Source organism: Piliocolobus tephrosceles, chromosome 12 (genome assembly GCF_002776525.5).
Source record: "Piliocolobus tephrosceles isolate RC106 chromosome 12, ASM277652v3, whole genome shotgun sequence".
NCBI lineage: Eukaryota > Metazoa > Chordata > Mammalia > Primates > Cercopithecidae > Piliocolobus > Piliocolobus tephrosceles.
This window is the reverse complement of record NC_045445.1, coordinates 62,070,656-62,142,744: the sequence shown is the minus strand read 5'-3', so window position 1 is coordinate 62,142,744 and position 72,089 is coordinate 62,070,656. Positions and strand designations below refer to the sequence as shown.

The window sequence follows — 72,089 nt, the reverse complement described above, 5'->3', positions numbered from 1 at the left end:
CTAAAGCAGTGTTTAGAGGGAAATTTATAGCACTAAATACCCACAAGAGAAAGCAAGAAAGATCTAAAATCGACACCCTAACATCACAATTAAAAGAACTAGAAAAGCAAGAGCAAACAAATTCGAAAGCTATCAGAAGACAGGAAATAAGTAAGATCAGAGCAGAACTGAAGGAGATTGAGACACAAAACCCCATCAGCAAACCAATGAATCCAGGAGCTGATTTTTTGAAAAGATTAACAAAATGGATCGATTGCTAGCCAGACTAATAAAGAAGAAAAGAGAGAAGACTCATGCAGATGCATAAAAAATGAAAAAGGGGATATCACCACTGATCCCACAGAAATACAAACTAACATCAGAGAATACTATGAGCACCTCTATTATTGTAAACTAGAATATCTAAAAGAAATGGATAAACTCCTGGACATATAAACCCTCCCAACATTAAATCAGGAAAAAATCAAATCCCTGAATACACCAATAACATGTTCTGAAATTGAGGCGGTAATTAATAGCCTAGCATCCAAAATAAAAGCCCAGGACCTGATGAATGCACAGCCAAATTCTCCCAGAGGTACAAAGAGGAACTTGTACCATTCCTTCTGAAACTATTCCAAACAATAGAAAAAGAGGGAAGCGTCCCTCACTCATTTCAGCCAACATTATCCTGATACAAAAACCTAGCAGAGACACAATAAAAAAAATAAAATTTCAGGCCAATATCTCTGATGAACATCAATATGAAAATCCTCAATAAAATAATGGTAAAATGAATCCAGCAACACATCAAAAAGCTTACTCACTATGATCAAGTCAGTTTCATCCCTCGGGTATAAGGCTGGTTTAGCATCCACAAATCAGTAAACGTAATCCATCACATAAACAGAACCAATGAAAAAAACCACATGATTATCTCAATAGATGCAGAAAAGGCCTTCAAAAAAATTCCACACTCCTTCATGCTAACAGCTCTCAATAAACTATGTATTGATGGAACGTATCTCAAAATAATAAGGGTTATTTATGACAAATGCACAGCCAACATCATACTGAATGGGCAAAAGCTGGAAGCATTCCCTTTGAAAACCTGCACAAGATAAGGATGCCCTCTCTCACCACTCCTGTTCAACATAGTATTGGAAGTTCTGGCCAGAGCAATCAGGCAAGAGAAGGAAATGAAGGGTATTTAAATAGGAAGAGAGGAAGTCAAATTGTTTCTATTTGCAGATGACATGATTGTATATTTAGAAAACCCCATTGTCTCAGCCCAAAATCTCCTTAAGCTGATCAGCAACTTCAACTAAGTCTCAGGATAGAAAATCCACATGTGAAAATCACAAACTTTCCTATACACTAATAATAGACAAACAGGGAACCAAAACAAGAGTGGATTCCCATTCACAATTGTTACAAAGAGAATAAAATACCTAGGAATACAACTTACAAGGGATGTGAAGGACCTTTTCAAGGAGAATTATAAACTACTGCTCAAGGAAATAACAGAGGATACAAACAAATGGAAAAATATCCCATTCTCATGAATAGGAAGAATCAGTATCTTGAAAATGGCCATACTGCCAAAGTAATTTATAGATTCAATGATATTCCCATCAAGCTAACATTGACTTTCCTCAAAGAATTAGAAAAGCTGTTTTAAATTTTGTATGGAACCCAAAAAGAGCCCGTACAGCCAAGACAATCCTAAGCAAAAAGATCAAAGCTGGAGGCATCAAGTTACCTGACTTCAAACTCTACTACAAGGCTACAGTAACCAAAACAGCATGGTGCTGGTACCAAAACAGATATATAGATGAATAGAATGGAACAGAGGCCTCAGAAATAATGCCACACATCTACAACCATATGATCTTTGACAAACCTGACAAAAATAAGCAATGGGAAAAGGATTCCCTATTTAAATGGTTTTGGGAAAACTGGCTAGCCATATGCAGAAAACTGAGACTGGACCCCTTCCTTACACCTTATACAAAAATTAACTCAGGATGGATTAAAGACTTAAATGTAAGGCCTAAAACCATAAAAACCCTAGAACAAAACCTAGGCAACACTGTTCAAGACATAGGCATGGGCAAAGGCTTCATAACTAAAACACCAAAAGCAATGGCAGCAAAAGCCAAAATTTACAAATGAGATCTAATTAAACTAAAGAGCTTCTGTACAGCAAAAGAAGCTGTTGTGATAGTGAAGAGGCAACCTACAGAATGGGAGACCATTTTTGCAAACTATCCATCTGAAAAAGGGCTAATATCCAGAATCTACAAGGAACTTAAATAAATTTACAAGAGAAAAACAAACAACCCCATCAAAGAGTGAGCGAAGGATATGAACAGATACTTTTCAAAAGAAGACATTTATGCAGCCAACAAACATATGAAAAGAAGCTTCCTGGTCATTAGAGAGATGCAAATAAAAACCACAATGAGATACAATCTCACTCCAGTTAGAATGGTGATCATTAAAAAATAAGGAAACAACAGATGCTGGAGAGGATGTGGAGAAATAGGAATGCTTTTACACTGTTGGTGAGAGTGTAAATTAGCTCAACCATTGTGGAAGACATTGTGGCGATTTCTCAAGGATCTGTAACCAGAAATACCATTTGACCCAGCAATCCCATTACTGAGTATATACCCAAAGGATTTTAAAGCATTCTACTACAAAGACACATGCACACATATGTTTATTGTGGCACTATTCACAATAGCAAAGACTTTGAACCAACCCAAATGCCCATCAGTGACAGACTGGATAAAGAAAATGTGGCACATATACATTATGGAATACTACACAGCCATTAAAAAAGATGAGTTCATGTTTTTGGCAGAGACCTGTCTGAAGCTGGAAACCATCACCCTCAGCAAACTAACACAGGAACAGAAAACCACACACTGCATGTTCTCACACATAAGTGATAGTTGAACAATGAGAACACATGGACAGAGGGAGGGGAACATCACACACAAGGGTCTGTCAGGGAGTGGGGGGCAAGGAGAGGGAGAGCATTAAGACAAATACCTAATGCATGTGGGGCTTAAAACCTAGATGACAGGTTGATAGGTGCAGCAAACCACCATGGCACATGTATACCTATGTAACAAACTTGCACGTTCTGCATGTGTATCCCAGGACTTAAAGTAAAATTCAAAAAAATAGACAAATAACACTATATTAAACTAAAAAGCTTCTGCACAGTAAATGAAACAATCAAAGAATAAAGAGATAACCTTTTGAATGGGACAAAATATTTGCGAACTACTCATACAATAAGGGAATAAAATCCAGAATATACCAGGAAATCAAACAACTCAACAATAAAAAATAATAATTCTTTTTAAGTGAGCAAAAGAAGTAACTAGACAATTCTCAAAAGAAGACCTACAAATGGCCAATAGGTACGTGAAAAATGCTCATTGTCACTAATCATCAGAGAAATGCAAACCAAAACCACAATGAGATACCGTGTTACCTTAGTTAGAATGGCTTCTGTTAAAATGACAAAAAGTAACACATACCTGCGAGGATATGGAGAAAAGGGAACTCCATAAACTGCTGATAGGAATGTAAATTAGTGCAGCCACTGTGAAAAGAGTGTGGACATTTCTCAGAAAACTAAAAATAGAACTACTACATGATCCACCAATCCCACTATTGGGTATTGATCCCAAGGAAAGTATATCAATATATCAAATGAATACCTGCATACACATGTTTATTGCAACACTACTCTCAATTGCAAAGATATGGAATAAACTTTGGTGTCCATCAGTGGATTCACTGAGAAAGAAAATGTGGTATATACATCATAGAATAATTTTTAGCCATAAAAAGAAGGAACTTGTGTGATTTTCAGAAATGGATGGAACTGGAAGTCATTATGTTAAATAAAATAACACAGACACAGAAAGACAAATATTGCATGATCTCACACATGTATGGGATCTAAGGAACTTGATCTCATGGAGATAGAGAATAGAATGATAGATACCACAGGCAGGAAAGAGTATCAGGGTGTGAAGGGGAAAGGAAGAGTAGTTAGTGAATGAGTACAGATTTACAGTTAGGTAGAAGAAACATGTTTTAATGTTTGATAGCAGACTAGGGTGGCTACACTTAGCAATGATATATTTTATATTTCAAAATAGCCAGAAAAGAGGACTGGAAATGTTACCAATACACGGAAATGATGAATACTCAAGGTGATGGATACTCCATATACCTTGACTTCATCATTATCCATTCTATGCCTGTAAAAAATACTGATATGTGCCCAAAAAATATGTAAAATACTATACATCAATGAAATAATAACTATAAAATGTAATATGAGTTACATTTTTTATAGACATATAAAATGTTATTCTAAAATTCATATGAAATATCAAGGGATCCCTGTAGCCAAAGCAACTTGGAAAAAACAAGTTTAGAGTCTTCATGTGCTTCCAGGTTTCAAAACTTACTACAAACCCATGGTAATCATAACTATGTGGTAATGGTGTAAAGACAAATAAATAGGCCAGAAGAATAGAATAAAGAGCCCAGAAATAAACCCTCACATAAATGTCAGGAAACACACAACCTCACTTTTATTACACATTTTTCATTCATTATACACATATTAACATTTATACATTGTCTCATATTATCACAATGATTTTCTACAAGGATATCATGACCATTTAATGGGGAAAGGACAATTTCTTTGGAAAATGGTTTTGGGAAAACTAGATATCCACAGCACACATGCAAAAAGAAATTGGGCCCTTACTTTACACCATGTACAAATATTAACTCCAAATTGATCAGAGACCTAAACATAAAAGTCAAAACTATAAAACTCTTAGGAAAAAAAAAAAAAGAAAACCTAATGACCTCGAGTCTGGCTATGATTTCTTGTATAAAATATCACAGGACAGGAAACAACAAAAAAACTAGTTAAGTTGGACTTCATCAAAATTAAAAACTTTTTATATTTCCAAGAATGCTGAAAAGGCAATCTGTGGAATGGAAAAAAATACTTGCAAATTTAATATATGATAAGAGATTGATATCTACAATACATAAAGTATTTCTGTGACTAGACAACAACAAAAAACAATCAACCCAATTGAGAATTGGGCAAAGGACTCAAACATATCTCCAACATATATATATTCAAATGGTTAATAAGCACATGAAAAGATTCTTACTATCCCTAGTCACTAGGGTAATGCAAATCAAAACCAAATGAGATGTAACTTCACTCTATTAAGATGCCTACTTAAGAGCAGGGTGCCTCGTTAAAAACCTATGTGTAATTTTTCAGGCCAGACCATAGACAACACCCTGACAGGCATCACAGGGGAAAATTGCCCTCTCTACACCAGACTTCAGGCAGACCCATTTTATTACAGTCTCTAGAGAGGGTTGCAATCAAGTTCTCAGCCTGTCTTGTCTAGTCACGCTCATCACATACGTACACTCCTAGCCCTGGTGCCTTCATTCTTCAATCTCTTTGTCTGAGGCCTTTTGCAAAGGTTCCCTTCAGGCCCTTCTGCCTCCTAATGGGAGTAAGGAGGAGAAAAATTTGAAAGCACTTTTCCACTCTGACTCAATACCCAGTTCTTTTCCACTTCTGGCTTTCCTTCTAAGCCCAAAGACATAAAACGGCTAGAGCCTTTCATTTGGGAGCTTTCTCAACGGTAAGATATATCCCACTTTCGTGCTGATCCATGTGACCCTTCGTGAGTGCACCAAGGGAAATGCAACAGGGTGTGTTGGCACTGTTTCTGGTTTTAGCTTCTTGCTTATACCATTGCAGTAAGCCATTAAATGTTTCACTCTTTCATTTTTGGCTTGCTGCTTTAATCAGCTATTCCCACATCTAACAGCTCAGCATTTGCTCTCTCTCTCTCTCTCTCTTTCTCCCTTTAGTTCATCTGAATTCCTGAAACCCGTTATTTTAAAAAAAATAGAAAAAAGAAACAGAAAATAACGAGTGTTAGTGAGACTGTGGTGAAATTGGAACCCTCACGCTTTGCTGGTGGTAGTGTAACATGGTACCAGTGCTATGGAAAATGGGATTGCAATTCCATACGGAATTATTACCATATGATCCAGCAATCCCAATTCTGGGTATATACCCAATATAAGTGAAAGCAGGGACTCAAATAGATATCTGTACACCATTTTCATAGCAGCATTATTCACCATAGTCAAAAGATAGAAATAACCCAGTGTCAATCAACAGATTAATGGATAAATAAATGTGGTAGGTACATACAATGGACTATTATCTAACCACAAAAACAAATAAAATTCTGACACATCCGATGATATGGACAAACCATGGAGATATTATGCTAAGTGGAGACATTAAGCCAGTCACCAAAGGAAAAATATTGTATAGTTCCTCTAACATGAGCTTTCCAGAGTAGCCAAATTCATAAAGATAGAAAGTGGAATAATGGCTACTAGGGACTGGTAGTCAGGAGAATGGAGAATTATTGTTTAATAGGCACAGAGGTTTGGTTTCTGGTGATAAAAATCCTGGAGATAAATAGAGGGAACGATTGCACAAGAATATGAATATACTTAATGCCACTGACCCATACACTTAAAAATAGTTAAAATAGTAATTGTTATGCTACGTATATCTTACCACAATAGAAAATAATAATAAAAAAAAGAATAAAAAACTTGGGAATACTTAGAGGTGAAAGATTAATAATGAAGAAAAAAATGAAATAAATAAAATAATGAAGAAAATAGGGATATACATGAAGATGAAAGACTGATAACAAAGAAAATATCGAAGACAGTAAGAAAACATTGCTGAAAAAAATTAAAAGCAATATAAATAATTGGAACGCTAGCCATTATTAATAGATTCAGAAACTTGCTATTGTTAAGATATCAATACTCCCCAAAGGAATGCTTGGTTTCAATGCAATTCTTATAAAAATCTAAACCATAGTTTCTTCAGAAATAGACAGACTCTTCCCAAAGCTCATATGGAGTCACAGGGAAACCCAGATAGCCAAAAGAGTCTTGAAACGTAAACATGGAAGTGACAGATTTATAAACTAAAAACAACAAAATATTGGTGAAAGAAAGAAGACACAAGTAAATTAAAAGATATCCCATGTCTTTGTATAATTTGCCACAAAAAATTAATTGTCATTACAATGACATACTGAAACTCACAGAATAAATTATGTTAATTATGATATGCTAATATGTGCTATGATTAAACACCAAAATATCATTTGTTTAAAGTCAGTAAAGTCTGTTTCTCCCCCATTACTACATATTCTACAGGTCCACTGTTTAGATTGCAGAGAGGTGCTCTGCTTCACATAGTCCTCATTTAGGGACACGGTTTGACACAGAATCTATTATCTGGACTGTTGCCACTTGCTTTGGGTGGTGGGAAGTGGTATAAGGGAGAACAAGACACATTTTTAAGAGCTTTACCTGGAAGTGACACTCATTACTTTCACTCGTATTTTATTGCCTGCTCAAGGTAATTCTCACAGCTACACCTATTTTCAAAGGGGAAGGGAGATACAATTTTCATTTGTATCCAGCAAGAGAGAAGAATGAGAAATACTGGTGAGCAGTACTAACATCTTTCACCGTAGTTATTTATCAGTATTGTTATAATCACATGTCTTCATCCATTCATGCTGTTGAACTAGGATACCCGAGACTAGGTAATTTACAAAGAGCAGAAATTTATTTTTCATTGCTCTGAAGGTTAGAAAGTTGAAGATCACGGCACCAGCAAGTTTGGTTTTCTGGTGATAGCTGCTTTCTGTTCTCTGCTCCCAAGATGGTCCCTTATTGTTGCATCCTCTGGATTGGGAGGAATGCTGTGTCCTCACATGGCTGAAGGCAGAGGGGCAAGCACACCCAATGCTGCGTGAAGCCTCTTTTATAAGAGATACTGCAGCTAATAAAGGTTAAACTGTTCAAAATTATCATAGGAATAATAAAAATGGAGTTTGTCAATAATACTGTCAGTACCCATAGGGGAGATATTAAGAAACTAAGAGGCATGTCAGTATTTTTCACATCATACCACATAGGTAGCCATTCATTCATAAGGATGAGCCATATGGTCCAAATAATGAGCAAATAAAATGGGCTGGTAGGATGAGGTAGACTAATGCTAGAAACATGGAAAGTGTTCCTAAAGTGCAGCTAGAGAAAAAAGGATGCTCTCTACTAATTATATACAATTTTCCACATGTTAATTTTAAGAAAATACCACTACTGACTGAAAATTGGCTTGAAAAGGCTGACGCAACCAGGAATGCAGTTAGAACGAGGACAGTTAAGGATGGTATTTCTCAGGTTAACATTGTCAGAATCCTCAAAACATCCATGAGGGATGTAGAAACAAGAATTGACATTTTTCTTGGAATATTCAAATATGTGTTTTAAAAATTACGTTAATTATGCTTCCGTCTTCTCCACTCACAATCCTAATAGTGTGTTCCTTTATTTCCACATCTAACATTCAACCTTACATCTATTTGTATGTGTATCAATTTTATTTTATTACAAATTTCTAGCCCCAAAATATTTCCTAAATGGAAAAATGTTCTATTTATTCTAAGTCTAAAACAAGTAAAACACATAAGAAATGAATGCAAGTATCACAGGAGATATTGCTATATCAACAAAACAGTAGTGGACACATTGTCATAAAGTCAGAGGCATTTGTTACTCAAAATGATAATACACATGTAAACACCTATGTTCTTCTGACAAACTGCTAACAAACAAGAAAAATAACCTTTCATCAAATTCACCATTGTAGGTAGATTAGCAGAAGACCATGTGTCTGAGTGACAGGCATTCATCCAAGAGCAATGCTATGACTGTTTTTATTTGGTTTATGTAACATTTGTTCTGAAAACTTTTAATATTTTATATTGCACTTTAGGAAAAATTAAAACATACCTTCTTTGCTAAAACAATGAATCATTCTAAATGAATATGTACAAATCAGAATATTACAGCTTTAAATTTTATCATTTTTTGTTTCTTAATATGTTTCTATGTTTGTATACCTTCTCCATATCAATAGAAAGTCCTAGTTTACATTCAATCCTTTATTAGTAGGTAAATTTGCTACACAAAGGCAAGAGTATGAAAAGAAAGTGTTGTCAGAGAATGCGATAGGATGTAGGAAGTGTCAACACAAAGAATCAAACTCTAAAATATTTTAAGAGATTTATTCTGAGCCAAATATGACGGACCAATGGCCTGTAACATAGGCCTCAGAGGTTGTAAGAACATGTGCCCAAGGTGGTCGGTCCACAACTTTGTTTTATACATGTTATGGAGACAGAAGGCATCTGTTAATGCATATATGATGTCCACTAGTTCAGTCCAGAAAGGCAGAACAACTGGGAAGCAGGAGCTTCCAAGTCATAGAAGGATTCAAAGATTTTCTGATTGTGAATTGGTTGAAAGAGTTATTACCAATAGAAAGGAATGTCTGGGTTGTGATAAGTGGTTGTGGAGACCAAGGTTTTATCATGCAGATGAAGCCTCCAGGTAGGAGGCCTCAGGGAGAAGAGATTGTAAATGTTTCTTATCAAACTTAAAGAGTCTGTTCTACCAGTAATTCCAAAAGGAAGAAGGGTGTAATTAAGCATGTCCAGCTCCCCATACCCATCATGGCCTGACACTAGTTTTTCAAGCTAACTTTGGAATGCCCTTAGCCGAGAGTAGGAATTTATTCAGATGGTTAAGGGGCTTAGAATTTTATTTTTGTTTTACAGGAGATAGTGTGGAATGGTAAAGAGGACATGATTAGGTATGCAAAGATTTAATTCAGTCAGGCTCTAAGAAAAGCTTTAAGAAGTATCTACCAATCTTTTCCACACTTCTTTCCACAGAGAACACCCCTCTCATTTGTATGAGAGATAACACCCACTCCCCTCACTCCTTACAACTCCCTATTCTTAAAAAATCAACTCACATGCAGATCTTATCAAATATTTCATGGAGAGGTATTTCTGGCTTAAAATAAAATATTTCCCCTGAGCATTTGCCTCATTTATTTATTTCCTATTTGTTGATCCATATGTATTGAGAGCATTTTTCTTTCAGGCACTGTGTCAGCTATCATGGAAACAAGTAAATTTGTCTTGTGCTACAACTAAAGTGTAGACAGGGACCAGTAGGAGAATGGGGCAAAGCCTAATTACCTAGAGGAGTCAAGAAGGTATTCCCAGATAAAATGAAGTTTAAGTTGGGTCTCCTGAACCAAGGAAATCCATTAGGATCTAAAGCATTCTAAAATTTGCTTAACATATTCACAATACAGAAAGTTGAGGATGGAGACATTTTTGTGTGTGGCAGAAAGTATTTGAGGACAAGGGAAGAGTTATAGCACCCCTCAAATAATAGCACAAATGTGGCCTTATATTCTGCATACTTGAAAGATGCCCCTTTCTTAAGTTATTTTAGGACACATCTTCAGGAGGCCTGCACAACAGAGTACACTGTTATCTGGCTCTGTTCCTTACCTCTCAGATAATTTAAACGTCACAGAGTCAAATGAAATGAGAAAAATGCCAATGCATGTGGATGTGTTAAACCATGAGAAGATATAACATGGCTATTTGAGTTGACAGAAAAGCATCAGATAAACTTCAAGAAAAGTTTAAAGATAGATAGAAGTGTGACAACTCAGTTCAGAAAAATATAACCTAAACTATTATATCTATGCTGTCACTTAAGGCCTAGGAACAGGACATAGGCCTTTGTTGACTGTGAATTACTCCGGAAAATGATGAAAACAAAGGACTTTACTTACTCTGGAATTCTCATACAATACAGTGGGGTTCAGTTACACCTAAACCACACCAAATTTGGCAACTGTTATTAGAACTAAAAACAGAAAAGGAAAAATCTAAAAGAAGGGCATGTCAAGGAATTCAAAAGATGCTAGATTATTTTTCTGTATAAATTCAAACTTAATAAAAGAGTAAGAACAAAACAGGATTAAAGCGTACTCTTTAACCTTTGAAAGATATGATGGTTATGATGAAAATGAAGTTGACATCTCCAATTTAGTGAGTGTCAGACACTAGGTTGTTCAGTTTTCATATAACATATATTACCTTCCTTTGGCCTTACCACACGAAGCAGATATAGTTTACAGGTAGTAGAAACGCATTGTATAACCAGTGACAACTACATAAATATGAACCTCCTCTGTTGTATGGTAAATACAAAATGTAATAAAAGGTATTTGTTTCTAACTAAATACTATATTTTTAATGCCCTTATAAGATCTGATCTCAGGAACTGCATGTAAATTTATTCATATTTCAAATTAAAAATAAATTCACTAATATAAGGGTAATGAAATCAAATGATTTTAAATGTCTCCGATAAAATATGTCTTTAATTTTTACTTCAGAATAGATAATAAACAAATCCAGAGATGGCTCTTGTCAGTTAGCTTTTTGTCCTATTTGATTTTCCTTCCCTTGCACTTCCTGCACAGCTTTAACATGGCTCCCACAGCCATGCTTTTTCACGATGAGATGAAGTGCTGAAATTATCTCTTCTTTTTCAGTGCACAAAAAATATCATTCCAGTGTACAACTTACCACCAATCCCTTATTCCTGTTTGGACGAATGGAGGCAGGATGGTGCACTTCCGGGTTCTTCATCCCCCCCACCCCCAACCCTTCCAGGGTGCGCGAAAATGCAGCCGGCTCACGGGAAGGTGCAGATCAACTGGGCATGCGCCAGGTGAGGTCAATCCGAAGAGACCAAGATTTACCTGGTCGCACCTGCGGAACGCCCCCGACAGGCCCGTGCCCCGCCTATTGCCCTCCCACTCCTAGAAAAGCCACTCTTGGCCAGTGAGCCACTCGCCCTTCTCACAGCCCCACTCCTGTCGGGATGTCGGGACTGTGGGAAGTCCGTCGGAGAGCCCCACCGGGGGACTCTGCCGGCCTCCTTTGCCGGAGGCCGAGAGACTGCTCCCCCACACCTTAGGTGACCAAAAATAAACTTGCAGTTTTGCTCCTACACTTGCCTACCCGCTGGTTATTTTGTGCCCACTCCACTGGTCTTAGAAAAAACAAATCAATTCCCTGCAAGTTTATACTCAAGATAATCAGCTATTTTTTGACATCTCAAGTTCTAGTGAAATGAAACATTTTTGTATTGTACACATGCACTTATAGTATATTCATTAACATGAATGTGCATTATGATATAGGACATGGGAAATAAGGCATTTGCTTGAGGAATTGGCAAATATTTTACATTTGTTCAACAAACACATTGAGAATTTACAGTGTGCAAAGTATTGTGGAAGTCCTTCTTTCCTCTTCCACCAGTAAAAATGTCCAGCTGTCTCAGGCAGGAAATGAGATTGAGAAGTATAATGAAAGCATACTCTCTGGTCCTTGTCATTATAGCGCTTATCCATGAAGTTGCATGCTAGAAACCGGGAGTCAGTCTTTGTGAAAATTTTGGTAACCATCGCAGCTTTACACAAGGCTCAAAGAAAGAAAGAGTGTATAGGATCTGGTCTCTTATCCAAAGCCAAGAAAATGGTTGTTTCAAGTTTTTATTTTCAATAAGTGAAAGCATTTATTTCTTAACTACATATATGTTTTATTAGCAGAGAGTTTAATAGAATCATGAGTCTGGATAGCACATATTAGAAGGTTTGAATTTTAGTAGACTCATAATAAATAATTAATTTATAATAAGCGAGGGAAAAAAAGAACTGCAACCCCAATGACACAATTAAAATAAAAATTATTTTTAAAAAACTATGAATGCATAGTATAAAATCATAGAGTATATTTATTTAATTGATTACATATCAAAAATTGTTGCCTGTAAATATTTTATACATACATAATTTCATATAATTACATATATTTATATAATTGTATTATAAATATACAAAAATATTCATATAATTATTATTACATATAATTTTTAGAACTAACTTCCTCTAAACAATAATTGAATTCAGAATAATATAATTCATGTTAATGAAATATAACATGAATTATTACATTTATAAGACAGCAGTTCAAATGTTCAATTACCTATATATAGTGCCTATATATACCTATATATACACCTATATATAATAACTATATATACATCTATATATAATACATATATATATACACCTATATATAATACCTATATATATACACCTATATATAATAGCTATATATATATATGCCTTAGGAAATAAAATTATTGTATTCTTTAATTAAATAATTCAACTGATAAGTTTAAATCATTGTTAATTAAGACAATATTATATACTTGAAAGTTATATTAATTTTAAGTGTTCGGTTCTAGTTTTCTTGTTCATACACTGAGACCTCTTGCACATTACCTCAGAAGATGAATATGAGAGAGTGATTGCAAATTTCTTTGAAACTTCTCCCCAGCAAAGACTGATTCAGAAAGTCACATGAGAGAACCAAAGAAAAGCCAGAGAACACATTTTTTTCCTGATTTCTTATATTTGTTCAGAAATACAAAACAACATAAATTGAATTCCAGTTATAGGTAAAAATAAGGCCATTTCTTGAAAGATGTCTGTGATGGTTTAGACTAGCTCCAATTATATTGCCTTTCTCATTTAAAAAAATTGATCTCCTATTGGCTACAGAGAATAATTTGTCTTTTTTTATCTGTGATCAAATGAAAATGCATACCTGGTTTCACCAGGAAGTTTAGGATATTGGTGAAAAAAAAATTCTTACAAGAACTAATTGCACATGATGCTGGAATTAGAATTAATATCTGCTGAGCAATTTACAATTCACAAAGCACATCTGTATGTATTATCCTATTTGGTCTCCTAGCAAACCTATGAGGAAATACTATTCCCATTTTACAAATAAGGCTCAGAATCTCTGCCTCTTATGGCTGAACTTTTTTTTTCTACAGCAATTTGACTTACCATGTGAGAGATGCCAAATAACAGTTGTAATGCCATATATTACACATGAAATGTGTATTTCCAGAGAATCTATGAAGCATCCAAATGCTGCTGTTATTTTTGATAGCATCTTTCATTTAAAACGTCACACACTGGGGCCTATCATGGGGAGGGGGGAGGGGGGAGGGATTGCATTGGGGAGTTATATCTGATATAAATGATGAATTGATGGGTGCTGACGAGTTGATGGGTGCAGCACACCAACATGGCAGAAGTATACATATGTAACAAACCTGCACGTTATGCACATGTACCCTAGAACTTAAAGTATAATAAAAAAATAAATAAATAAATAAAAAATAAAACCCTAATTGCTGACTTCTGACAGGAACTGAATTACCTTTTAAGGCAATTACTACAAACAGAAAGCTCTTCATGTACACTATTTTCCCAAATTCTTCATTAAAATCAAGGTACCTTGCAATGAGTTTTAACCTGAGGCTCCAATATTTTAACAATGAAAAGTCTTTTATTAGCCTGGCATAGAAAAACATTGAATACATCTGCTTTGGAGGAATGAGAAGTTCTTCCTGCAAGATGAAGGTACTAACTGAAGAAGGGAACTTTGGGAACTCCAAAGCTTGTTCATTTCCTACTTTATGTTCATTTCATAAAATTGTGACATCTTTCCTACTGCTACTTTCTAGGTTAGTAGTCAAGGCCTATGTTTTACAATAAATCATTTTAAGCCATGTTTCATATCTCTTCCTTTGCCTCAGCCACAGAATTCTGAAAAAGCAAAAGTAGAATAATCTCTTTTCGGAGGCTTCTCATTGTACAGCTGCAGTATATCCAATACTGACATTTGGGTTATAAGAATTCTCCTCAGTCTACCAATTCTAAATATACCCTAGTTTAACATACTCATTATGTCCCTTGCCAAAAGCAGTTAGCAAGAGAGTGAGAGAGATGGACGATGATATTTAAGTATATCGCATGCCTTTAAGCCTTTGTATACAATCAAAAACAATTTTAAATTAGAAAAAGCTTATTATGTCATCATCCTCTCATTTTAACTAGCAAGAAATAACTGTAATGACCACTGTGAACATGGCCCCTTATATATGTGATAGGGTTTTCAAAAGCCTGTTTATAGACAGTAGTGGCTTTCAAAGAATTTTTTTTCTCTTTTTTTTGAGTTTTGCTCTGTCACTCAGGCTGGAGTGCAGTGGTGCGATCTCAACTCACTGCAACCTCTGCTTCCCAGATTCAAGAGATTCTCCTGCCTCAGCCTCTCGAGTAGCTGGGATTACAGGTGCCTGCTACTACACCTGGTTAATTTCTGTATTTTTAGGAGATACGGGGTTTCACCACGTTGACCAGGCTGGTCTCGAACTCTTGACCTCAGGTGATCTGTCCACCGTGGCCTCCCAAAGTGCTGGGATTACAGATGTGAGCCACCATGCCTGGCAACTTTCACAGAATTTCTAATGACAGTACAAATGCGTTCACACTGTGTCACTAAAGGGAATGAGAATAAAAGCTACCGTTAATATTTCCAACAAAGGTTAGAAATGGTCAGTCATTGTCAGTCACTTACTTTACTCTCATTTTCTTATGGTCAAGTTAATTTTCTTTCTTTTAAGAAAGGAGTCAAAATTATAAAGATCTTTGTTTGCTTGTATAAACAGTACTTGAATTCAATTATAATCACTATATTATTAGCATGTGATTGGAATAATGGTCCTACATTTAAATAACAACTTTTGAAGATGACAGCTAAGGAGATCTGGGAAAGATGGCAGATAGGAGACAGGGCTAACATGCAGCTCCCACATGAACAAACAAAACAGCATGTGGAGACACACGATGATTTTTCACTCAAGGGACCACTGCAGAAACGTATCAGGAAAACCAAAAGAATTCAAAGATCCTTTGAAAGAAGTGGCACACCACTGCAAATTCCACAAAACAGGCAAAAAAAAAAAAAAAAATGTGAGTTCCCAAAGTGTGAGAGGGAGGAAACCTACTTCTGAATACACGTCCCCACTGGGGAATCTGAAAATCTAGGTCATGAGAAAAGGATTTAACCTTACCTAAAGATGAAATGGATATAGAGTTGAGTGAAATATAAAAGTAGAAGTAGCAGCAGGAAGTGCCTTGCCCGCCTTTCCAGTCTCCAGCTTGAGCCCAGATAAGCCAATCCTAACTCTTATCTCACAGGAACCCTTGGGGAAAGCAGACACTAGAATTAAGGAAGGGTCATGGGGCAAAGGAAGCTCCCAACTAAACCTGGCAGCAGTTTTGACACAAATTTTCTTGATCAGGGTCCGGGGGATGAGCAGGAGTTGCTGCAGATATGAGTGAGTACAGTAGCACAGGAGCTGCCAAGTGGGCAGGTGGGAAAGGGTGAGATCCAAAAGCCATGCTTGCTGTATCAGTGGTGTAGATAACGGCTTAGGGCATGGTCTGAGTGGGGCACTGCAGAAGTGAAACTGACCTCAACGACTGCATGGGAGCTGGGTGAGGCCTCTCACTGCTGACTGTCCCCCACTCCCCTGGCAAAATACATCATACAGCAGAGGCAGCCAAGATCCCCTCTGGAACATATCCACATTGGCATGAGAGTCACCCCTTATCCTTCACAGTGGCTATGGCAAGCCCCACCCAAGGAGTGTCCAGATTCACCCAACCCTGCCTCCACCTGAAGGTATGTCCCTATATGTCTTGGTAGCTGAGCACAAAACATAGAAACTCTTGGGAGCTTTATGGCTCTGTCCATCACCTGAGAAACCAAAATACTTACCATGGCCATCTTAGGGTTGGATTAGAGTTCCCTAGTACTACCACAGCTGGTGCTCTCTTGGAAGCATCACCTCTTGGGTGAAGGCCAACCAACTCATGCCATTACAGCAACTCAGGACAAAATAATCTTGATCCCAGGATGGAGAAGACAACATCTAATTACACTATTTGCAACATCCAGGCTAACCAGAGGCCCTGAGTGTGTACAAAGGACAACTTCACTGCTAGAAGAATCAGCATTCTAGAAAGCCAGCAAACTGAACATATCTACAAACAAGGACTCTCACAGAGTCTACTTCACTCCCCTGCCACCTCTACCAGAGCAGACGCTGGTATCTACTACTGGGAGAACTGAAGACAGATCACATTACAGGACACTTTGCAGACATCCCTCAGCACCAGCCTGGAGCCTGGTGGCCGCACTGGGTGGCTAGACCCAGAAGAGCAATAACAATCACTGCTGTTCAGCTCTTAGGAAGCCACATCCCTAGGGGAAGGAGGAGACCACCACATCAAGGAATCACCCCACGGGACAAGAGAATCCTGACAGCAAGACTTAAGTTTCAGGCGTCTCCACTGAAATAGTCTACCCAAATTAGAAGGAACCAGAAAAACAATCTAGGCAATATGACAAAACAAGGTTCTATAACACCCTCAAAAGATCACAACAGCTTGCCAGCAATGTATCCAAATCAAGAAGAAATTTTTGAATTGCCAGATAAACAATTCAGAAGGTGGATTATTAAGCTATGCAAGGAGATACCAGAGAAAGGTGAAAACCAATTTAAAGAAATTAAAAAACAATGGAGGATTTAGATGAAAACTTCCCAAGAGAAATATATATCACTAAGAAAATACAGTAACAATTTCTGAAAATGAAAGACACACTTTAGAGAAATACAAAATGCCATTAAAAGTTCCAACAATAGACTAAAACAAACAGAAGAAAGACCTTCAGAGCTCAAAGACAAGGCTTTCAAATTAACCCAATGAGACAAAGACAAAAAAATAAGAATTTTAAAAAAATAAACAAAGCCTCCAAGAAATTTGGGATTGTGTTAAATGACCAAATCTAAAAATAATTGGTGTTCCTGAGGAAGAAGAGAAATCTAACAGTTTGGAAAACTTATTTGAGGGAATAATTGAAGAAGGCTTCCTAGACTTTGCTAGAGATCTAGACATTCAAATGCAAGAAGCTCAAAGAACACCTGGGAAATTCATCACAAAAAGATGATCTTCCAGGCATGTAGTCATCAGGTTATTGAAAGTCAAAACAAATAAAAGAATCTTAAGAGCTGTGAGATAAAAACATCAGATAACCTATTCAGAAAAACCTATCAGATTAATAACAGACTTCTCAGCAGAAACCTTACAAGTCAGAAGGGATTGGGGTCCCATTTTTAACTTCCTTAAAAGAAATTGTCAGCCAACAATTTTGTATCCACCAAAACTAAGCTTCATAAATGAAGGAGAGATAAAGTCTTTTTCAGACAAACAAATGATGAGATAATTCACCACTACTAAACTAGCACTACAAGAAATGCTTAAAGGAGTTCTAAATCTTGAAACAAAACCTCAAAATACACCAAAATCGAGCCTCCTTACAGCATAAATCTCACAGGGCCTATAAAACAACAACAGAATTAAAAAAAATAAAACAAGGTATTAAGGCAATAACTAACATGAGGAAAACAACAGTACCTCACATCTCAACACTAACATTGAATGTAAATGGACTAAGTGCTCCACTTAAAATATACATAATGGCAGAATGGATAAAAATTCACCAACCAAGTATCTGCTGTCTTTAAGAGACCCACCTGCCACATAAGGACTCATATAAACTTAAGGTAATGGCGTGGAAAAATGTATTTCTTGTGAATGGAAACTAAAAGCAACAAGGAGTAGCCATTCTTATATCAAGCAAAATAGACTTACAGCAAAAACAATAAAAAATGAAAAAGAGCATCATATAACGATGAAAAGAAATAGACCAACAAGAAAATATCACAATCTTCAATAAAAATGCACCTAACATTGAAACACCCAAATTGATAAGACAATTACTACTAGACCTAAGAAATGAGATAGATGACAACACAATAATAGTATGGGACTTCAGTACTCTACTGACAGCACTAAACAGGTCATCAAGACAGAAAGTCAAAAAAGAAGCAATGGACTTAAAGTATACCCTAGAACAGATGGACTTAACAGACATTTACAGAACATTCTACCCAACAGCAGAATATAAATTGTTTCCTTCAGCACATGGAACATTCTCTAAGATAAGACATATAATTGGCCACAACACAAGTCTCAATAAATTGAAGAAAATCAAAATTATATCAAGTATCCTCTCAGACCACAGTGAAACAAAACTGGAAATTAACTCTAAAAGAAACCCTCAAAACTATACAAATACAAGGAAATTAAATAATCTGCTCTTGAATGATCCTTGGGTCAATAATGAAATCAATATTGAAATTAAAAAATTATTTGACCCAAACAATAACAGTGACAGAACTTATCAAAACCTCTGGGATACAGCAAAAGTGGCGCTAAGAGGAAAGCTGATAGCATTAAATGCCTACATCAAAAAGTCTGAAAGAGTTCAAATAGATAATCTAAGGTTGCACCTCAAGGAACTAGAGAAACAAGAACAAACGAAGTCCAAACCCAGCAGAAGAAAGAAATAACAAAGATCGGAGCAGAACTAAATGAAATTGAAACAAAAACAATACAAAAGATAAAGGAAACAAAAAACTGGTTATCTGAAAAGATAAACAAAATGGATAGGCCATTACTGAGATTAACCAAGAAAAGAAAGGAGAAGATGCAAACAAGCTCAACTAGAAATGAATCGAGAGATATTACAACAGATACCACAGAAATACAAAACATAATTCAAGGCTACTACGAACACATTTATGTACACAAACTAGGAAATCTAGAGAAGATGGATACATTCCCGAAAATATACAATTCTGCCAGAACAAATCAGGAATAAATAGAAACTCTGAACAGACCAATAACAAGTAACAAGATTGAAATAGTAATTTTAAAATTGCCAACAAAAAAAGTCCAGGACCAGATGGATTCACAGCTGAATTCTATTAGACATTCAAAGAAGAATTGGCACCAATCTTACTATAACTATTCCAAAAGATAAAGAGGGAATCCTCCCTAAATCATTCTATGAAGTTAGTATCAGCCTAATTCTAAAACCAGGGAAGGACGTAACAACAACTACTACTACTAATACAGACCAATATCCCTGATGCACATAGATGCAAAAATCCTTAAAAAAATACTAGTGGACTGAATCTAACAGCATATCACAAAGATAATACACTTTGATCAAGAGGGTTTTCTACCAGGGATGCAGGCATGGTTTACCTTACATAAGTCAATAAATACAGTACATCACATACAGAATTTTCAAAAAAATCATATGATCATCTCAGTAGATGCATAAAAAAGCTTTTGACAAAAATCCATCATTTCTTTATGATTAAAACTCTCAGCAAAATTGGCATAAAAGGGACATACCTCAATAAAAGTCATCTATGAAAAACTCACAGCCAACATTATACCAAATGGGAAAAAGGTAAAAACATGCTCCCTGAGAAATGGAATAAGACAAGGATGCACATTTTTACCACTTCTATTCAACATAGGACTGGAAGTCCTAGCCAGAGCAATCAGACAAGAAGGTGAATAAACAGCATCCAGATCAGTAACAAGGAAGTCAAACTATCACTGTTTGACAGAAGATATGATTGTATACCTAGAAAACCTTAAAGACTCATCCTAAAAGCTGCTAGATCTGATCAATGAATTCAGTAAAGTTTCAGGATACAAAATCAGTGTACACAAATCAGTAGCACTGGTATACACCAAAAACGACCAAGCTAAGAATCAAATAAAGAACTCAATTCCTTTTACAAAAGCTGTAAAAATAAAATAAAATACCTATCCACGAAGGTGAAAGACCTCTATAAGGAAAACTACAAAACCCTGTTGAAAGAAATCATTGACAACACAAACAGATCGAAACACATACCATGCTCATGAATGGGTAGAATCAATATTTTGAAAATCACCATTCTGTCGAAAGCAGTCTACAGATTCAGTGTAATTCCCATCAAAGTAACATTGCCATTCTTCACAGAACTAGCAAAAAAATTCTAAAATTTATACATCTCCCATCTTATACAAAAATCAACCAAAGATGGATCAAAGACTTAAATCTAAGACCTGAAACTATAAAAATTCTAGAAGATTACATTGATAAATCTCTTCTAGACTTTGGCTGAGGCAAAATCTTCATGACCAAAAACCCAAAAGCTAATGCAGTAAAAACAAAAACAAGTAGATGGGACCTGATGGAACTAAAAAGCTTCTGCACAGCAAAAGAAATAGTCAGCAGCAGAGTAAACAGACTCCCACAGAAGGGGATAAATATTCACAAACTATGCATCCGACAAACATCCAGAATGTACAAGGAACTTGAATCAGCAAGAAAAAAACAAACAACGAGTAACCCCATCAAAAAGTGGGCAAAGAACATGAATAGATAATTCTCAAAAGAAGATCTAAAAATCCCCAATAAATGTATTTAAAATGGTTCAACATCACTAATTATCAGGGAAATGCAAATTAAAACCACAATGGAATACCACTTTATTACTTTGAGAATGACCATAATTTAAAAATCAAAAAATAATAGATGCCGACATGGGTGTGTTGAAAAGGAAACACTTTTACACTGCTGGTGGGGATGTGAACTAATACAACCACTATGGGAAATAGAGAAAGAGTCCTTAAAGAACTAAAAATAGAACTACCATTTGATTCAGCAGTCCCACTATTTGGTATATACCCAGAGCAAAAGAGCTCATTATATGAAAAAGACATTTGCACACACATGTTTATAGAAACACAATTTGCAATTGCAAAAATACAGAAGCAGCCCAAACGCCCATCAATACACGATTGGATAAAGAAAATGTGGTATATATACACCATGGAATACTACTCAATCATATAAAGGAATGAAATAGTGGCATTTGCAGCAACCTGGATGGAGTTAGAGACTATTACTGTAAGTGAATTAACTCAGAAATGAAAACAAAATATTTTATATTCTCACTTACAAGTGGGAGCTAAGCTATGAGGATGCAAAGGCATAAGAATAATACAATGGACTTTAGAACTCAGGGGGAATGGAAGTGGGGCAAGGATAAAAGACTAAACATTGGGTACACTGTACACCGCTTGGGTGAAGGATGCTCCAAAATCTCAGAAATTACCACTAAAGAACTTATCCATGTAAAAAAAAAAACCCACCTGCTCCCCCCAAAACTATTAAAATTACTAAAAAAGAAGAAAAGGGGGAAAAAAAGAGAAAATGACAGCTAGTTTCTCTAACCAGTAGAATTATAAGTATAATGATCAGATCAGAGATGGGGGGCCAAAAAAGTTTGCATTAATTTTTCAGTGGTCAACGCTCGGTGGAGTAAACATTCATGTAAAAATTGGGATACCTTTCTAGTGAACAGCCTAACAAAAGATGTAAATTCCCAGTTTTTAAGCATTCTGACCTTAATGTGACAAAGGATGTTTGTTAAAATAATAAGCTAATTCCCCAGTATTTTGGAGCAGGCAGATCATTGCCACATAGAATAACACAGTGAGACAATAGAATTAGCAGCCAAAAGATTTTGAAATGATTAATTGTTAAACAAAGTTGTAGACTACTCTACCACTGCTCAAAGTCTCTGGGGAGTCTGATTTATATAGGAACCTAGCAAGTGTTACTCAAATTTGAGATGAAATGGTTGCTGGAACAAAGCCCCCTCTATATCCTCATGCTAGCTAGAACTACTTTTATAGTACTGGTACAACACTAACTGCAATACAATTGTTTCTGTTATAAGCAATATATGCATTACTAGGAAAACATCACATCCTGCAAAATTACTCACTAGAAAGAAAAGATACTATGAGAAAAATAGGTTTGAGCTGACTACTCAAACCCTATTCAACACTGTGGAAAGCAAAAAAAAAAAAATTAATAAAATTATAGCACTGGTTATAAATTGGTATGTTAAACTGCTCATAAACAAAGAACTACAACACTATATATAGGACTTCATCTTGAACGAAAAATGTGAATATAGCTTGAGGGAATAGTACTGAAAACAAGACTAAAATGAACAAAAATTTGAAAGAGACATACAATAAGCACTTCTAAGACAGAGCATAAGCCTATATCCAGCTTAGAGGAAGATAGTAAAAAGAATGGACATTGTGTAAAGTACAGTATTTTTCTGTGATTTGGCACATTAGGCTGTGCTAATATATTGCAGTTAAGCTGCTGATACATGGTGCCACAAAAGGTTAATGATCTAGGAAAAATTGGGCATGAACCAACACAATTTTAACTATATGACATGCTTTAGCCAAGAAAATATGTTGGTGATAGACGTTTTAACCTGCTCTTTGCCATTACAATGATTGTGGAACAATGTCTCAACACAGAGTTGCTAAAAGGAATCCAGAAGTTCAAGCCAACACATGGAGGATGACTTCTTTGTGAAGTTGACTGAACCCAGAAAAGAATAGGTGTGAGCACAGAATAAGTTTTGTTTGTCTTAAGCTACTGGGATTGATGTGTTTTTATTTGTTTGCTTGTTTTGTTTTACCACAGCATAACCCAGACTTTTCTAACACACACAAGGAGTTTACAGAAAATCTTGAAAATCTTTCCTAAGACAGGCAATGATTAATATTTTCAGAATAGCCTTTTTACTCTCAGTGAAAGAGTGCTCTACTGTTTTGAAGATTTTCTATCTGTTTGTGACTTTACTGCTCCTAGTTATGTTGGTCAACCACAGAACTCAGAGTTCATAATAGTGTAGATTTTGTGGTATCACACAAAAAGAGATAATCTGTTCTTCTCTGGAATATCATCTCTGCTAAGGCTTTGAGGAAATGGTCAAAAGCTCAAATATAGCAACCAGAATGATGCTCAACTCTTACATCATCCATCATTCCCCTTCAGTAGGGGTAATTGTGCCTTTCACAAGGAGTAACTCTTAAATTGCTCCAAGGGGCTAGAAAGAAAACTCAACTAGTCCCTATTTCTTTCATCACTCTCCTCAATTCTAGGTAAAGTTCTCATATCAGCAGCTTTTTAAGCTATGCTCAATCTGAGGACCTGTGTGTAATCGGGGAAGGAGGAGGTCACATCTCGAAGTTGTTATATTAACTAATAGGGAATTCATACTATTGACAAATTCAAACGTATTATTTACTTTGAATGTTCTCATGAATTCCTGCTTTCTCTTCACTATATAGTCACAGTTGGTTTAATATTACTCAGAGGGTGAAGGAGCTAACAGCGATTAATGCCATGTATTCATAAGGGAAGGCAATTCAATTAGACAAATTTAGCAACATATTGCTTCATTTTACATAAAGGCCTAGTTTCCAAGTGCAATGTCCAACATCTGCTATGCCAACTCCCAAATAATTCAACATGAAAATGGCCTTCTGAAATATTTTCCTCAAAATCTAACCACCTCTACAATAAATTCAAAAAGTTTAATTTGTGCTCTCAATTTCACATAACAACATTTACTAAAAGGCTAGTAGGTGTCAGGCACTATACTAGACCTTGCAGATACAAAGTTAAATAAGACATTGTTTCTGGCTCTCAAGAAGTAGAAAATCTAATTGTCTTTCCTCAGTCCCTTAGCACCATTTCCCTTCAAAATAATCTTTTCAGTCTCTGTATTACCTGTGTTTGCTCTCTTTCTCTTCTATCAGTGTCTGTTTTAATATTGAGATTTATGAATGTTTCATGGTCAACAGGATCCTTGAACTGATGCACCCAAGATTGAAAGACACCTCCATTTTGTTCACTGAAGATTTGATGACTTGGAGTTCCTTATTCCCTCCAGAAATATTCAGTTAGATTCAGTTAGTGTTAAGAGGTGAAAGCATTCTGTGCTTTTAAATCAAATCCTTCTGAGAAAGACTAGACTTATTATTATCCCAACTACAAAAATAAGCCAAGAAATGTGTGGCCATGGTCACAAAGGAAGCCAGTAGCAGATACCAGAATTAATCTCTGTTATCTCTGCTCCATAGTTAACTAAGATCAACATAAGCTTACTATTCTGTCATATGCATATGCAATTGTATTTTCTGAAATTTGTAACAGCAAGAAATTAATTTTTGCTTAATGTTAATAGAAAATTTGCCCCTTTAACAATCTTCCATTTCCATAGTAAGCTTCAAATGGTTATCCATTAAAATATTATAGAGTTTATCAATGACGTCCCTGTGATGAATTAGTGTCTGTGAAAAGGGGCAAATTAACAATTTACAAATATATACATTTCAAAACAAGTAAATAACATGAGGAAATGTTAACACTTTACCCTCATTTGTGTACATTTAGAAAGAAATAAGTATTTGCATGTCAGAATTGGTAAAGCAGCATGTATTTTGAAATCATTCTCTTTTTTTTCTCCTACCAGATGGCTCCTACTGCTCATATTTGAATCTGGGACAGTTTAGAAACCCATCTCTTTTTTTCCATCTGACTGAGATCTTTCTAGGAGGGAAGACAAATCTATATCAAGAACAGTAAGGAATCTTACTTTCTCTGTTTCAAAACACTCTGAGGTAGGTGAACAGAGGAGCAGTTAGGTAGAAACAAATTAGTTCAGGAGACAATATTTTTACAATGAATTCCTAAATAAAAGGATGGAAGTTTTCTCTTCACTTTATGATATATGGAATATTGGAAGTCATTTCCCCATATCTTTTGATATTTTTGGGTATGACACTACACTAGTAAAAAAAATATTTACATGTAAGGCATCTTGCTATATACGTTTTTGCCCCTTAAAGGTGTTTTGCCCTCTTAAAGATAAAAATAATAAAGGTAGATACTAATAAGAAAATAGAGTATACTTTAAAATTGGGGATGGGAATTAAAATATCAGGTTAAATATATGCTGTATTCATTGATATCCAAGTAACATTTAAGATGAGATCGAGTTTTGTACTGTTATTTCCAACAGTGGCAGTGAGTTGAAGTAGAAAGTGCCCTTGTATAAAGACTCAAGGATATAACCCTTCATTGTGGCTGAGTGATATCCTAATCATTTAGGTCTTGAAGGAACATCTTTTTCTAAATGAAAAAAAAAAATAATGTTCACCATTTTTCCAGTGAATGTATTATTGTTGCTCAGAAGAAATTGACTTATTTCTGCAAAGTACTTTGTCTCTACTGAAACTCAACCTTCATAATGCTTTCAAATTACACCTTAAATAATTGAAACTACAAGAGAAAACTAAGAAAGAGTCATTTCCTTTTAGTCTTTTTCTTGGTTTAGTTAGCATTACAGTCTTTGTGAGAGGCAAAACTGATTCATTGGTTTAATTTATTTCTATTATCTTAGTGAAACAGAGAGAGAGAGAGAAAGAGAGACTAGATAAAAACAAGATGAATGCACAATAGACAGCAAAATAACAAGGACACAATTGTCCCTGTATGTCTGCTGTTCTAATACTATTTGGCAATCTGCTTCCTTTTAAATCCTAATCATATAAATGAGATATGTTCTAAATTGTATGCATTTGCTGCTAAATGACTGAAAATGTCCTCGTTAAGTGTCAGGTAGGAGAAAACACTTTTTCAGGTGCAGGAAGAAGCAATGCTGTGCAGTCAGTGGAAAGAAACGTTCAAACAATTATACACCATCTTGCTCCAAGTCATATTAAAACAATGTGTAAACTAATGCAGTACTAACATGATGATTCATAAACAGCAAAAGACCTTGATGAACAGCTAAACTTTCAAGTTAAAAATATATTGTATCGTTGATTTGTTCTGTGAGAGTTTATTTTTTAATGTATTTTTTAACTTTTTTATTTTTGTGCGTACATAGCAGGTATATATATTTAAGTGTTACATGAGACATTTTGATACAGGTATACAATGTGAAATGAGTATAGCATGAAGAACAGGGTATCCATCCCATCAAGCATTTATACTTTGAGTTACAAAACAATCCAATTACAGTCTTTAAGTTATTTTAAAACATGCAATTATGTTATTATTGACTATAGTCACTCTGTTGTACTATCAAATAGTAAGTCTTATTTATTATTTCTAACTGTTGTTTTTATACCCACTAACCATCACCACCTCACTCCTACCCTCCCACATCCCTTCCCAGCCTCTGGTTACCATTCTTCTACTCTGTCTCTTTTTTTTTTTTTTAATAAACTTTAAGTTCTCAGATACATGTGCAGAACATGCAGGTTTCTTACATAGGTATACGCGTGTCATGGTGGTTTGCTGTACCCATCAACCCATTATCTACATTAGGTATTTCTCCTAATGCTATCCCTTCCCTAGACCCCCATCCCCTGACAAGCACTGGTGTGTGATGTTCCCCTCCCTGTGTCCATGTGTTCTCATTGTTCAACTCCCACTTATAAGTGAGAACATGTGGTGTTTGTTTTTCTGTTCCTCTGTTAGTTTGCTGAGAATGATGGCTTTCAGCTTCATTCACATCCCTGCAAAGGTCATGAACTCATACTTTTTCATGGCTGCATAGTACTCCATGGTATATATGTGCCACATTTTCTATATCTGGTCTATCATTGATGGGCATTTGGGTTGGTTCCAAGACTTTGCTACTGTAAATAATGCTGCAATAAACATACATGTGCATGTCTCTTTATAATAGAATGATTTATAATCTGTTGGTTATATACCCAGTTATGAGATTGCTGGATCATATGATATTTCTGGTTCTAAGTCTTTGAGGAATCACCACACTATCTTCCACAATACTTGAACTAGTTTACACCCCCACCAACAGTGTAAAAGCATTCCTGTTTCTCCACAGCCTTGCCAGCATCTGTTGTTTCCAGCCTTTTTAATGATCACCATGCTACTAACATGAGATGGTATCTCATTGTGGTTTTTATTTGCATTTCTCTAATGACCAGTAATAATGAGCTTTCTTTAATATGTTTGTTGGCCGCATAAATGTCTTCTTTTGAGAAGTGTCTGTTCATAGCCTTTGCCCACTTTTTGATGGGATTGTTTGTTTTTTTCTTGTAAACTTGTTTTTTGCACCAATGTTCATCAGGGATATTGGCCTGAAATTGTCTTTTTTTTGTCGTGTCTCTGCCAGGTTTGGGAATCAGGATGAATCTGGCCTCATAAAATGAGTTAGAGAGGAGTCCCTATTTTTCTATTGTTTACAATAGTTTCAGAAGAAATAGTACCAGCTCCTCCGTGTATTTCTGGTAGAATTCGGCTGTGAATCCGTCTGGTCCTGGGCGTTTTTTGGTTGGTAGGCTGTTAATTACTGCCTCAATTTCAGAACTTGTTATTGGTTTACTCAGGGATTCGACTTCTTCCTGGTTTAGTCTTGGGACAGTGTATATGTCCAGGAATTTATCCATTTCTTCTAGATTTTCTAGTTGATTTGAATAGAAGTGTTTATAATATTCTCTGATGGTAGTTTTTATTTCTGTGGGATCAGTTAGATACCATCTTATGCCAGTCAGAATGGCAATTATTTCAAAAATTTCAAAAATTTTTTGACTTATTAATAATTGCCATTCTGACTGGCATAAGATGGTATCTCATTGTGGTTTTTATTTGCATTTATCTAATAATCAGTGATGTTGAGCTTTTTTCGCGTTTGTTGGCCGCATGAATATTTTCTTTTGAGAAGTGTCTGTTCATATTCTTTGCCCACTTTTCAATGGGGTTGTTTGTTTTTTTCTTGTAAATTTGCTTAAATTTTTTGTAGATGCTGGATATTAGGCCTTTGTTAGACAGATAGATTGCAAAAAATTTCCTCCCATTCTGTAGGTTCTCTGTTCCCTCTGATGATAGTTTCTTTTGCTGTGAAGAAGCTCTTTGTTTTAATTAGATCTCCTTTGTCAGGTTTTGCTTTTGTTACAATTGCTTTTGGTGTTTTTGTCATGAAATTTTGCCCATGCTTATGTTCTGAATGGTATTGCCTAGATATTCTTCCAGGGTTTTTATAGTTTTGGGTTTCACATTTAAGTCTTCAATCCATCTTGAATTAATTTTTGTATAAGCTATAAAAAAGGAGACTAGATTCAATTTTCTGCATAGGGCTGGCCAGTTTTCCAAGCACCATTTATTAAATAAAGAATGCCTTTCTTATTGCTTGTTTTTGCCAGGTTTCTCAAAGATCAGATGGTTGTAAGTGTGTGGTTTTATTCCTGAGATCTCTATTCTGTTCCATTTGTCCATGTGTCTGTTTTTGTAACAGTACCATGCTGTTTTTATTACTGTAATGTTATAGTATAGTTTGAAGTTACATAGCATGAGGGCTCCAGCTTTGATATTTTTGCTAAGGATTTTTTTGACTATTCAAGTTCTTTTTACATTCCATATTAATATTAAAAGAGTGATTTTTTCTAATTCTGTGAAGAATGTCAATGATAATTTAATGGGAATAACACTGACTCTATAAATTACTCTGGACAGCATGGACATTTTCATGATATTCATTCTTCCTATCCATGAGCATGGAATGTTTTTTCATTTGTTTGTATCTTCTCTGACTCCCTTGAGAAGTGATTTGTAGTTCTTGTTGAAGAGATTCTTCACTTCCCTTGTTAGCTGTATTCCTAGATGTTTTATTTTTTTTTCTAGCAATTATAAAGGGGAATTCATTCATGATTTGGTTCTCTGCTCACCTGTTGTCAGAGTATAAGAATGCTTGTTATCGTTGCAGATTGATTTTGTATCCTGAGACTTTGCTGAAGTTGCTTATTAGCTTTTGGACTGAGATAATGGGGTTTTCTAGATATAGGATCATTTCATCTGCAAACAAAGATAATTTGAATTTCTCTCTTCCTATTTGAATACCATTTAATTATTTTTCTCTTGCCTGATTGCCCTGGCCAGAACTTCTAATACTATGTTGAATAGGAGTTGTGAGAGAGGACATCTTTGTCTTGTGTCAGTTTTCAAGGGAAATGCTTCCAGCTTTTGCCCATTCAGTATGATATTGAGTGTGGATTTGTCATAGATGGCTCTTATTTTTTTGAGGTATGTTCCTTCAATACCTAGTTTATGGAGAGTTTTTAACATGAAGGGATGTTGAATATTATTGAAGCCTTTGCATCTATTGATATAATCATGTGGTTATTGAAGGCTCTGCATCTATTGAGATAATCACATGGTTTTTGTATTTTGTTTTGTTTATGTGATGAATTACATTTATTTATTTGCCTATGTTGAACCAACCTTACATTCCAGGAATGAAGCCACCTTGATCATGGTGGATAAACTTTTTTATGTGCTGCTGGATTGGGTTTGCCAGTATTTTATTGAGGATTTTTGCATTAATATTCATTAGGGATATTGGCCTGAAGTTTTCTTTTTTTGTTGTTGTATCTCTCTGCCAGGTTTTGGTATCAGAATGGTACTGGCCTCATAGAAGAGTTAAGGAGGAGTCCCTTATTTTCAATTGTTTGAAATAGTTTCAGTACAAATGGTACCAGTTTCTTTTGTACCTCTGGTAGAATTCAGCTGTAAGTCCACCTGGCCCTGGGATTTTTTTTTTTTTTTTTTTTTTTTTTGCTTGGTAGGCTATTTATTGCTGCTTCAATTTCAGAACTCATTATTGGTCCATTCTGGGATTCAATGTATTCTTGGTTCAGTTGTGAAAGTGTGTATGCATCCAGGAATGTATCAGTTTCTTCTATGTTTTCTAGTTTATGTGCATAGAGTTGTTTATAATATTCTCTGATGGTTGGTTGTATTTCTGTGGGGTCAAAGGTAATATCCCTGTTATTATTTCTAATGATGTCTATTTTATTCTTCTCTTTTTTTATTAGTCTAGCTAGTGGTCTATTTTATTAAATTAAAAAAAAATAACAGCTACTGGATTGACTGATGTTTTCGAAGGGTTTCTCATGTCTCCATCTCTTTCAGTGCCATTCTGATTTTAGTTGTTTCTTGTCTTCTGCTAGCTTTGGTGTTTGTTTACCCTTGATTCTATAGTTCTTTTAGTTGTGATGTTAGGTTGCCAATTTGAGATTTTTCTAACTTTTTGATGTGGGCATTTAGTGCTTTACATTTTCCTTTTAATAACACATTAGCTGCTTTCCAGAGATTCTGGTACATTGTCTCTGTTCTTATTGGTTTCAAAGAACTTGTTCATTTCTGTCTTCATTTCATTATTTACCCAGGAGTCATATAGGAGAAGGTTGTTCAATTTATGTGTAGTTGTGTGGTTTTGAGTGAGTTTTTTAATCTTGAGTTCTAATTTGATTGCCCTGTGGTTTGAGAGACTGTTGTCATTTCTGTTATTTTGCATTTGCTGAGGAGTGTTTTATATCTGATTATATGATCAATTTTAGAGTAAGTGCCATGGGGCAATGAGAATAATATATATTCTTTTGTTTTGGGTTGGAGAGTTCTGTAGATGTCTATCAGATCCACTTGATCCAGAGCTGAGTTCAGGTCCTGAATATCTTTGTTAATTTTCTGTCTCAGTGATTTGTCTATTATTATCATTGGGTTGTTAAGGTCTCCCACTATTGTGTGGGAGTCTATGTCTTTTTGTGGGTCTCTAAGAACTTGCTTTATAAATCTGGGTGCTTTTGTATTAGGTTTATATACATTTATGACAGTTAGCTTTTCTTGATGAATTGAACCCTTTTCCATTATGTAATGCCCTTCTTTGTCTTTTTGGTCTTTGTCGGTTTAAAGTCTGTTTGGTCAGAAATGAGGGTTGCAACCCCTGCTTTTTTTTTGTTTCCCATGTGCTTGGTAAGTTTTTATTTTACCTTTATTTTGAACTTACATGTGTCTTTGCATGTGAGATGAGTCTCTTGAATACAGCATGACAATGGGCCTTGACTCTATCCAGTTTTAATTAGGGCATTTAACTCATTTACATTTAAGGATGATATTCTTACTTGTGAATTTGATCCTGTCATTATGATGCTAGCTGGCTATTTTTCAGACTTGTCTATGTAGTTGCTTCATAGTGTCACCGCTCTGTGTACTTCAATGTGTTTTTGTAGTGGCTGGTAATGTTTTTTCCTTTCCATATTTAATGCTTCCTTCAGGAGCTCTTGCAAGGCAGCCGTGGTGGTGAAGAATTCCCTCAGCACTTGCTTGTCTGAAGTGTAGTGTGGTCAAACGTGAAATGCTGGGTTGGAAGTTCTTTTAAGAATGTTGAATATTGGCCCTCAATCTCTTCTGGCTTGTAGGGTTTCTACTGAGAGGTCCACTGTTAGTCTAATATGCTTCCCTTTGTAGGTGACATGGCTTTTCTCTCTGACTGCCCTTAAATTTGTTTCTTTCATTTCTAACTTTGAGGATCTGACAATTATGTGTCTTGGCATTGATCTTCTCATGATTTATCTTATTGGGGTTCCCTGGATTTCCTGAATTTGAATGTTGGCCTATCTTGCTAGGTTGAGGAAGTTCTCCTTGAAGATATCCTGAAGTATGTTTTCTAACTTGGTTCCATTTTCCCCTCTCTTTCAGGTGCCCAAATCAGTTGTAGGTTCAACCTTTTTAAATAATCCCATATTTCTTGGAGGTTTTGTTAATTTCTTTTCAATCCTTTTTTCTCTATTCTTGTCTGCATGTGTTTTTTCAGGAAGGTAGTCTTCAAGCTCTGAGATTTCTTTTCCCTGCTTTGTCTATTCTGCTATTGATAGTTGTGATTGCATTGTGAAGTTCTCATGTTGTGTTTTTCAGCCCCATCAGGTCAGTTATGCTTTTATCTAAACTGGCAAGTCTGGTTTTCAGCTCCTGTAGTGTTTTATCATGATTCTTAGCTTCTTTGCATTGGGTTAGAACATGCTCCTTTAGCTCAGCAAAGTTCATTATTACCTACCTTCCGAAGCCTACTTCTGTCAGTTCAGCCTTCTCCACCTCAGCCCAGTTCTGTGCCCTTGCTGGAGAGATGTTACAGTCATTTGAAGGAGAAGAGACACTGGCTTTCTGAGTTTGCAGCATTTTTGCACTGATTCTTTCTTGTCTTTGTGGACTTATGTACCTTCTGTCTTTGAGGTTGCTGATTTTGAATGGGGTTTTTGTGGGGTCCTTTTCATTGATGTTGTTGGTGTTGCTTTCTGCATGTTTATTTTTCTTTTAACAGTCAGACCCCTCTTCCATAGGGTTTCTGCAGTTTGCTGGGGTTCCACCCCAGTCCCTCCCCCATCTATATGTATCACTAGTGAAGGCTGAAAAACAGCAAACATGTTATCCTGCTTCTTCCTCCTGGGAGCTGCATCCCAGGGGGGCACTGACCTGATGCTGGCCCAAATGCTAGTGTAGGAGGTGTCTGGAGACCCATGTTGAGAAGTGTCACCCAGTCAGGAGAAACAGGATCAAGGACCTGCTTAAAGAAGCAGTCTGGCTGCCCCTTGACAAAGCAGATGTGCCAGACTCGGGGGAACCTCCCTTATCCAAACCACCCAGACTCTCCAGAGCTAGCAGGCAGGAAAGGCTAAGTCAGCTGAACCACAGAGATGGTGGCTGCCCATCTTCCCAGGGGGTCTATTCCAGAGAGATCAGAGTTCTGCTTGTAAAACGCTGGCTGGAGTGCTGAAAATCCCACAGGGTGGCCCCACCTGGTGAGGAGAGATGGATTAGGGGTCTCACTTAAATAAGAAGTCTGGTTACAATCTGCCACAGCAGCTGTGCTGTGCTGTGTGGATTTACTCCTGGTCCAGACTGCCCAGACTCTCCAATGCTGGCACACCAGAACGGCTGACTCAAGCCACAGAGATGGCAGCTGCCCCTCTCCCTGGGAACTCAGTCATCACAGGCAGTCTTCAGTCTGCTACCCTTAGCCAGCTGATATTCCAAGAGAGTGGGTCTTAACTTATGGGGTGCCATGTGAATGGGGCCCGCAAAACAGCACTGCTTGGCTTCCTGGCTTCAGTCCCCTTCCTAGGGGAATGCACAGAGAGATCTGCCTCACAGAATTCCCAGGGCTGGAGTATGCAAAAACTCCTGGGTCTTCCCGCCTGCCCAAACGGCTAGAGTCCACACAGCTCTGTGCTTCAGACCCAAGGCACTGGTGGCACGGGCTCATGAGGGGATCTTCTGATCTGTGGGTGGCAAAGATCAGTGGGAAAACCGAAGTTTCTTAAGTGGGGTTGCACAATCACTTGCCACCTCCCTTGGCTGGGATTGGGGGCTCCTCTGGCTCTGTGCCACACCCAGGCGGGCTGTTGACCTACCCTTCTTTTCTCACTCTCTGTGGGTCACGCAGACCACCTACTCAGTCCAACTGTGAGAACATGGATACCTCAGTTGAAGGTGCAGAATTAACTCATTGTTTTCATTCTTCTTTGCGAGAGCCATGAACCTCAGCTGCTTCTAATTGGCCATCATGGACTGCCCACATAATGTGTAGTCTTTTATCCTGCCTTCCCCCAGAGTCCCTAAAGCCCATTATGTTATATATATACACACACACATATATATATATAAAGTGTGTATATATATAAATTAATATATATTACACTTTATATAATATATTACATTTTATTTTATATATAAAATACAATGTTATATATGTATATATAATATACAATGTAATATATGTGTATATATAACATACAATGTAACATATATTATATATATAACACTTTCTTTATCCACTCATTGATTGATGGGCTTTTGGGCTGATTCTATGTTTTTGAAATTGAGAATTGTGCTGCTATAAACATGCTTGCACAAGTATCTTTTTCATGTAATGACTTCTTTTCCTCTGGGTAGATACCCAGTGATGAGATCTCTGGATCAAATGGTTGTTGTTTTAGTTCTTTAAGGAATCTCCATACTGTTTTCCATAGTAGTTATACTAGTTAACTTTCTCACCATCAGTGTAAATTTGTTCTCTTTTCACCACATCCATGCACCAACATCTATTATTTTTTTATTTTTAAATTATGGCTATTCTTGCAAAAGTAAGGTGGTATCTCATTTTCATTTTAATTTCTTAGCACTATTTATTGAATGGACTGTGTTTTCACCAGTGTATGTTTTTGGTGCCTTTGCTGAAAATGAGCTCACTGTATGTGTATGGATTTTTTTCTGGGTTCTCTAATCTGTTCCATTAATCTATGTATCTATTTTTATGCTAATAACATTCTGTTTTTATTACTATAGCTATGTAGCATAATTTGAAGTCTGGTAATGTGATTCCTCCAGTTTTTTTGTTTGTTTGTGTTTAGGTTTTTGTTGTTGTTTGCTTTGTTTTGCTTAGGATAGCTTAGGTCATTCTGGGTCTTTTGTGGTTTCATACAAATTTAAGAATGTCTTTTTCTATTTCTGTGAAGAGTGTCATTGATATTTGATTCAGGGATTTCACTGAATTTGTAGATTACTTTGGGTAGTATGGACACTTTGACAATATTGAACCTTCTAATTCATGAATATGGAACATTTTTCCAATTTTTGGTGTCCTCTTCTATTTAGTTTATTGGTGTTTTATAGCTTTTATTATAGAGCTCTGTCACTTATTTGGTAAAATTAATTGCTGAGTATTTAATATTATGTGTGGCTGTTTTAAATGGGATTAATTATTTATTTTTTGTATTGCTCACTGTTGGCTTATAGAAATGCTACTGATTTTGTATGTTGATCTTATATCATGCAAGTTTACTTATCAGTTATAAAAGTTTTCTTGTGGTGTCTTTATGTTTTTCCAAATATAAGATCATCTGCAAGCAAGGATAATTTGACATCTTCCTTTTCAATTTGGATGCTATTATAGATTTATCTTGGCTGATTGCTCCAGCTGGGTCTTCCAGTATTATTTTGAATATCAGTGGGGACAGTGGTCATTCTTGTAGGGTTGCAGGTCTTAAAGGAAAGGCTTTCAGTTTTTCCCCATTTAGTATGATACTAGCTGTGGATCTGTCATATATGACTTTTATTATGTTGAGGTATGTTTTTTCTCTCTTCAGTATTTTTGAGGGCTTTTTATCATGAACAGATGTTGAATTTATCAAATGCTTTTTGGTAAATTTCAATTTCAGCATGAAATTATCATATGGTATTTATCCTTAATTTGTAGATATGATGTATCACATTGATTGATTAGTATATGTTAACCCATCCTTGCATCCCAGGGATAAACCCCACTTCATGACAAATGATCTTTCTAATGTATTGTTGAATATGGTTTTCTCATATTTTGTTGAGGACTTTTGCATCAACATTCATTAGAGATATTGGTCTATAGTTTCCTTTTTATTATTTTCCTTTTTTCATTTTTCTTTTTTTTTCTTTTATGTGCCTTTGTCTGGTTTTGGTATCAGGTAATGCTGGCCTCATATAACTAATTTGAAAGTATTCCCTCCATCTCTATTTTTCTTTATAGTTTGAATAAGACTGGTATAGAATTCAGGAGTAAAGTCATCAAGTCCTCGGATTTTCTTTACAGGCAGATTTTTATTACAACTTTGATCCTGTAACTTGTTATTGATCTATTCAGGTTTGGATTTCTTCCTGGTTCAGTCTAGGTTAGTTGTATGTATCTAGGAATTTCTCCATTTTTCCTAGTTTTCCAATTTATTGGCATATAGTTGCTCATAGTAACCACTTATGATCCTTTGAATTTCTGCAGTATTAGTTTTAATGTCTCCTTTTTTATTTCTGATTTTATTAATCTGGATCTTCTCTCTTTTTTTCCTAGTTAGTCTGGCTAAAGATTTGTCAAGTTTGTTTGACTTTTCAAAAAAAAATCTTTTTGTTTAACTGATCTTTTGTATTGTTTTCTTCATTTCAATTTCATTTATTTCTGCTCTGATATTTATTTTTTTTCACTAATTTGGAGTTTTTTGGTTTGTTCTTTATTTTCTAGTCCTTTAAGATTCATTGTTAGATTGTTTAGTTGTGGTATTTTCTCTGTTTTGATGTACGCACTCACAGATATAAAATTCCACCTTAGTACTGCTGATATGGTTTGGCTGTGTCCCCATCCAAATCTCAACTTGAATTGTGTCTCCCAGAATTCCCACATGTTGTGGGAGAGACACAGCAGGGGAGGTAATTGAATCCTTGAGGCTGGTATTTCCCATGCTATTCTCATGATAGTTAATAAGTCTCATGAGATCTGACAGGATTATCAGAGGTTTCAACTTTTACTTCTTCCTCATTTTTCTCTTGCCACCACCATGTAAGAAGTGCCTTTCACCTCCCACCATGATTCTGAGGCCTCCCAAGCCATGTGGAAATTTAAGTCCAATTAAACCTCTTTTTGTTCCCAGTTTCAGGTATATTGTTATCAGCAGAATGAAAACAAATGAATACAGTAAATTGGTACCGGTAGAGTGGGATGTTGCTGAAAAGACACCAAAAAATGTGGAAGTGACTTTGGAACTGGATAACAGGCATAAGTTGGAACAGTTTGGAGGGCTCAGAAGACAGGAAAATGTGGGAAAGGTTCTAATGGCTTTGACAAAAATGCTGATAGTGAAATTAACAATAAGGTCCAGGCTGAGGTGGTCTCAGATAGAGATGAGGAACTTGTTGGGAACTGGAGCAAAGGTGACTCTTGTTGTGTTTTAGCAAAGAGACTAGTGGCTTTTTGCCCCTGCCCTAGAGATTTGTGGAACTTTGGACTTCAGAGAGATAATTTAGGATATCTGGTGAAAGAAATTTCTAAGCAGTAGAGTATTCAAAAGGTGACTGTTAAAAGCATTCCATTTAAAAAAGGAAACAGAGCATATAATTCAGAAAATTTGCAGCCTGATGATGCAGTAGAAAAGAAAAACCCATTTTTTTTGAGGAGAAATTTAAGCTGGCTGCTGAAATATGCATAAATAGCAATGAGACTAATGTTAATCCCCAAGCCCATGGGGAAAATGTCTACAGGCAATGTCAAAGACCTTCATGGCAGCCCCTTACATCACAGGCCCCAAGTCCCAGGAGGAAAACGTAGTCCCAGGAGGAAAACTTCATGGGCTGGGCCCAGAGTCCCCATGCTGTGTGTAGCCTAGAGACTTGATGACCTGTGTCCCAGCTGCTCCAGCCATGGCTGAAAGGGGCCAATGTACAGCTTGGACCATGGCTTCAGAGAGTAGCTTCCATGTGGTGTTGAGTCTGCAGGTGCACGGAAGTCAAGAATTGAGATTTGGGAACCTCTGCCTAGATTTCAGAAGATTTATGGAAATACCTGGATGCTCAGGCAAAAGTTTGCTGCAGGGGTGGGGCTCTCATGGAGAACCTCTGCTAGGGCAGTGTGGAAGGGAATGTGGAGTCAGAGCCTCAACACAGAGTTCCTCCCGGGGCTTTGCTTAGTGGAGCCGTGAAAAGAGGGCCACCATCGTCCAGAAACCAGAATGATAGATCCGCTGACAATTTGCACCATGTGCCTGGAAAAGCCGTAGACACTAAACGCCATCCCATGAAAGCAGCAGGTAGGAAGGCTGTACCCTGCAAAGCCACAGAGGTGGAGCTGCCCAAGACCATGGGAACCCACATCTTGCCTCAGTGTGACCTGGATGCGAGACCTGGAGTCAAAAGGAATCATTTTGGAGCCTTAAAATTTGACTGGCCCACTGGATTTTGGGCTTGCATGGGCCCTCTAACCCCTTTGTTTTGGTCAATTTCTCCCATTTGGAATGGCTGCATTTGCCCATTGCCTGTACCCCCATTGTATCTAGGAAGTAACTAGCTTGATTTGGATTTTGCAGGCTCATAGGCAGAGAGACTTGCTTTGTTTCAGATGAAACTTTGGACTGTGGACATTTGGGTTAATGCTGAAATGAGTTAAGACTTTGGGGGACTGTTGGGAGGGCACGATTGGTTTTAAAATGTGAGGACATGAGATTTGGAGGGGCCAGGGGCAGAATGATATGGTTTGGCTGTGTCCCCATCCAAATATCAACTTGAATTGTATCTCCAGAATTTCCATGTGTTGTAGGAGGGACCCAGGGGGAGGTAATTGAATTATGGGGGTTGGTCTTTCCCATGCTATTATTGTGATAATTAATAAGTCTCATGAGATCTGATGGGTTTATCAGGGGTTTGTGTTCTTGCTTCTTCCTCATTTTTCTCTTTCTGCTGCCGTGTAAGAAGTGCCTTTCACCTCCTGCCATGATTCTGAGGCCTCCCCAGCCATGTGAAACTTTAATTCCAATGTAACATCTTTTTGTTACCAATTTCAGGTATGTCTTTATAAGCAGCATGAAAGTGAACTAATACAACTGCTTTTGCTGTATTCCCTAGATTTGGTGTGTTTTGACCTTTGGGAGTGTGTTATTAAATGCCTTGAGGTTGTCTTCTTTGGGTTAAATCTTCTCTGTGTTCTGTAACCTTCTTGTACTTGGAAATTGATATATTTCTCTAGGTGTAGGAAGTTCTCTGTTATTATCCCTTTGAATAAACTTTCTACTTCTGTTTCTTTACCTCCTCTTTAAAGCTAGTAACTCTTAGATTTGCCCTTTTAAGGTTATTTTCTAGATCCTGTGTAGGCATTCTTCATTTTTTAAATTATTTTTTCATTTGTGTGTTCTGAGCCTATCTTCAAGCTCACTGATTCTTTATTCTGCTTTATCAATTCTGCTATTAAAATACCATGATACATTCTTCAGTATGCCAATTGCATTTTTTAGCTACAGAATTTATATTTGAGCCTTTTTAATTATTTCAATATCCTGGTTAAATTTATCTGATAGAATTCTGAATTGCTTCTCTGTGTTATCTTGAATTTCTTTGAGTTTCCTCAACACACCTCTTTTGAATTATCTGCCTGAAACATCACAAATCTGTTTCTCTAGGACTGATTCCTGTTGCCTTACTTAGTTCATTTAATAAGGTAATGCTTTCCCAGGTGGTGTTTATGCTAGTGGATGTTCTTTGGTGTCTGGGCATTGAAGAGTTCTGTATTTATGATAGTTTTCACTGTCTGAGCTTATTTGTAGCCATCTTCCTTGGGAAGGCTTTCCAAATGTGTGAGAGTGATTGGGTGTTGTGATCTAACTTGTGTCCACTTTAGGGAGCACTCAAAGTCCAGTAACATTGTGATTCTTGCAGACTCATAGAGGTACTGCCTTGATGGTCTTGGACAAGATCTAGGAGAATTTTCTGGATTACCAGGTAGACTCTTACTCTCTCCCCTTACTTTCTCCCAAACAAACAGAGTCTCTCTGTCTGTTCTGAGCCACCTAAAGCTGAAGATGGAGTAACACAAGAACCCCTGTTGCCACCACTGCTATGACTGTGCTGGGTCAGACCTGAAGCCAGAACAGTGCTGGGTCTCATTGAAGACTTGCTATTACCACTCCCTAGCTACTGCCTATGTTCACTCAAGGCCCCAGGGCTTTACCATCAGCAGATGGCAAAGCCAGCCAGGCCTGTGTTTTTCCCTTCAGTGTGTCAAGATTCCTCAGGTCCCACATGGGTCCAGATGTGCTGTCCAGGGGTCAGGGACTGTATTCAAAAGCCTTAGCAGTCTACCTGGTGTTCTATTGTATTGCATATGAGCTGTCACTCAAATCACAGTTCTTCCCACTCTTCCCTCTCCTTTCCAAAGGCAGAGGAGTCTCACCTGTAACCACTGCCACCTCAGGTCATGAAGTGTACTGCCAGACTTCCAACCAATGTTCCCTTAAGTCAGAAAGGCTCTTAAGTCATCATGTGATAAATGCTGTCTGGCCTGGGACTCACCCTTCAGAGAAGTGGGCTCCTTTCTGGCCCAGGTCAAGGCTCTAAATGCTATCTAAGAGTCACATCCTGGAATTGGGAACCCCCAAAGCCTACTTGGTACTATGCTCCTCTGTGGCCATGCTGTTACCTAAGGTGCCAGACAAAGCCCCCTTTAGTTTTCCCTCTGCTTTTCTCAAGAATAAGGAGTTTTGCCCCATAGGTACCACAACTGATATTGTTCTGAGTCTCACCTGAAGCCAGCAAGCCTCAGAGCTTCACCCAAGACCCTTGATGTACTTCCTTGGTATCACTGCTGGTTACTCAGTGCCCAAGGGTTCTTCAGTTAGCAGGTGATGAATGTTGGTAGGAATGGGTCTTTCCTTCAAGGAAAGAGGTTCTTTTCTGGCCCAGGGTGTGCCTAGAAATGTTATCTGGGAACTACAGCCTAAACAGGGCCTTCACAACTCTGTCTTGTGCCCTATCCTGCTTACTTTGAGCTGGTATCCAAGATGCAAGACAAAGTCCTTCCCTCTCTTCTCTCTCCTCTCCTCAAGCAGGAGGAAGGGATCTCTTTTGGTGCCAAAAGCTGTGTAGCCTGAGGTTAGAAAAGAGGTGATGCTAGCATGCCCTTGACCCTACCACAGCTGGTGTATCAGTAGGTCATGTGCCTGCCCAGTCCACTGTCTCTGGGCCCAGTTCAGCCCTAAGACTCACCTAAGAGTTGCAGTCCTTATGGCCTAGACTGCCTTTCAAGTTTACTTGGAGATAGAGAGTGCTGCAGCCCATGGCGGTAAGGTTTGTGGGAACTCAAGTTTGGGTCCCCAAGCTGGGATGGGTGATTCTCCTCTGGCTAGGGCCACTTTAAATTCTTTCTCTGTGGGCAGGCATCAGCTGAGTTTGGTCTGGTTTTCCTTTCTGCTCTAACAGGACAGTACTGAGTTCAAGCTTCATAATTGGTGCATTCTCCCTCCCCTAGTACCCAGAAATCTCTCCACACCATGCAGCTGCTGCTGCCAGGAGTGGGAGGTGGGGTGGCATTGGTGATTCAGTACTTTTTTTAAATCTCTTCAATGTCTCTTTCAGAAATATGAAGTTAAAGCCAGTGCTTTGAGTGCTTACTTGGTTTTTGGTTGTCATGAAGGTGCTTTTTCTGTGTAGATGATTGCTAACTTGGTGTTTGTTGGGGGTGGGAAATGATCAATGGAGCCTTCTATTCCACCATCTTTCTCTGTCTTCTCTATTCTCTGAGAGTTTAAATGTCACATCTGTTTTTGACATCCAAATATCTGTAATTTTATTATGCTTTGTAAACATGTGGTCACAAAGCAGACATATAAAAATTAAAGCTATAATTATTTTAAACCTTTTAGATTGGACTTCTAACTTCTGTTATAAATCTATCACCTAAAGCCTCTTTGTTACACAATGTGTGCTTTGAAAACCAGCAACATCAAAATTGCCTGTGAATATCATAGAAATGAAAAGTCTCAGTCCCATCCCATATTAATAGTATCATAATCTGTATTTTAACAAGGTACCGAGTGATTTATGTGCCCACAAAAGTTTCATGTAACAGAAAGAACAACAAAGTGGGATTTAAACTTAGCTCTGCTACTTTGGCTTTCCTGTCTGTTTCTCCACCTATAAAGAGTAATAATTCTGACATGACTACCTCAGAGTTAGTATACAAATGGTATTAGCATTTATGTGAAAATATTATGAAATTAAAGACATTAAGAGAGCTTAAAACAATATGGTGGTTGATCTTCTTAGGAAAAGATTCAAGGGTGGAAATGTAAAAAGGGAAAACAGATGAGGAGGTGAGTATTGCAATGAAAGCTTACCAAAAAAGTTATCCTGGATTATCTCAGTGGGGCCTAAATCCAATGACAAGTGTTCTTATAATAACAAGGCAGAGGGATGTTAGACCTAAGAGGAAGCGACAATTTGACCAAGGAGATGATTATCGGTGTGATGCAGCCATAAATAAAGGAAGGCTTAGCACCCTCAGAAGCTGCAGAAAGCAACAAATGAGTTCTCCTTGAGAGCCTTCTGGGGAAGCACAACCCTGGTGACACCTTCATTTTCAACTTCTGGCATCCAAAACTGAGAAGAAAATAAATATCTTTTGTTTTAAGCCACCAAGTTTGTGAGAATTTGTTACGGCAGTCCATAAAGATGGGGAAAAAGGAAGAAAGGCATCTATGTAAAAGAAGAATGCATGAACTCACATACTATGCACTTTGCAAACAAATGGTAGCTCTTTGTCCAATAGAAAACAATAATGCTGAAGATAATAATAGGAACAACTAATAATAACAATGAGTTTAACACACTTTAAAGTATTTTTAAACTTTTTAAATGATTTGAAGATGCAGAATCTAAATCATTTTCTCTTTGTATATGACAATAAATTGACACTGAAGCTAGTTACCTCTACCCAATCCAAAAATTCTCCCCCAGTTAACTGGGGGGAGGGGAAAGCCAAACAATGCTTAGTGACATATTTAAAAAAAAAAAAAGAAGAAGAAAAAAAAAAAACAAGCTAGCCAAACAAACACAAGTAAACTAACCAACACTTCTCAGTGTATTAGTTTCGTAGGGCTGCCATTCTCAAGTTATTTTATGCCCTTGCATTTTACTGTGCTTTCTCTATATTTCCTTTGCTAATCAATTCTCTCTTCCTTTCATCCCACTTGTCCCCTCCTAACTCCTATTCATGCTTTATCAGCCTAAATAAAATCTCTTCTAGGAAGCCTTCCTTGAGCCATTGATCCCTCATCTACCACCCTAACCAATCCCACCTCTCAGTCACTCGCCCACTAATTTACATAAACACACAAAATAAGATGCTTTCATGCTGTGGACACACTGCATTCATCACAGCATATTAGCAACTCGGGAGAATGTGAACACACTGCATTCCTGACATCATATTGTTAATAAATCTGTAGAGTGCATGTTTACTTGCCTTCTTCCCTCAATAGACTTTATCCCCATCATGAGTAGAACATAGCAGAAGTGAAAAAGATATTTTAAGATGAATGAATACATAAATAACCTTTAAAAATACCAACTACCACTTATAAAGTGTTTTCTGTCTGCCAGACACTGTCCTAAGTGCTTTATGTGTATTAATGCATATCCTTATAAATGACCTGTGTTACATACTATCGATGTTCCCATTTTATAGCAATAAACTGAGGCAAACAAAACAAAACAAAACAAAACACCTTAGGGCAAAGTAACATAGGAAGTAAATGGTAGAACCAAGTATTTGCATCCATGCATTCCCACTCCAGACTCCAGGTTCTTAACCATTATTTTTAAAACATAATAGCTAACACAGAATCTATCACACACCAGACATTCTTTTAACTCATCTACATATGTTGATACATTTAATCTCAACACATTCATTCAACAAGTGAATGATACAGTCATAACTTGCACCAATAGTATCTGCATGGCTAAAACTTGAGGGCACGAAAGGAGACCTCTTTCTGCCGGATAACTATTTGTTGTTTAACTAACAAAAGGCAATGCTATCAATTCACATTTGTGAATCAATTGTATTCTAAGCACTTGCACACATAAGGTAATCTCTTTTTTCTCTCGGGCCCAATAATTGAAAATAATAACATTAGCAACATTACTTTCCAGTTTTATTTTACATGTTAAATCTTATGTTTTGTGAAATTGTGCCCAATTTCAGCCCACCACAGGATTCCAAGGTAACAACTTGCAAAGCAGCCCTTTAATCTCTAGAATTAGTGTTTTAGTGGATTTTTATATGGCAGGTGTACCATGAGTAATGACCCTGTATAATTCAGTAAGATATGATGATGAAAACTTAAGAGCTTCATGTTGAAAGAGTACCGACTGGAAGTCAAAAGAGCTAGCTTCAACCTCGGACGCTAACTGGAAGACAACTTTCCCTGGACCTCAGTTTTTGCATCAGTGAAATTGCATGGTGAATGAAGGTATGTGTGAGCTCTTTATAACTAGATGCCTAATTCTATAAAGCCACAAACTATTCATGAAATGTAATCTAATTATTTTATAGTATCTCTTCCAGCCAACTTGGCAAAACTAATACATTGTGGCTCTCTTTTCCTGGGGGGTGAGACATAAAAGATAAAAACATGAGCATTATTTACTCAGGATCACAAATTTGACTAGTAAAGAGGACTCTGTCTCTAAAAATCGTAGCATTGAATAGAAACTCCTTTGAGAATATCAATAGTATGCCATGTGTGAGCAGGAAATTACCATCGTGATACCAGTAGATAGCATGTTAACAGCGTATTATGAAGCACTGCTAACTGAGTAATATGTGGTAGATATTAAGAGGAGATTTTCAAGAGTTCACATGCTATGACTCAACTGCCAGTCAGTAATGAGATAATACACTACAGAGCCCAGGTACAAAGAATTGCTGGTGCCAGTGATAAGGATGCGTGATGGCTATCTGGAACCAAAAATCATGGTCTATACACGGTATGAGCTACGATTTATAAATCTTCCAGCAGAAAGAGCTATCCAAGCAGTTATAAACCACACATCTGGTAAGCTGTTTTTATGGATCTTGAGTGCAGAGCTAATGAGGCCGGGATAAAACCTCAGTAGGAAGTCATTTTATAAGATTTGCTCTTTCCTTTACAGGCATTGTATAGAATAATAGTAAATATCAAATCGCAACAGAATTACTAAATAAGTAAAGAGCAGCTTAGCTACCTCCTGAGTGAAGGAGACAATAGAAAAAAAAATAAAGGGGCAAAAGAATCTGTTTTTAGAGCTTCCTACAAGAAAATATGGTTTTAATGAATGTTATTAAGTATGAAGAAGTCAGTCATGTCATAAATTCAGGAAGCATCAAATTTACTAAGCATTTATTTTTAGCTCTAGCAAGAGTAAAGAGAATGCACTAAAATATTACCAGGGCAAAACATGAAGCTAGAAATGATATCACAGTCACATGATTTATTTTTAACAAAAAAAATTGCATTAACATTGACTTATAGTATTTCCTTGAAATATAAGACATCTCTCTCTTTTTAGTTAAAGGTCATTGAACCAGCAAGGCAATGGCCTTGTAAAAAAAATTCCTGATAATGCTATTAAGAAACTTACGCTCTAGCGTGGATGGAGGACAGGAACCAGAAATAGGAGTTCCAAGTTAACAGACATAAATAAACAAAAATATAAAAGATACTGAAAAATATTTTAATTATTATGTTTTCTTTATTAGGCTATTCTTATTTTTCATGGTCTCCGTAGTCACTAAAGGCATTCACAGAGGGCACTGTTCTTGTTAAAGGAAAATAAATTCAAATAAAAGACCGCACAAGATGTAGAACCCAAGTCTTTTCGAAATGAAAGGTCCTTAAAGATCTTCCAGTAACTCCTGGAAAATTTTCCAAGGGAACAATTTTGTTTCTCAGAGCAGCCTACTCTCTAACATATTCCAGCTGTCTGGTTAGGTAAGTCAGTGCAATCAGGGAGAACACAGATGAACAAGATAAACAACAACAACAAAAAAATCACTTGGGAAAAAAAGGGTTACTGTCAAGTAATTCAAACTTTGTAATATGAAAGTGTCAATGTGATAAAACTGCTGATAAAATAGCCTGCAGCCATTTTTCCAAAGCAGGAAGATGGCATTAGTATTTTTAAATAAGCAGACCAACCATGCTTGTTCTACAGCCATTATTTAGAAAGGCATAGAAGCAGTATTTCTGAACTACTGAACAGTAATACAATTCACAAATTTTACAATGGATAAGCCAGCCTACAAAAGGAAAGAGATGTATTTCATGAAATCTCTCTCTTGTCAATGTATAACATCCACGGAAAGAAAGATAGAGCAAGGTATCCCACATACTAACCATGACCGAAAATGTACTCTTGCCCCTTGGAATAAGCTTTTAATTCCTATCTTTGCCCTTCACTCTTTTCTGTGATGCTCTGTTCATTGTCCTGTTTCCACCTTCTTTAGCATTCTTTTTTGGCCAAACTTTAGAAAGGAAATAATAACAGAAAAAAAATAAAATTATGTAAAAGATAAAATGTCTTTAATTTCTTACTGTAATGATGTACTCAAACACTCTCCAAATGAAATCCAAATGAAAACCTTTTTTTAGGAAGTGGAAATCAGCTGCAATTAAGAGATGACACACTCCAAAATGGCATACGAGAACTGGTAAGTAAAAGGTTTTCCATGAAACAATTTGAGGGTACATTGAATATGTACAGTCAATCCTCTGTTATCCATATGAGTCAAAGGGGGTGATCACACAGAAAATTCATAATTGTGGATACTGGAAAGCACAATATTTGACTTTATATGTCTGGAGCTAGATTCAAATGGAAGAAAAATCTGGAATACATTTGTGAATCCACTGTGAAGAATCTGATTATCTCTTCCTTGTAGTAATCAAATTGGAAAAGCCACTCAGCCTCCAAATTCTGCTTTCACTCTTTCCAAATCATATGGGAAATTATTATCCAGACTGATACAAAGTAGCCGTGGAAAGCCAAATGTACAAACTTGCTTTTTTTATTTTTTTATGTTTTGGCAACTCTTTTATAGCAAAAAGCTAAATGCTTTATCCAAAAAGCACTTTATTCCAGGTTTCTCTGTGTCTGGCGAGAATAGGGAAAAGAAAGCTCTTTATGTAAACTATTATAGTACATAATTATACAGATAACAAATGAAAAAAATCAATAAGATTTTGAAAGGAATACGTTCTTACCCCAAACCAAATGGAAACAAAAACAACATAGAAGGTATTAATTCAAGATCAGGCAGACCAACAAAAGTCATCCTTAAACCATAGATTTATATAACCTAAACCCTTCATTTTATGGATGAAGAAATTAACAACCAGTGAATTGAAATCTTTACTTCAGTTGTGGTCTGTGGACCAAGCCTAAGCAACACCTGGGAGGTTATTAGAATTGCACAATTTCAGGCCTCAATTCAGACCCACAAGATCAGAATCGGTATTTTAACAAAATCTCCACCCCAGATAATTTCCATGTACATTGAGGTTTAAGAAGTACTTGTTAAAATACTTCTCCAAAATATCATTAGTCCTTTGCCATATATATGTTACTCAGTGGTAGTAGTCAAATATGTCAAGAAACCTTTCTTTGAGTAGGAATAATTCAAGCATACTTCCCTCTTTCACAGTGAACAAACTATTCCCATAAACTAAATTAATAATTTTTGAATTCTGCATCACTTCTTCAGGCTTTTTGCCCGAGTTATCGAATTACTATTTTAGTGCAAATAGGCATTGCCAGAGAATAATTTTGGCATTGAAAAATCTAGTTTATTCCACGATAAATTCTACAATTCCTTATTTCCTTATTATCCCTGGCTAGGAACCAGGTTATTCTGAATAGAATAACCTGGAACCAGGTCCTAGCTTATTCCATTTATTTGTCTACTCTAAAGCCAAGAATAAAGAAGCACAGTATATATTCATTCAATCAATTGTTGGAAGGCAAGCAAACAACCAAGTTCTTTGTGGTCAGTAGCATTTGTGTTAATATTCCTTCAAGAACAAATACTAGACCATTTCAAAGTGCATTTTTAGTGCACTCTCTTTTATTGGTGGTCAGAAACTGCTTCTTGATCTCCACGTCAAACTCCTCAACCATATAGTTAGGCTTGTCTCTACAGCCAATTGAGCCTATCCTATACTCTAAAGAGATGGCTCTCAACCTGAGGTGATTTGGCCCCACAGGGGACATTTTGCACTGTCTAGAGATATTTTTGGATGTTACAATTGTAAGGTGGCGAGTGCTACTGGCATCTATGGAGTAGAGGCCCAGGGATGTTGCTAAATATACTACCCAGGCAGCCTTCCACAACAAGGAATTAATTATCCAAATCTAAAATGCCAACAGTGCTAATGTTGAGAAACCCTTGCCTAGACCCATTCCCAAACTTCTGTAGTCCTTTATCCTCCTCAGGTTCAGCTATTGCCTTCTATCTGCTGGCTGACCCATGTCCCAGTTATTAAGATTAATTTCATTCTTTAGATAAAAGAGATCCAATGCTGGCCTGATGCCCTGATCACTGGGTTTCTGCTTCATTCGCAAAATCTTGGCTCTACGTTTTGTCTCCATAGTTTTGAGTAACTCAAAGGCTACAAGCTTATGTTACTCTTGCTCAGTGTCTTCCTAGGTCTTGTTCTCTAATATCACATGACTGGTCTTTATATTAGCTATGAGACTTGTCTTACTATTCCCTTCTTTTAGATTTTCCAATTTTATTCTCTAACTTTCTGTAGGGTTACCTGCTTATCCCTGGGTTTGACACTGTCATTAAACTGAAAACCTCATTTCACTAAGCATTCATCATAAAAACCCTGTCAGCTCTACTCTTGGAAATGGTTCTTTGAAGTAAATACTGTGGTGACACAGAGTGTTATAAATTTTATGACAATAAATACAATATTTGTATTAGTATATCAGTTTCTTTGTAAAATAATGTAGAAGAAAGTAAATGCATCACTTAGAAAATGTAGATTGGCTTTCATTCACTGCCTGACATTTTCCAGGTCAGCATTTCCGTTTTAAAAAAATATGTAAGGACAAATAATACTTTGGTATTTCAATTCAGTTGTAACTAAAGGCTAATATTAGAAAGAAGAAGTGATAAGCATAAGTCAAAAAATGAACCAAAGGGTAATAAATTAACTGAACCTCTAAAATTCATTATCAGAAAGAGCGCTACAACATTTTCACATTCTCAGAAAAATGATTACATGGAGATTATCTTTGAATTCAAGCACTTACAGTTTTATTTGAAAGTCACAACTGACTTGTTTAAAGCAGTTGACTATTTTAGCTCTTGTGACTGCTCTGCAGTGGTATATATAAACATTAAAAAAAAGACTTCAGAATTTTTTATTTTCTATTTATAGAGACAAAGAGGAATCATTATTAGTTTTTTTGCCATGTCATATTAATAATCAGTGTTTATAGGCCAAACTAAACATAATCCAAAATCACATGTCTATAAAGAGTTCTTATTATAGAGATAAAGCGTATTCTCTTAAATGTTGTTACACTTTCCATTTCTAAGCAGTAGTTTAGGTGAAATGAAATGGAGACCCACGAAGTAGATAAATGAGACTGATTAAGAGAACAAGCCAGTCATTTAACCCCAGGAATAAGAAGTAATGTCTAAGCAGGAATTCATGAATGATAAAAGTTTCAGGGAAAGCACTTTACATGCCTGAGTATATGAGTGTGTTATTTTAAACACTGTCAGAGTCCATTCAGCTGGAGTGTAATATTTTGTGTATTAGCACTACTATTTTGGGATGTACTATAATTTAGATACAGTGAATAGTGATCACGACATAACAGGACTACTATTTCCTTTGCCATAATAGCAGTTTGTTTATAACAAAATTTATTTTCATCTAGTCATAGCATATACGATGCTTTCATTTTCATTCATTTCATTAGAGATTATAGCCTTAGGTGACAGAGTTATTTTATTTTTCTTCGGAGTACATTAAGTCATAAAAGTCTGCAGACTACTCCTAGACTTGTGCTCTGCTTCACTATAAAACAACAAATAAACTGGAACTTTTACAATATGTTCATAATGTTAACATGTTGCTAGCCATAGGAGTTCATATCTTAGTTATATTTTCTCAGGAAATTTGAAACCTCTAAAGCTGAAAGAAAAAAAAATATATGTATATATACACACACACACACACAATAAAGTACACTTTAAAAAAGCAAACAAAAATTTTCTTTATAAGATTTAGTGTAACACTACATTTTCTATTTGATTTGGTTTGATTTGTTTTTGCATCAAACATGATGCTGAGAGTTAACTGGAACTTTTAGTTAACTTTCCAACTAATAGAGTTAATTGGAATTCTTCTGTAGTTTTTTCTTACTTGCTGAATACTATGTTGCTTTGACTGTGAAAATCAGAAAGCCTAGCCTGTGGATGAACAAAAAGGAGCAAAAACACAAAGTATAAGGTATTTTATAGTTTTTTAGTCCATAGTAGAAAAATAAAGTTGCTTTTTTATTAAAATATACAATATTTCAGCAGTATCCACTCAGCCATGTTTCTGAGTTTTGGGTTGTTGTTGTTTTATTTAAGAAGCATCTGTGTGATGAGTAACAGTTTTATTGTCACTTATTCCAGACATTAGTTACAAGGCTTGGCTTTTTCACTGACAAGGTTAAGCGTCAAACTCTACTCCCTGTAGCCCCTCCAAGCTCACTACGTGGCCCAGCTGAAAGCTCTAATGAATTATTGCCTCTTTCCAATAAGCAGGATGCTAACTCTAAGAAGTACTTAATGACATTCACAATTTAAAACCCTACCTAAAAATCTGTTTATGGAAGAGTTAGCTTAATTAACGAGCTTGCAATGAAGTCACTCTTAATGATGTTCTGTGAAAGAGATTAAAGGTGAAAAGGAAACAAGCAGAACAAACAACCCTTTGAACTTTTCAGGTCAGTAGTTACACTAACAATTGTCACAACTTCCCCTGAAAGGGATGGTACTTGAAGAGAGAATCAAAAAGGAAAATGTGTGATTGATCACCTCTAAGACTTTCCTCTGCTTTTCTGAAGAGCTTGGCCGTAAAGCCACAAAGGGAGCAACTTACTATAAAGCCTCTTGATATTTTTTAAGGCGCCTGTATTAGTTTTCTATTGCTACCATAATAATTTGCTACATACTTGGAGGCTTAAAACAACACCCATTTTTCAACTCACAGGGTCTGTAGTTCAGAAGTTCAGCTGTACTATACTAGGTTCTCTGCTCAGGGTGTCATAAGGTTGAAATCAAGGTGTTGGGAAGTCTGTGTTCCTTTATTGCAAGTTTTGGGGAACAGCCTTCTTCCAAGCTCATTCAGGTTGTTGGCAGAATCCAGTTTCTTATAGTTGTGGGACTGAGGCCCCTGCTCCCTTGCTGACTGTCAGCCGAGACTTCCTTTCAGCTCCTAATGGATACCCACATTTCTTCCCACATGGCCCCCTCCATCTTCAGAGCCAGCAAAGGTGTATTGAGTCATCCTTGTTCTTTGGATTTCTCTCTTTCTCTTCTGTGACCAGTGGGAGAAAACTCTCTGCTTTTAAAGGGGTCGTGTGATAAGGCCTGTCTCACTTAGATCATATGTGTACTTTATAGTCTACTGATTTGGACACTAATTACATTAGGAAAATCCCTTCGTGATAGTATCTAGATCAGTGTGTGATTAAATAAACCAGGCACAGAAATCTTGGGCAGTTTTGGGGAGGAGAGGACATATTTAAAATCCTGCATGCCACAGCACCTCTTCCTTTAAGAGAAAAAAATCTCCAGGATGGAGAAGTTGGATTTAAGCCCCTGCCTGTCCCACTTGTTAGTCCTTTGTGCTGTGAACAATTGTACAACCCTACGTAGCAGCCCTGAGCTATAGCTTCTAGGGGTCAAGAAGCACTGCCTTTACCCTTTGACTTCCTTCGCGCCTTAGAACTTTTCCTGTCCTGCTCAATCCTATTTATTAAACAGATCCTATCTTCATGACTTACCTCCTCACCTTCATCCAAACTCTAATATTTATTTTCTTGTATTTGACATTTTTAATGTGCATTTGATAATAATTTGTACATAACAGTTGCTCTGGAATACATCTTCTATGGCTAAGTTATTTCTACCATTGGAGTCATGTTTTGCCCCCAGGAAGTGTGCCATTCAAATGGACTTTCTTCAATAATTTCTTATTTTGCTTTCAACTAAATGAAAACCATAAGTTTCTGAGAGTAGCTTATATATTTTTCTCCATTTTTCACTGCCAAAAAATGTGGTTGCTAAATTCCAATATAGACAAAGGCCAATTAAAGACTATATAATTGTGCTACTAATGTTATTACTGAAGATATGTTAAATCACATTTAATTTTGCATGTGTGTTTTGGAAAGAAGCTTTATAGTTGAGAAAACATCCATAACGGTAGAAATAGAATACACACAGAAAAGTATGAAAAAATGCTTCTAATAGATCTGGTAGAGATTTAGAAAAACAGTTGTTTAAATTAGCACAATCCTTAGGGCTGAATTGGCTGGGATCTAGAAAGAACATTACTCACCTTTCAAGGGTGTTCAACTTCTAAATGGACCGAGACCTCATCCAGAAAACATGGGAATTCATGCTTTCTCCTGGACAGAAAAGCATGTATCAACTTCTTTACTTGCAAAGTCTTACAGTAATTGGCTAGGAAAACTACAATTTATATACAAATGCTAGATGACCATAATCCCTCCTCACACAAGTAACATTCCTTTCTCAAGTATGGACATTGCAATTCATAAAAGGGCTTATCACACCCATCTCAGAGGATACATAAGTATATTGAAGCAAGGTCTTTGCAATTCTAAGATAGAGGAGCTAGATTATTCAAAGCCCAGATACAGAACACTGGCAGGAATGTGTGTTTTCACAAGAGTGTGTGTTTATACTGCAAACTGATACAATGCAGTTTGGTAGAAAAGACACTAATTTGAATTTAGGATATGTGAATTTTAATTCAAGCCCTGTCTCCAAATATAAGCTCGTTTATTTAGCTTGAATCTCAGATCCATCAGTACAGTGGGAACACAGGTCTAGATGTTTTTTTTTTAAGGTTTCAGTGAGTTGAGATTCTATGGTGACAGCTAGTCATGGGTTGAGTGTATATGCCACATCTTTGTAAACGGTCACTTCCTAGGCAAGCTATTCTTACAACAAGCTATGCTCCAGGGCAAACTTCTGGGAGTTAAGAAAACTTAGTTGTCATTCTGATTCTACCGTGAATGTGGTATAACTGTGGTGGCTTTGTCTCTTTCAATCTCATCTCCTCATCTCTAAAATTGGACTAAGGCTTTCTATAGCCACTTAATAGTGTTATGTTTTGAGAATCAAATCAAAGCAGACATGAACCTGCTTTGAAACCTTTAAAATCATATATAAATGTAAGGGATAATAAATATATCCTAGTAAGTTTCTTTGATAAACAATTTATTCTGCCACTCAGTTTATGGATGTTTTCATGAATAAGTTATTTGAATGAACTGAGTCTCAATTTTCTTATCTGTAAAATGAGGAAGATGACCTAGATCAGTGATTTTCTTAAGGGCATTTTATTTTTTAGCAGCAGAACTCTGACTTCACACAAAGTATCAAGTGGAATCTTACATATATATCAGCCAAAAAACAAAGAAATTCTAACTGATTATGACCCAGAGCCTTGCCTTCCAAGCTTCCTTCTCATTGCACTTCATACCTTAATTTCTCATGCATTTCCATAAAATCCTGCGGCTCTGAGGGGTGCAGAGTGAAAACAGATGGACCAGATAATCCTTAATCTGTCTTCCAGTTTCAAATATCTGTTCAAAATTATGACAACTGAAGAGAGCTAGTCACTGGTTTTTTTTTTTTTTTTTTTTTTTTTTGAGACGGAGTCTTGCTCTGTCGCCCAGGCTGGAGTGCAGTGGCTGGATCTCAGCTCACTGCAACCTCCGCCTCCTGGGTTCACGCCATTCTCCTGCCTCAGCCTCCCGAGTAGCTGGGACCACAGGCGCCGGCCACCTCGCCCGGCTAATTTTTTGTATTTTTAGTAGAGACGGGGTTTCACCATGTTAGCCAGGATGGTCTCGATCTCCTGACCTCGTGATCCGCCCGTCTCGGCCTCCCAAAGTGCTGGGATTACAGGCTTGAGCCACCGCGCCCGGCCATCACTGGTTTTTATATAGAATATTTTGGTTCTAATAAATGAATAGGAAGTAAATTCAACTTTTCTAGTCACTTTTTCTTCATTCATTTACCCTTTGATTTCTGTACTTTAACAGACCAGGATGTATTCTCAATTATGAAATGAAGCTTATTGTCATAAAATATATTTACTATTTCTAATTCATTAGATAACAAAGCAGAGAGATCAATTTTTCATTTAAAACATCATTCTACAGCAACTACTTCTAATGCTCCATCACAAGAAGTAGTTATTACCAGCTACAAAAATGATTGTGAAATTTATATAGGAAAACTGACAAATTCCACAACACTCGCCAAGAAAACTCAGTACCCTATTGATATTAGTAAATGCATAGAAAGTCCCAGACCCGTGCTGACGAGTTGATGGGTGCAGCACACCAACATGGCACAAGTTTACATATGTAACAAACCTGCACGTTATGCACATGTACCCTAGAACTTAAAGTATAACAATAAAAAAAAAAAAAGAAAGAAAGTCCCAGACCCATTAGGCTGTCCCATTTTAGAACATGACGTTTTATTTTTTCCCAAGTGATGAAAACTAAATTTACAGCCTGAAAATTATATAGCTCTGTGATGCTTTTCTAAAAAACATATTGAAAATAGTTAGTTATAAGTGAGCTAAAAATGGGTAGTGCCACTATTCAAATAAAGTATGTAATTATTGAATAAGTACTTCCTGTGCATCCAATACACATACCTCAGGAGTTCAGAATGCCACTTAAAAGAAGACGTGCATTTGTCTTAAACTTACAACAAAGTTTACCACAGAAGCCAACATTTACGGCTACTAGGGATATTCTGCTACCCAATTAGAAACATAATTCTATAACTAATTGAAGAAGTGCATATATATGTGTATATATACATACATATATGTATATGTAGTTAATTTTAGAAAAATATATGTCTCATGGGTTTTTTTAAATGACAAAGTGCTACAAATTCCTTCATTACTTTTCAAAATGACTTTGATTTAGACAATGAAATTATAAATGTTATTGATCTATTAAGCATATTATTTACTGCAGGGAGTTTAATAAAAAATACTAAAAATAAGTGTTTTACTTTGCAAACCAAAAATAAAATTCTAAGCCCCACAGCTGACTGATGGATCTTCTCCTCAGCCAAGGACATTCCAAAGTTAACATGAAAAACTAGTTCAGGCCATAATGAGAACTGGCAGTCAGACTTACCTCAAAATACCCTTCTCCCTTTGGTATTTAGGCACAAATGACCAGCATTAACATTAAAACAGAGACCTTAATACTGACAGAATAGAGTCTTTAAGTTTATAAGAAACAGTCCCTTCTATTCATTCAATTTGCCTAATGTGAATCTTGGTCTCCACAACCCCTCAACAAAGACATTCCCTTCTATTGATTCTAGATCTGTATACAATGACTTAACTCTTTCAACCAATTGCCAGTTAGAAAATTCTTGAGTCCACCTATGACGTGGAAGCCCCTGCTTCAAGTTGTCCCACCTTTCCAGACCAAACCAATGGACACCTTACATGTATTGACTGATGTCTTATGTCTCCCTAAAATGTATAAAACTGAGCTCTAGCCAGACTGCCTTGAGCACATGTTCTCAGAATCTCCTAGGGGTGTGTCAAGGCCATTGATCACTCATATTCGGCTTAGAAAAAATCTCTTCAAATACTTTACAGGGTTGGACTTCTTTTGTCAACAACTGTTAATATATCCTATGCTGAAACTATTTTGAACCTTAACCAAAGTAAACACTAATTTAAATATGTGGTTTTAGTGTTCATGGTTGACCGTTATCAGCCAAAATTGATAAACCCGACTATAATCACCTGACATGTCAATAATCTCTAAAGTGAAATTGGTCTATGAGATCACTGAGGTAATGTGCTGAACTATATACATTAGAATATAGATTAGTTCTTTCTCATGCCTGTAAAATAGTTAATCTCTCAAAGAAACAAATGCAAAAGAAATGTAACAAAGAAATTATGACAAAGCAAAATGAGTTTCACATATACTGTGATTAACATCTGAAGGAGATCAGAATATGCTACCCCAAAATATGCCCCTTTAGCTAAAGACTATTTTAAGCTGAAGGCAACTGAAAACAGCAGACACAGGAGAAGCTCTCTGCCCTCCCCCATGTGAGATCATACATTACCCTTTTGTAAAGGAAATTTCCATTTGTAATGAAATTTCCATTTGTAAAGTTGTCTTCCTCTCCCATACCAGAAAGAGGGGAATGATTCTTGTCATTGGTGATGGCACCAAGATGAGTGTGCATAATCGACCCCTATCCGCCATTAGTTTCCCCCACATATTTCCTAGTCACCTTCCCACAATTTACTCCATAGAATCTCAAACCCCTTTCCTTTGTCTAGTCACTTCTGAATAACTTATCACACTTTGTTCAAATGGCATGTAATCCCCCTGGTCTAAAGGCCCCTTTGAGTTTTTTATTTCTGTGACGCTCCAGTGCACGTAAAAATATTAAAACCAAAAATGTGTGTATGCTTTTTCTTTTGATAGTCTGTCTTTTCTCAGTTTAATTCATAGGTCTCTAGATCCAAAACCTGAGAAGGTAGAGGAAAAGTTTTTTTTTTTTTTTTTTTGTTTCCCTCCCTTACACGTATACAGTCACTTTACAAACCAACCAATGTATCTGTCCTCTTAGAGATGCAATTTGGCAACTAAATAATATAAGACAACATAACATAGAGGTTTGAAAGACAAAGTGAAGAAAACTATGTATAATGGGTGTTATAATGGGTATTTTAATTAGACAGAATGTAAATTAGCAGAAATTGGACTTGGACCAAATAACTGAGGTTACTTTTCCTATATTCATGAACATTTGGATACACAATGAAGACACTCTAGTCCAAGTGCCTAGAATTTTTTAAATAGCTGCATAAATTTATTAATTTGATTTTAACCATTTAAAATACTATATAATTTCAGACATTAAAATATAAAAATGTAAAATTTAGAGACATGAAGTAACTATAAACAAGATTGGACCTCAATTTTTCTCTTGTGATACTTCTACAATTTACAAGTAATTTTCAGATATTCTTTTATGTTTTCTCAGTAGGAATACATATGCCTTATAAGTCACCATCTCTTGAAACGGATTTAAAAGTACAATAATAGGTGTTACTGTTAAAAAGCAAGGAAAAAAGACAGACTTGGGACATTCTCGGTTAGAAAATATTACATGTATTTCTTTCTGTAATACTTCTCAGAGCCTTTAAGGCTAATATTAATCACAAATCCAGGGGACGTGCATTAGAAAACACCATTTTAAGTAAATGCATCTCTTAGCTAATAAGTATTTGGCAAGGGTTATATGGCTGTCTGAATGAACCTTTAGATAGCTTAATAACCAAATTGACGGATGTCCTTCAGTCCTCTTGCAGTAGGTATTAGGATCACCAAAATGACCCAAATAAATTAATTGCCCAATTTAGATTTGGTGATCCCCCAATACTAGATTTGGTGGTTTTACCTTGGCTTGTTCTGCAATTCAGCACCAAATATTTCAGAAGAGATGTATTAGATTTTTTAAATTATCTTTTGTGTGTGAACAGGAATACTTAGTATCTTAGTAATATGCAGCATTTCTAATCCCTATCTTCCTTATTTTTTGAGTCCCTCATCACCTTTTAGGTTTGTCATTACTATCAATACTTTGCCAGTAGACTACTGACTGGTAATTTATGACATTCTCTGCATTTATGAACAAGTATCATGAGGAAAGGAAAGAAATACAATTATTGCCCCCTAATGTCATTGTGATTTCAGGAGGTGTTAGAACATTTTTGGCAACCTTGCTTAATAGTCTTTAACAAGCCGAGTTAAAGAACTTTATTCTTTCAAACTTAGGATTTGTCATTATTTTGAGATTCATTAGTTTAATTAGTTAGAGCATTGTGCTAATGAGCCCCAGCGCATGGATTTGAGTCACATAGGCCAGTTAATTTTGTATAGAAAAAATATTTTGTCTCCTCCCATACTAGGCCCTTTGCCATTAAGCAAGCCTCTAATGAATATCTACGTTTTGATCATAAAGGAAACTCATCACCGCTGCTTAAAACATAAAATATAAAGGAACAAGCAGGATCATACACATATGCAGGCAATGCACTTATTCATCATTATTCACTAATGGATCTTTGGCCATACCTCTGTTACCAGAAAGGAGTCCAGATCTAGGCCCCAAAAGAGGGTTCTTGGACCTCACACAAGAAAGAATTCAGGGTGAGTCCATAGAATAAAGTGAAAGCAAGTCTATTAAGAAAGTAAAGAAAGTAAGAATCACTACTCCAGAGCCAGAGCAGTGGCATGGACTGTGTATACTTCTAGTTATTTCTTGAGTATATGCTAAACAAGGGGTGGATTATTCATGAGTTTTACAGGCAATGGATGGGGAACTGAGGGCTCTTCCCCTTTTTAGACTATATAGGGTAACTTCTGGATGCTGCCATGGCATTTGTAAACTGTCATCGCACTGGTGGGAGTGTCTTTTTGCATGCTAACACATTACAATTAGAGTATAATGAGCAGTGAAGATCGCCAGAGATCACTTTCATTGCCATTTTGGTTTTGTTGGGATTTGGCTGGCTTCTCTACCGCGTCCTGTTTTATCTGCAGGGTCTTTGTGACCCGTAATTTGTGCTGATCTCCTATCTCGTCCTGTGACTAAGAATACGTAACCTCCTGAGAATTCAGCCCAGTAGGTTTCAGTCTTATTTTCCCCAGCCCCTATACAAGATGGATTTGGTCCGGTTCAAATGCCTCTGACACCTCTAAACACACACCTGCTTTACTTAAAAAAACTGACCCAAGAAAAAAATTCAAGATGTGATCACATTTTAACTAACAATCGCTTCATTTTAACTAATAAATTTCAAGTTGCTTATTCTCTTACACGATTGTGAACATGTTTTAAATTGAAAAATACTACGTGCTGTATTGTAGTAAACATAAAAATAATTAAGAGATTCAGGGAATGTGAATCTAGACTTGCTGAAGTTTAATTACACTGTATTTTCATAAAGGAATCCCATTCGCTTTAATTTTGTTTCTAAATTATGATGTCCTTTTCTTTTCAGAGCACGTTGTAAATAAGAGCACAGAACATCAGTTGGAATAGAGAAAACTGCAATTGCTTGCTATCTCTTGTCATTTAAAAACAACAAAAATGACAACTTGTCTGAAGAAAAGTTTTTAAATTTGACTAATGTTACTTTGTGTGAAATATAATACACTCAGCAGTTCAAAGTGGAAGAAAAAACTAATCCAAGAGAAGATTGTCATCATAGAACTCAAAAGAATGATTGATTTGATAGTTTTCTATTTTATGTTCAACATAAAATTCCATTTTATTTGATTTGTCAGGAATCCCATATGTCCTTTAAACATGACGGATGATTATCTGAGAATAAAAATGTTTATGAACAAAAGTCCAAAACTTGAACAAATTCAGTAATCTCTAAGTTGATAAAGGCCAGTCCTAGTTTACAGAGCTACATATGGTTATTGCATGCTTTCTGTAAATGAAAGGGCTATAATCTCTTCCACAAGCGTATAGAGGTTTTGTTTCTATTTTCCCTTTAGTCACTGATGTAGCTAAGAATCATACTACAGAAAGCTACAGAAACTATTAAATTTTTTCAGAATTAAAATTTGAAGTTTTTTGTAGGTCCAAATTAATCTACTCATGAAGTCCCAAACTTATAACTTAAGTTCCATTTTTAAAAATTTTGTATTTCCTCTGTAAGAATAAAAGGCAGGTCTTTTGATATGGATAAATAGGGATGAATCCTGGTTTTTGGAACCTCAAACTTACACATGTTAACTGTCTTTAACAAAAAAGAATACAAAATTATCACACAAAATTTTGTATAAACAGAATATTTATTTATAAAGAGAGGTTACAACAAATACCAAATTTATAGAAGCTGACAAATATGACAAACATTATAGAATCCAAGAAAATTCTATACTTTTAATAATAAGCTGCTTGACACATCTCTATAATATTTTTCTTTTCCCATTTTAAGAACACCAGTGGATGCCTGCAAGTGTAAAGACTACCAAACCCTATATGTATTAGGTTTTTTTTCCTATACATATATATCTATGATACTTTTTCCCAACATTTTTGGGTGCCTATCATTGGATTGCCTCTTCATATGAAAATGATTTTGTAGTGTCAGGCCTCAGAAGGGGCCAGTGTAAGTGAAGGGCCCTCAATCTTAAACTTCATTAGCTCCATGTTAAATCTGCCTCTATTTGTATCAGTTATTCAATCAATGCATGGCTGTTCATAAGATATAAAATAAGAACAACACGCTGTTGCAAAATATGCATCACCATATATCTATATCAATATCTGTATCCATATCTATAAACATAGATGTGTATACAAATGATTATGTGAATTACACATTTTGAACTGTATTTCAGGGTGCAATATATCCTCAGAGAGATTCAAATTGTGTGGTGGGAGTGAGAGGGAATATTTATTTTATGCAAATAAGTTGAGGTTACCAGTCCCTTTTACCTGCCTACTTCAATTAGGTAGTGAAAGGGATAGTGACTTATACAATGCTGGGGTTGTACTTATCATTATATAACTCACTGTCTAGAACTAAAAACCAAACATGAAGTAGAACGTCTATTTAATGAATTAATATGGCTAAAAAGTGTCTGGGATGTAGAGTTCTTCAATAAGTATTTGTTTATGAATGAATAGATGAACTAACAAATGAGTGAATGGATAATAAAGCTATATCCACCTCCCCTTTCTTTTGTTTCATTTTACCTCAATGACTGCTTTTGCTGTCTAATTTTTTGAGTGCTAAATTACATTGAAATATTTTTATCAGGTACTTCATAGCAGTTTTCATGTTATCTCATTTATGTTTCTAATAACAATTCTCAAGGTAATTTCATTTCTCAATACATAGGTATTGAAATTGAAAGAATTTGAGTAACTTATCAAATGTTCTACAGCTAGAATGTCACAGAATCACAAGTTGAATCGAGGCTTTCTAGATTCTTAGGTAATGTACATCATAGCCATTTATTTTTCCTACATGTCATGCCGTAAAAACATAGTCAAAACAAAAGGAGCTTATTAAACTAAAATTGTGTTACATACATCACAAGTTCTAGGCAAAAATGTAATATATTACGTCAAAAATAGTTATAATGAGAAGTCCTTGTGTCTGTGTTACAATGTACAGATTTATTCTTTTTATTTCCTTTCATTTTCATGTCCATAAATTGCTCTTCATTGTCTCAGTTCTGAAACTGAGTCTGGTCTGGTTTGAGCAGTAGCACGTCAAGGGATAACATGAATGTTAATAGAAAGAAATAGCTATATGCAGAGTGATCAACCTCATCATGATAGGCTGACAGGTTTGAAGAGCCAAGCACTTTTACAACTGCTAAGCAGTATTTTTCATACTACCTCAGAAAGGTTCCCTAGTTGAATAAACTTTTAATATGCCCCTGCTGGAGAGTCACGACACATATTTACGTATTAAAGAAACACAGGAAATCCTCTATATAATCCTACACCACGCCTACCTCCCCAGCTCCAATTTGTTCCTCTGCTGCCCCCTAGAGGGCCTTGGACAGAGTGCACACGCCATCACTGCCTTCTCTCCTAGTTTCGCTTTCTATTGCAGACTGCACTGCCTAAACTCAGGTCTCCGGAGCTCAAAGTAAAGAGATTAGGAGTTTGGGAACAGGGTTTGAACACCAATTTGTGGTCTTTACATCATTTGCTAACTTCTAACACCCTTCTCTTCCTTAAAGAGTTTGCAGAAAGGAAATCATCATGAAGGGATTAGGTGACTTCAATTTCTTTCTTCCCTGTCATCTTCACTTCCACACCAGTCTCCAGATGAGCATTTTACCCCACTGGAGTACATGTAGAAAAGTTGAAAGAGATGTAGCATGGTATAAATTTGAAAAGTTACAGTAGTGAAGTTGAAGGAAAAATAAAAGAAAATAATTTTAAAAGAAAAAAAGGATCCCTACTGCCTCTCCTCCTCAGGACCCTGAGTTTGCCTATTCCTTATGTCCCACCGTCCTCCTCCTTCTCCTCCTCTTCTCTGAGACCTAATCGACTTGAGGATAAAAGACTATCTTCCAGTTATCTAGGATTTATCCAAATCTAGTTTTTGGATCTAAATATGGTTTTGGAAGTGTGGGTGTTAAGTAATTCAGTCACACTCTTCAATAATAATAAATGTCATTGGAAGACATATCATTACTTATTTTGATAAACTGTGAAAGTCTTACCAACACAGCCTACCCACTTCAGCATCTTCCATAGAATAAATGGTCCAAGGATATAACACATAAAATGAGAAGCTAGAGTCATAAGTAATCTTATTTGTAGGACAGTGCTAAGCAGTTTGTCCTTTTGGGATCATGACCCTCAGCAAAGCAGGTAATATTTCCTTGACATTGAGCTGAGAGCACCACGGAAAGGGACTGGTGGAAACTAAGCAGGGTGCCAGTGCTCCAGCTATCAGAGCCTGAGCACTGGTACTACTAATGGGTACTACAGTGCCCCCAGATAACTGAATTAGACGACTGATTGTATGAACTAGACCACTAGGTTTGGACTTGGAGTAAAACTCAGATTTGGTCGATCCACTACAAGAACACTGAACTCTGGGTCTGAAAAAATATCGAATTCAGAAACCCATCAGTTGACAAAGTGAAGGTTTCTGAAGGATTCTTTATTATGACAGGATTAGGTTCAGCCTGAAGGATAGACTAGAGTGTCAAGCTCCAGCGACAGGGGTAGAGAAGGTGGAGGCTAATAATAACATTCACAGAGTTGGGAATCTAGGTCCAGTATTTTATTTTCATTACCCATTTTTCATTCTTTTTTTTTTTTTCTTTAAAGGAAAATCATTCTGTGCTCCAAACCCTTTCTCTTCACATTCTAGCCTGACAAAAAAGATAACCAGGATAGAATCAATAGTATGCCAAACTGCCTTTGTGGTTTCACTTCATTTAGAAGTTACTCAAGAAAGGACAATTACATTTAAAATTCAAGACATCTTTTTATTATATGAAAGTACAGTGACACACCATTTTCTACCCTATGTGAAATAAAATATAAAAGGAATAGTTGAGACCAGCTGCATTTTTGCAATAGAGAATAATCCTGGATTAGGATATTTTATTTAAAGGCAGAAACTGACATTCAGCTAAGCTTTAGCAATGACAAAATAAAAATTGTCAGCTAAGTTTTAGTAATGATGAAATAAAAATTGTTCAATCTCAAAGAAAAAACAAAAATCCTATGCTGATTCTCTAAACATATGTGTAATCATTTAAAATGGTATGTCTGCAGTAGTCCAGCCAATTAAAAATGGCTCAAAACAGTCATTCATTAAATACTTTGTTGACTAAACCATAGGCACTGATTTTAAAAGGAAAAAAAAAGAGCAGTTTTCCTATATGTTTCAATGAAATACACAGTATATTTGTTATCACATATCAGAAAATATAACTGATTTTACAAAGCATACAAAAGTTAAATCTACTTAGTTCACAGTCATATAATAGAAATAAAGAGGCTTAAAAAGTAAAGAAGGCTCAGAGTAGTGTGGGATTAGTCCAGGATTCTTGAAAAATGTGTATTTGTATCAATCTCAATATATTGCTTTGGAAACAGTATGTGGTTGGTTACATATGTGTGTGCATTTCCTAAATTTAAAGCAGTAGCTGATACCTATGTCCTGAAGAGATGGCCACATAGAAATTGTGATGGGATAGAAAAATTCATTCTCATTGTTAATGAAAAAAAGGATTCTGCTTTTTTCAACAAACAAAGCTGTTGGAGTCCTTCACCTCACCGTGCAACATCTGGATAACTCAAGCCAAAGCCTCTCCTAAAGAAACAAGAAAGATAAAGACTGTTAATAGCATTCTAATCATTCTACTCTTTAAAAAAACAATAATTTTCCTCATTCACGTGCTGCCGTCACAACACAGGCCAATAGCACACAGATGAAAATCCTCATCTGGTACAGTTTGCAGCTATTCATTTGGAGAAAAATAAGAGTACAGTAGGAGAAATGAATTCTTCAGGAGAAAATGGCAACCTTGAGAACAACCCCACATTTACAATCATTTATAATCAGAGCTCAGTGCTTCAACAAAGTTCAGCTATAAACATAAGCCTGTAATTGTCAGGTTCTTATGAAAGAAATTCAGCTATAACTTTTATCCACTGCAATTGTGGAGCTGTTTAAGGCTACTGGGGAAGAAAAAAATCTTATATATGAACTGACTACCAAACAGTTGTCACACCCTTATTATTAATTACAGAGGTTGTCGAAGTAGGTAAGAATTCTTATCAAAATCTTTCCTCTATAGAAAGCCTTTCTTTTCCTCCCCTCCTTGGACTTTCAGTAAAGCTTTTCTCAGAGCAGAGAACGAGTTCAAACTGTTCCCAATTATTGGCCCAAGCACTATAGCATACTTCTAGTATTTTTTTTTTTTTTAATTTTGTTAGTGTTGTAAGGCCAATCCCAAGTCTAAAAAACAAAAACCAAAAAAACCTTGCAAGTCGTATACAAGAGGGAATGGAGAAATGTTACTTTCATTTCACAGATATGCCCTTTTCAAATATTCTTTTCCATTATAGTGGTGGAGAGGGGGAAGTGTGCAGAAAGATTTCATTCATCTATGTTTTCAGTAATAGTACCCTCTAGTGTCTCCAGCTGAGCTATGCATTTGGTGAGCTGCTAGGTAAAGCAGTTAAACTACAGACAGCATAGAGCTCTGCAACTAGCAGACCTTCTCCCATTTCTCTATCTTTAGCTTCTGAAGAAATTCATTTGTCTTTTGTGTACCTGTACCAGTTTCAGCCTTATTATCACTTGTGATGTGAATGCCTGAACACTAGAAATATCTACCAATTAAATGTAAAACTGCCTGTACAAATTATGATAGTAAAAATGCTTGGAATTGAGAAAGTACTTTTAACTTCTCAAATCATTTGCATATACACTATAATATTTGTAGGTCACAGTATTATCCCCTACCTATATGACTGCACATGAATGTTTGCTGTTGCTTTTAAAGAGAGAAGCAGAATGATTTCACTTGGGATAAAGAGAAATGAGTTCCTAACTAAGGCTTTTGCTTTAAGCAGTCTCTATCCCTTTGAGGTTTAAGTTATCTTTTAATTTTCCTTAACATCTTTATTTTTTATGTCTTGGAGAGTGATAACCTTTTAGCTTTATGTTAGACATTGTGCTGAGCATTTTAGGTGAATTACCTTATTTAAATATCATTATAATATTTTGAGGTGGATAAGGTTATTATCCCCAATTTTAGATGAAGGAACTGTAGCTTTTTAGGACAGCTCTGTCCAAAAAAAATATGTGATACAAGCCACACATGTAATTTGAAATTTTCTAACAATATTAAAAATACACATTTGAAATTAATTTAATAATATATTTGTTGAACCAATGAGTCAATATATTACTTCATCATGTAACTGATATGCAATGATAATGGTATATTATGTTGTATTATGTTATATTATATCATATTATATTATATATTGAGACAGGATCTTGCTCTGTTGCCTAGGCTAGAGTAAAATGCCACAATCATAGCTCACTGCAGCCTTCGAGTCCTGGGCCTACGTAATGCTCCCATCTCAGCCTCCTCAGTAGCAGGGACTACAGGTGTACACTGCCACACCTGGTGAATTTATTTTTAGTATAGATGATGTCTCACTATGTTGCCCAAGCTGGTCTGGAACTCCTGAGCTCAAGCAATTCTCCTACCCTGGTCCTCCAAAGTGTTGGGATTACAGGCCTGAGCCATGGCACCTGGCCAATATGTTTTACATATGTGTATGTATGCATGTGTGTGTGTGTATGTATGTGTGTTTATGTGATATACCTTCAAAATTGGGTGTGTACTTTACACTTGAAGCATATGCCGACTAGGGCAAGCCACATTTAATATGCTCAGTAGCATGTAGGTAGTGGTTATCTTATCGGACAATACAAGTCTAGAGATTAATTTCTTCACAGCCAGACAGCTAGAACATGGCAGAGCCAGGACTCCAAATTTGGTCAAAAACCAAAGGTTTTTTCTTAACTACTGAGCATCACTCCCTCCTACTGAATGCAATTGTTGCTGATGGTTTAATATTAAACAGTAAAAATATCCTGGAGAATGTGTTTTATCCAGTCTTTCTGTTTCATTCCCACACACCAATCTACTTTCCCAATAGCAATGATGATTCATTGATTATAACATTTCTGTGCAATGTATAGTGCAATTTGTGATGTACAACACAAAAAAGAATGGAATTCAGTACGAAATAACTGTCACATGATAAATACAAATCACTCTGTTGTCGTCTATCTGCATGACCTGTACATTCTCTTTCTGAACAGAGACTATATGGAAAGACAGATCACAATGAGATGACAGATTGCTTGATAAGGGATGTTTCATGCAAGGGGAATTGAAATAACAATATTTGATTGGCTTCATCAATCTCATATCAAGGGTGATTTTGCCAGAGAAATGAAAATGTACATGAATAGGTGTTGCCAATGCTCACCTCTCTGAGTCTTCTTTCACTAGGATTCTATGGCTGATCAATCCTTTTTTAGATGGGCATGTTATTTCTTGGCTTTAATCAATTCTTACAGGCCTGAGAAACATCCTTACTCACTGATGTTTTTGAAAACTCTTCTTTGATCCATTATATAAGCATAATGGCTTTATAGTTTTCCCCTCACAGAATAGGCATATTTCCGTGTTTATGGGGTATATATTACCATAATTTCCCTTTTGTGATCATAGCAGAACCCTGGTCTAGGATCCTAATGGAAACACTGAAGGAAAAAAATGCAATAAATATTACAGTTCCTTCTTGACACCTCATCCAAAAACCAGATTCCCACAGTGCCCTTTTTGGTTTTGAGGACTTCTGTTAGTCATAAAATTTTAGATGTAATGCACATTCTGAAAATGCGTCACTACACAATCTGAAGACCATATGCTGAACGGCAGCACAATGGACTGGACGTAACATGGGTTGGAATTTCTGTGTATTTTATAGCTATAATACCTTGGCCATTTTTACTGAGGCTCTGTTTTCTCATTTGTTAAGGAAAACATGAAGCTAATAACACCTACCTCACAGAATGGTTTGGAGGATTAATAGGACAATTTATATAATGCAGATGGTACATAAAAAACATTCAGTAACGGGGAGTTCTTCTGTCTGCAGTCAGATAAAGGGTCTTCTTCGGTCCTTTTAGAGTTAGAATGCCTAGAGCTTTTTGCCAGGTGGCTTTTCGTTATTCTGTTGCTCATTGGTGCCACCATCAGACAGAACACAGGAGAAAAGAAAATGGGGGAAAATTTTCATTATTTTCAGATGTGGATTTCTGTCAGTCTTTTCAACAGACTCAATTTCTCAGGTAATTTTCTGGATTACTTAGTTCAACTAGTAGAGCATCCTTGGTCTGTAAGTAATGTTTCTAATCTATACCGATCATTTTCTATTGGACTATACACCTAAAACTAAATGCCCTGCTCCATATTATGTATAGAAGAATTCAGATTAACTATAAAGTAACCATGTAGCTGAATTTATGAGTTATATACCTTGAATAGAAATCTAGAGTCTTTTACTCTTTAGTGCCATGGTCTTGTGCAAACCAATTGTTCTCTATGAACTTCAGTGTCAGGAATTGCAAAATGGAATAATAATATTAATCTCATAAGTCTGTCATGATCATAACTTTAAATACTTTAAATGGTGATGAAATAGTTATCTTCTCCTGCCTAGGGATTAAATGGAAATTTTCAGAAATCAATTAATTGGTATCTAATGTAGATGTTATGAATAATTGTTAGTATTCTGAAAGCACTCCCATAGCATGCCTGTGCCACACTGTCCCCGGATCAATCAGTGATTTTATTTGCATTGAGTTCCTGCCATCTCCCATGACACAGTCTCACCCAGTAGTGCAATCCCCAAGAGTCAGAGCTGTAACCATTTAGCAGCTTCTGATTTCCCCTCTCAGACATTTCCTAGCTCCCAACAAGAGTACAAAGCATGTGCTGGATACTGTGAATAATGGAGGGACAGTTACACGAGGAGCAAAATGTAATAGTGAAGTGTCTCCTCACACCTGTGCAAGTAAACATTTCTCTGTTTTCTTTCATGGAGACCTGCATTGAGCTGCGGTGCTGATGTTTCTCCTAGTAGTATGGCTTTGGGTATAAAAATATGCAAAAAAAGTGACGTGAGGGATATTTGAACCAAGGTTTTAACCTTTAAAATATCAGGAATTGGAAAGGAGGCAGTTAAGAAGATGGAGAAGGATATAGTGGGGAAACAAGTCATAAGGATTTGCCTTTCAGTTAAAAAAAAAAAAAACTTTCCCTGAAGAAGCTATTAGAAAAAAGCAACTTCTTACAATTCTGATTTTTTTTTCCTTTTTGGTGTTCTATGTCTATGCAGATGTCATCTCCTCTTCCATTCAGTAGACTAAAAAATAAAAAATGGATACTGGGTTCTTGGTGCTCTAAAACATTCTCTACTTTTTCTCCTTTTGTTTCAGGAAAAAGAGCCACCTCCTTTAAAAAAAAATTGCACAACACCAGAAAGATAAGTTTTTCTACAGGATAAGCACGGAAAGTGGATTTTCCCCACAAAATCGTACACCTTTCTGGAGAGAGGAATTTAGAAAATTCACCTGGTTCATTCTCTGGCCCCTGGGTAAATTTAAGGAGTTGTTCCTTGACCATCTGGGGTGGTTTTGATGTTGTTACTATTGGTTTTATAATCACATGCCAGGAACGGGGGAATTGGCCCCTACTTCCTTATACCCAGGACCCTTCGAAGGCATAAACCAGTAGCTTTAGTGGTCCTTGGGGACCTGGCACCCTGATGCCTACCCAGCCGTCGCCCACCAGGCAGCCAGAGCTCGCTGGTAAGCACCAGGCATGAGGCTCCGGGCTGGCTTCCTCCCTCTCTTGCACCCTTTCCTACCTTGGAAAAGCGCCGTCCATGCCCGCAACGCTGCCTGGTCTCTGGCAGCAATGCCACCTGACTCACTCCTGCTTGCTCTCTGGGGTAGCCAAATGCTAGGTCGCTAGAACTTCTCCTTCCCTCCCTCCCTCCCTCCCTCTCTCTCTCTCTCTCTCTCTCTCACACACACACACACACACACACACACACACACACCCTTTCGCTGCTGTCAGAGGATTAATCTGGAAAGGTGATCGAAGTACCAGATCCCGCTCACAGTTGAGTAAGATATATGCAGACAGCCTCTCAGCTCCAACTGTGACTTTGCCAGGCTCCTGCCCCTACTTCCCCTAGTCTGCCTTAAGTATCCTTTGTATGAGAAAACGGTGCTATAGGATGCTTGTTCTCTAGCTGGAGTCAGAGCAGCCAGCGGGATCACAAGAAAAACACACAAGAAAAATCAAACTTCTCTGAGAAAATGTGAATGAGTGAAATTTAAAGGGAAGCCTAAGAGAACAGCGAGCAGAGGACCGAGGAGAACATTGCATGCCCTGGGTTTTGCTCAGGAAAGCTAGCAGTCCGAAAGCGGCGCGTTTTCTCCAGCAGCGGGTCCCGCACGGGAGAGTGCAGCCAGCACGCTTTCGGCTTCCTTCTCCAGGAGGCGAGCAGTAACTTCCTAAGCTTACCTCCATCTCTCCCCCGCCCTTCTTTCTGGTTTTCCGTCAGCGGGGAGGGGCCGCCCCCGGATGGATGGGGGATGTGAGGTGCAGGGAGTGGGGACCAGAGGGGGGTACTCAGCAGTTGGTGCTGCGCCATCCCTTCCCAGCAGGCGGCCCGGACACTGGTTCACTTCTCTCCCCACGCCTTCCCCTGGTTCACCCCCCTTCCTTCCCCTTTCTCCCCCTCTGTTAAGTCCCTCCCCTTCGCCATTCAAAAGGGCTGGCTCGGCACTGGCTCCTTGCAGTCGGCGAACTGTCGGGGCGGGAGAAGCCGTGAGCCGGAGCTGCACTGAGCTACCCGCGCGGCAAAGCGGAAGGCAAGCCAAACAGAGTGCACAGAGTGGCAGAGCCAGCGGCGATACAGGCAGTACAGGCAGCCCGGGCTGCCTGAATAGCCTCAGAAACAACCTCAGCGACTCCGGCTGCTCTGCGGACTGCGAGCTGTGGCGGTAGAGCCCGCTACAGCAGTCGCAGTCTCCGTGGAGCGGGCGGAAGCCTTTTTTTTCTCCTTTTCGTTTACCTCTTCATTCTACTCTAAAGGCATCGTTAATAGGTAAGTAACCGGACTGGGTATCTGTACAGGGTGCTGCCAGGGAGGCGTGAGTTCCACACTTAGTGCGCGGACACTGTCCGCTGCCTGCCCCTGAGGTCTGAACTATGACAACTGGGTGGTTTTAAAGACGCTTCTACTATTCTCTCTTCCCCCTTCTCTTCCCAGGAGGTAAGAGAAAGAGCAAACCCCGGAGGTGAGCGCAGGGAGAATATCTTTTTGGCACTGCCACCGCTGCGCTTGGTTACTTTGGGAAAACTCACTTTTGTCAGAAATGTGTCGGCGCATGAATTTCCCCGACATTGGCTGTGCAAAAAGGTCTCTCCCTTTAATGGGTGCAGCCAGCTTCAGTGAGGCTGAGGGAAACTCTAAGATTGGGGCGGTTGTTGACAAAAGAGCACGTTCCGGACTCCCGAGTCGCCCGGCAGAGCGATGGGAGCTGAGGGGCGATGCCTCTAGCCGAGAAACTGTCCCCGGCCTCGCTGCGCTCCTCTGGGGGCTCGGGTTTGGATCCCTGCCAGGCTGGCTCCAACCCTTGAGGGTACGACCCTTGGCGCAGAGCGGAGAGCCAGGAGAGCCAGGAGCGCACAGGGTTCCCGGTACTGTTTCTCTTGGCGCTCGCCTCCCCGCCCTTCCTTCCCGCCCTATTTATGGGGCTATACTCAGCCAGCACCTGCTGGATGTAGAGATGGTAGGTGTGAGAAATACTGCCTATTTTTTTTTTTTTAAACCAACTTATAATCTAGCCGGAAAACGGCATCATTTTCTCATTTTTAAAACAATGACTCTTCTAAGAGTATTGCCAGACATAAAAGGGTTCCCCTTTCTCTAAAGAAATGACTTGTAATCCCTTAGCCAAATAAATAAATCAATAAACCGCCCACCTATCCCATAAATAGATGGTGTTTTCTGAGAGAGAACCGAGAAACAGTTCACGTCCTCACAAAGGAATTCTTTTTCTTAAAGCGCGTAGCGATAAAACGGCTTTTTTTTTTTTCCCCGAGAAAAGTAATGTACCTTTTAAAAGAGATTCATCGGAAAATGTGACTTTTTAAAAGCGAGTAGCCGCAAACGGGTGCATTTTTTAGACTTTAGAAAAGCGGAGCGGCAGTCCGCCCGGGTTGCAGCTGGGACTTGCATCTGAGCGCTTAGTCGCAAAGGGACTGAGGGGTAGGCGGAGAGGTCACTTTCTCAGAGTGTATAGCCAGAGCCGCTTCCTTGCCTCTCCCAAGGAAAGACTTTTAAAGCTTAACCGAAGATGGGCCCTTTTGCTTCAGAATGATTTATTCCGCGTTCCTCTGCTTCGCCCGCCTGCGGCTTAGGGTGTGGGGCGCTAGGCTGCTCATGTGAAGCGCTTATGGGTGAGCCCTAGCCTCTCCGATGCAAAATGGGGGCTGGGGGCTGGGAATTGTTATTTGCGCCACTGCGGCACACACCCACAAAGCAGAAACCGTGGGGAAGAGGGGCTAGGACAAAAGAAAAAGAAAGCTCAA

General features: G+C 37.0%; 1 protein-coding gene across 1 annotated transcript in view; it reads left to right on the top strand.

The window, feature by feature from the left end:
- Positions 1–70,223: 70,223 nt before the first annotated feature.
- The window catches only part of PCDH11X (protocadherin 11 X-linked), an 808,894-nt gene continuing 807,028 nt past the window's right edge, over positions 70,224–72,089 (top strand). Inside the window, exon 1 of the mRNA XM_023202925.2 lies at positions 70,224–70,599. The gene's annotated coding sequence lies outside the window, so the exon portion shown is untranslated. The remainder of the gene's footprint in view (positions 70,600–72,089) is intronic.